The sequence below is a fragment of the Schistocerca americana genome, chromosome 3 (genome assembly GCF_021461395.2).
Source record: "Schistocerca americana isolate TAMUIC-IGC-003095 chromosome 3, iqSchAmer2.1, whole genome shotgun sequence".
NCBI classification, from domain to species: Eukaryota; Metazoa; Arthropoda; class Insecta; order Orthoptera; family Acrididae; genus Schistocerca; species Schistocerca americana.
This window is the reverse complement of record NC_060121.1, coordinates 127,036,356-127,108,444: the sequence shown is the minus strand read 5'-3', so window position 1 is coordinate 127,108,444 and position 72,089 is coordinate 127,036,356. Positions and strand designations below refer to the sequence as shown.

Here is a 72,089-nt window from a genome sequence, read left to right as displayed (position 1 = left end):
GAAGAGGGTGTATCAGGGCCATTTTCCATTCCTCTGGAATGATTTCTTTCTTCCATAACTCCTCAAACGTTTATGGAGTAAGACAATTGCATTTTTTTTAGCATACTTCCATAATTCAGCTGTTATCTGGTTTTCCGCTGATGCCTTGACATTTTTCATATGACTTAGTATTGCCTGGATCTCAGTTTCGTCTATTAACTACAGTGTCATAATTAATAACAAATTTGGCAAACTAGTCAAAATTAATCAACAAAACCAGACGATTTTGTTTCCGACTGATATTAAAGAAGGATATTTCTTTATCTTTATTGCATTCCAAGAAGTGCTGTGAGGTTCGTCACAAGCTGTCTTTTCTGACAAATTCGCATTATACTCTAGTGTAACAACTAGTTTTGGATAGTAGATTCTATCTTATCAAAATAATCCGACAACTAAACATCATCTTATCAAAAATATCCGAACACCACTATGCGATGCGGAATTGCCTTCTAGACGCCACAAGAGGGGGCCGCACCTGTATAAAAGGAAGCGGGGAGTACTGTACTGTCAGGTAGATAAACGCTAATAGAAGAATGGGTCGGACACGATAGCTCAGTAACTTATAACGTGGAGTAATCAATCGTTGGATGTCATCCGAGAACAAATCCACCCCGGAAATTTTAGCCCTTCCAAACATGCCTGCCGCGCGGGATTAGCCGAGCGGTTTGGGCGCTGCAGTCATGGACTGTGCGGCTGGTCACGGCGGAGGTTCGAGTCCTCCCTCGGGCATGGGTGTGTGTGTGTTTGTCCTTAGGATAATTTAGATTAAGCAGTGTGTAAGCTTAGGGACTGATGACCGTAGGGGGGGGGGGGGGGGGGAAGTCCCATAAGATTTCACACACATTTGGACCAAACATGCCTACGTCGACTGCTGGTGACGTAAGTGGAAACGTGAAGGAACGACCACAGCTAATCCAAAACGAAGAAGAAGTCATGTAAAGTCGAACAGGAACCGTCGAACACTGTGGAGGGTAGTTGTGCAAAATCGTATGAAATCAGAGGACGGAATGACATGTGAGGTCCATAATACTACCAGCACTCCAGACAGCACAGTGACTGTGCGTAGAGAGTTAAAAACAATGATACAGTGGTCGAGCCGGCCGAAGTGGCCGTGCGGTTAAAGGTGCTGCAGTCTGGAACCGCAAGACCGCTACGGTCGCAGGTTCGAATCCTGCCTCGGGCATGGATGTCTGTGATGTCCTTAGGTTAGTTAGGTTTAACTAGTTCTAAGTTCTAGGGGACTAATGACCTCAGCAGTTGAGTCCCATAGTGCTCAGAGCCATTTGAACCATTTTTTACAGTGGTCGAGTCACCATGAACCACCCATCTGTGTAGTTAATGCAAGCGACGCTTGAGGTACTGTAAGGGTAGCTAATGAACCACCCTATAATCAGTGGCAATCCCATGGAAGGGTTTGAGTTTCACGGATGTCTCCAGAATGTTAGCTGTCATCCTGTGTAGTGCCAACAGTGAACTATGGAGGAGGTGGTGCTACAGTATCGGGGTGTTTTTCGTGGCTGGGGTGTGGTTCCCTTACTGCGATTAAGACAAGGCTAATGCGGCAGGATGTGAATACATTTTACAGCATTCTGTACTGCGTACAGTAGAGTAACATTTTGGAAACGACGGTTGTTTGTATCAACATGACAACGCACCCTGCCATAAAGCAGCATCTGTGAGGCAATCGCTTGTGGACAATGACATTCCCAGAATGGACTGGCCGGCCCAGATCTCTGACCCAAGCCCAATGGAACACCTTTGGGATGAGTTAAAAGATCAGTTCCCCTCCGGACTTTCTCTGGTTTTGACCCTTGAGGAATGGGCTGTCATTCCACCACAGGCATTTAGACTTCTCACTGAAAGTGTCCTCAGCAAAACCATTATAAAGGCGAAGGGTGGAGACACCCCACAGTAATGTCTGCTAATAGATGTCCAGATACTTTCGACCAGATAGTGTGTATCCAGTTTCGCGTCATAATGCCTGACTTCATTGTCAGAGTAATAATTAAAAGGAGAGGTCTTATGGCACGGCACAATGTGTTGACGAACGGTGAAATTTGATGCACTAATCTTGTTATAAATTCGGGCGCTATGACTTGAAAATGGAAGTTCTAATGACCCTCCCTTGGCCACTAGAAAAATTATTATTCCTGATAAGAGCAAAAAGAACAAATAGACGGGCAGCCTCGAAACTTTCCACTGCAAAATTGATTATCACTACTGTTACCTACTCTTACCAGGTCTTTTTTCCTTCCTAGTATTAAATGATTTAAAAAATCTGTCCTTTGGTGTTACTTTTGAATATGAAAATTGAAATTGACTTTTTCTTCAAAAATAAAATATTTAGTGATGTGGCTCTTAATTACTGTCTTCTTGGCTGAAAAAGAGTAAATTATTAATTTTGCAATAATACGTGGCGTCTCCGGAGTGCAGTCGAGTGCACCCAAGGTTCAGGATCTGCGTCGTAATGTAGCTCTGAAAAATTCTAGACGCTGTTATTGAAGAGCAAGTCAGACGGATACGATTCTCAACAACTATGATAGCCTGTGACGGTAGGGCAATTTTCGCTTTTCACAAAAGAGAATCTGTTCATTCCAAAAGACCGTGTTAGTAAACAGGGATCGCACAGTACTACCTAGCATCCAGAATCCTGTATTCTGTTTGTTTGCTTGCACTTTGTATCGTAATTACGAGGAGAGGAAAAATGGCCATAATATTCACTTCAGAAATGAGAAAAAATTTTATCTTTTAAGATAACAATTTTTATTTAATAAAAACGTTCTTCTCAGTGCTCAACTATTTCGTAGGCTACTCAGAGCATACAAGAGCGTATATTGACAAAAATTAATATTTTATGATATCTCGCAGCAATGGCGGCTGTCATTTCTTTTAGTAGAAGTACATCTCCTTTGCAAATATGTCCTTCCTTAGTCAAGTCAACTCTTAGGAAAAAAATCGTTAGTAAAGTCACGGAATACACAAGTTTTTTAAAAATCACGGAACGCTACAAGCCAACGATTTTATTCACAATGCTGCGCTCTCGCAGGCGGAAGCGATAACTCAGGTTATTTATAAGTGAGAGTTGTGTCGTTGGTTGTTTTTTATAATGTTCCAATCGCGGTGTAGACTTGCTGTTCTCAAATGACGCTTTAACAGTATTTATTATTGGAAAAGTCTTTCGAGCCGTCGCAGCACTCAGTATTTAGATGTATGCGACAGTGTGTACTACACGTTATGAGGTGATACTATAATGTATTGCTCCAGGTGTAAAGTGTGTGTGTACTGGGATTGAATATAATATTTTACTCAACTCATCCACAGAGGTGCAATCAGTCATACTTCGAAACGAATGAGTCTGAGTCTCAACATAAAAAATCTGGCTTGCGTTCGTTATCCCTGTCATACAGGTTACTTAGGAAATGCAAACTTCATTCAAATTTCGATAGAGCAACACTTATTACAGTTGTATTCTTTACATTTAGTGATTTCGAATGCACTGGAGCATGTGATATCATCTCACCGCGCTTTTTACTGTTTGTTCCGGAAAACATTATCGTAGCATCCGGTCATCGACCGTAACTTACGTGGTATCTTCACGTGCCAGTATCTCGGCTATGTTGCTTGTTATGATAACTGCGAGTGAACAGTGATAAAGTAACGCTACGCGTCTCAGGAGCCCACGGACCCCGCATTGATCTTACGACGTCGCACTACTCGGATTGTCCGCCACACTTCGCGCACGCTCGTCTCCGCGCAGGCCCACGTCATCATCAGTGTTCTGCCAAAAGGCAGGCTTTCACATGGTAGTTCTCCTGGCCGTCCGGTCTTCTGCCATCCTCTTCAAGTCTGCATAATTTCCTCTTCCCTTTATGTCGTCTATCATCTTGTACCTCCTTCTTCCTCTCAGTCTTCTCCCACAAAGCAATCCTTCCAAAGCATCTGCAAGCAAGCACTCCCTTCTCAATGAATGTCCCAACCACTTGTCAGCAGACAACTTCTCTCACCAACCCTTTCCAAAACTCTTTCATTACTCATTCTTTCCATCCAGCTTATTCTCTCCATTCTCCTCCACATCCACATCTCAAATGCTTCTAACCTTTTTTCATCCTCTCTTCTCAGCGTCCATGTTTCTGCCCCATACAGTGCCACACTCCAGACAAAACATTTGTCAAGCCTTTTCTTTAGACCTTTATCTAATTTGCCACATAAGAGTCTCCTCTCTCTGTTGAATGGCTCCTTCGCTATGGCAATTCGAGTTTTCACCTCCTGGTGACATCTCAAGTCTTAAGTTATTGTGCTTCCGAGATATTTAAATTCACCTACTTGGCTAATGGTAGATTGTCCTATTTTAATATTGGACAGTCTGCGTCTTGTACTGATGACCATACTCTTTCTTTTTGCTTTGTTTATTTGCATCCCATATTCCACACAAGCTTCATTCAGATCTTTGGGCATGTTATTCACTGTCCGCTCACTTTCTGCCACTAATACCATGTCGTCAGCAAATCTTATACATTCTATTCTCTTTCCACCAATACATATCCCTCTTTTCCCATGTAAGCTTTTCGCAATAATCTCTTCAAGGTATGCATTAAACAACAGTGGGGAAAGGCAACAACCTTGTCTAACACCTCGTCCAATGCTGCTTCATTCTGACATTTCATTTCCAATCCTTATCCTTACTTTCTGGTGTAAATATAGATTCTGTATCAATCGTCTCTCGTTCCAGTCTAGTCCTTTCCTCTTCAAGATATCCATCAGCTTGTTCAACTGAAGTCTGTCAAAAGCCTTTTCTAAATCTATAAAAACAGCAAAGATTTCTCTACCCTTTTCCATATATCTTTCCCCTATAGTTCTTAGCAGGCCAATAGCATCTCTTGTTCCTTTTCCTCTTCTAAATCCGAACTGCTCCTCTACAATCCCTCTATCCAGCTTGCCATATAACCTTCTATTCAACACTCTCAGCAAGACTTTAGCTGCATGAGAAATTAGACTGATGGTCCGGTGCTCTTCACATTTTTTAGTATTCCTCTTTTTCTCTATTGGTATCATAACTGTTGCAGCAAAGCCCTCAGGCCATTCCCCTTTGTCATATATCTCGTTACAGAGGTAGACTATTTCTTTTCTTGCCTTGTTTCCCAGACTCTTCAACAGTTCTGTTGGCAAATCATCTATTCCACATGCCTTCCTATTCTTCATCTCCTTCAGCGAATTTTCTACTTCTGCTTCCAAGATGGTAAATCCCTTTCCATCTTCCGGCACATATTGCTCCTCTTCAACCTTAATTTCGCTTTGCATTTCATCCCCTTTATACAGACATTCAATATATTCTTGCCATCTGTTCAAAACCTCCTGTGGTTCTTCTGCTAGAGTACCAGGGCCAACGAGAAATCAGTATGTAATTGAAAAGGCACCCACTAAAGCCCCTAACTTCGTCATCCGCTATCGAGAGCTTACATGCATTTAAACGCGCAATCTAGAATTATTAAACTTTTCTGAAATAGTTACTCCCTCCCCGCTGCTGGCACTCGTAAGATCTACAGTGTCACGTGCTGTGACGTAACGCTCCACGGCTTTCTCGTGGGCCTCGACGCGTCTGCTCATCGCGCCGCGTTATAACGGTCGACGAAGCTTTAGGAGGCGGCAGCGCTCGGGCCATCAGCAGCGCGAGTGGAACGTGTACACACAACACAAAACACGGTCGAACCTTCACGCACTCGCTCCTTACACGTAGCCGACGTGCACGGACAAGCATCGTCAGTAACTGAGGTTAGTGGACACCTAATCATACGTACTGCTTTATAGCAGCAAATTACAAGCGAAGGCTGAACTTGATAAAGCCTTTGGAGTGAATAAACGTCTCTCACACTGTTATCAAGTGCGAGTCTTGAATGAACTGTAACAGAAGCCCGAGCAATAGGGGACTGATGTACTAGGACAAGTATTGAAACTATGAAATAGTGCATTGATAATGGCTAGGCAGTAGCCGAAATCTAGATTTGCTTTAATAAAACCTGAAAGAATAGGAAGGACTGATTGCTATGCTCTATCACTTTGAAAGTCATATCACGGTCGTTGAGTGCATCCACATTCCTAATGGAAGGTACCTTGATGAAGTACATTCATTCTAATGAAATTCTGTCCGCAGCTCGTGGTCGTGGGGTAGCGTTCTCGCTTCCCACGCCCGCGTTCGATTCCCGGCGGGGTCAGGGATTTTCTCTGCCTCGTGATGACTGGGTGTTGTGTGATGTCCTTAGGTTAGTTATGTTTAAGTAGTTCTAAGTTCTAGGGGACTGATGACCATAGATGTTAAGTGCGCTAGTGCTCAGAACCGTTTTTCTAATGAAATTCTGTTTCGCGCTGACTCTGTCCATAATTTCAACTACTTCCTTCAGCACGTCTCCACAATACCCGCACACCTTATTCCATCCATTCATTCGCTGCCGTTTTATATTCTTTACATATTTTTATTGCTAATCTCAAATGTTTTTGTTGTAATGTACATATGTAATACCACTACTACACTCGTACATAAAGACAAGACGCTGTTTAGCATTGTCACCAAAAATCTGTTTTTGACCGATGTACTTCAAATTCTTACACGATAATATAAAAACATGCAGACGGACATAAGTTACATATTTGAGTATGTATAATATATGTAAATATAATATATGAGGGGGGGGGGGGGGGAACGTTGTTAGCAATAACCTCGAAAAGTTCTTGACCGTTTTACTTCAAATTTTCATCCTATACTCATATAAAAATTCAGACTGATATAGGCTGTCAAATTATTTAAACAACAATGTACAGGTTTTATGTTCAAAGCGATTGCTAGAAAGAAACTGGGTAGTGTGCTGTAAAAATGTGTGGTTTTGCCTTCTTCCTCGCAGTGGGTTTTAACAGAAAGCAGGAAGTTCTATTTACGGCTTATGATTAGACTACTACTATGGCATGTAAGTCGTTTAAAACTTTGCAGCCTTACCCGCTCGCGGATTGAAACTGCATACTGATATCGAAACTACTACCCACAGAGATACAGCCTCTGGAAACGTCTCTCTCATATCCTACTTAACAACGGTTCCAATCGATCTATCAACTCATTTTAAGCCATTTCAGTTTCCAGTCAGGATTTTGTTTACAAAGAGGGGGGGGGGGGGAGAGAGAGAGAGAGAGAGAGAGAGAGAGAGAGAGAGAGAGAGAGAGAGAGAGAGAGAGACATTCCTAGGTTCACTAGTGTTCTTTCTATATGGACTTGTTATTCTTCATATGCTAGGATTTCCACGTACACGCACAATAATCGATAAAAATATCAACATTACAAACATACAGGTACTCTGCAAATCACCTTGGGTATGTGGCTAAGGGTACTTCGTGCATATTACCCTGTTCAAGAACGAATGTTTACTAGGCATTTTTTCCTTGTTTTGGTCCATATTACCACCTCTGAAAGTTGGCTGTCCTACAATCTTAGCAACAACAGTACAAGTACGTGTATTCAGTTGTCAAGAGGTATAACTTTCGACTCGTTCTTTTCCGAACCAGGGAGCCCCTACCTCAAATTGATGCATTCATCCTTCTTCGTAATCTTGGAAAGTTTGTAAAATCATGGACTCACCCTGTATATACATACATTTTACAGGCGAAAGCGGCTATGAATTTGAAATTCTGTAACATTGTTGGATGACGCTTCCGAACGTGGGTTCGTACGTAAAACTTGATCTGCTTAGTGCCCACTACAGCCTCTAGAGCTGTGTCGTATGAATTGCGAAACATGCTGTAATCGTATGTGTACGAAAGTAATAAGTTGGTAAACTCCGTCTTGGTTACAAACGTTCTCGGAATTTAATAGGAAACCTCTGTGATTTGCAGCGCGTCCATTGTAGTGTCTGCCTCGTGCTTGCTGAAAAACTCCTCTATGAAAGCGTTTATCTTCTTTTAGTCTTCTTCTCTTCTGTCAGTCCTTCCTGGTAAGTGCCGCAGGCTGAAAAATCGTTCAAACGAGCGTTTTGTAAGCTACCTTTTTCGCTTGTGAATTGCCTTTGCTTCTCATTGTTCCAATGAACTGCAGTTTGTCATGTGCCATTCCTACAACTCTTACGATCGTTTCTCCTTATTCTGGGTGCATACTCCCAGAAAACTTGTGTTTGGCTATTGATAGTTTGCTAAGAGGGGAGAAGTTTTGCTCTCCCACTGCTGTGCGTCACCTCTATACCGATCAAGGTAACGTAGTATATATTCTATTGAAATGTGTCCACCTTAATCACATTCTGTATCTCTTGGACTGAGTAGACTAGTGGTGTGATAACTGTTAATACTTTTACCTAAGCATTTTTTACATAAATAGATGGGAAATGTATAAAACTGAAAAGCCAAAGTCGATTGACAAATTATGAAGTCATATCGAAGTACAAATACCAAGTGAGTGTTTTAAAGGTGACATTACCTAGTCTGTCGTGCACACAAACGGTTAGCTATAGATGAATATAGTGATCACTCGTAATTACGTATATAGTGCGTCTGTCGTGAGATCTGATTACCGTTCGTGAACTTATAAAGTGTTAGCTGATTTCTGTTTCACTTTTATCGTACTGCCCACTAACTTTTATGAAATGTTTAAACTAGAAATGACAGAAATCATTATATCACTAAGTTTTTCTCCCAAGAGCTGTTAAATGTCATTTAGAAGGTATGCATATGATGACTGAATAGCAACATTGAGTTCATGGATGTTGGCTCTGACGAGACCCAGCAACCAGTAATCTTACAAAAAGGAAAAAAATTCACTTCCAGTGCTACTTAAAAATAGGCTGGCAGGAATGAAACTACGACTTCCAGCAGATTTTCTCTTCCATCAGAAAAATGTTGCACTTCAAGTGTCGTCATATATTGTTAAAAAATTACGTAGGTATCTCGATAATTTAAAAAATTATATCTATTGCTTCCACACCACCACTCATCCAAAACCTCGTATCGATATTTCGAACAGTTTATGAAGTGTTAGGAGCTCCCTTGTTACGTGAAAGGGACAATGTCGGTCTATCCTGATACCGATAACTTACAGCATTATACTTTTCCTAACCAATAAATTTTATAAAGGCATATATGTAGGTCTGTATTACACCAGGACGCTGCTATTTTTTGAAGCTTTATTCAAAAGTGGTACAGTTCGGCTTATTTTGACTATATCGCCATTTTCAAGCGACCTGCAATTATTTAGCGCTCTATGTATATACAATTTTTACTTTATATGTCTTGTTTTGAAACACTATGTCGAATATTTAATGCATATCTCATCGTTGACGTTGTAATTGTCAAATATTTCTGCATATTCTATTTGTGACGCAGATAAAGTTCGTTGGTAACGGAGAAAGCAAGATATTTGTTCCCACATATACTCGATAACAGGTTACACTTACACAAACATGAATGCGTGTACAATGTAAAGCACGAAATAACTAAACAGAAACGTAAACCAAAGAGCAACACAGCTTTAAACTGCCACAGCACGGGACGTTTACGCGTCACTGTACATTTGCGAGGATAAAACGTCAAAAGGTCACTACATGACTTTCCCCCTTAGTGCTAATGGTTGTTGTTGTTGTGGTCTTCAGTCCTGAGACTGGTTTGATGCAGCTCTCCATGCTGCTCAGTGCTAATGGTAACACAAATTAAATTTCACACGCCATCCAACCCTCGTAACTACTTCTTTCTTGAAATGGTGCGGTGCGCCACGTGAGTCAGTGGGTTCTAACGGAGAGAGGGGTAGTAATCGTCGACGTAGGCCTCGGTGTCGCAGTGCCTGGTTCACCTTGGTACTCGTGGGGTAGAGGAACACCTCTTGTTTCTCATTCTTCTGTCTTCTCTGGTTTGCTTTCCGTGTTGCAGCCAGAAATGCCAACTTGATCCGATCCAATGCAACTGTGGTGTACCATTGATCATCATACGGAAAGTATTGCTACTCCTATTGACTACCGGATATGGTCCGTCTTACGGTGGCTGCAATTGCTTGCGCACTGTACCGTTGCGTAGGAACACATGCGTGCAATTGTCTAGCTCCGCAAAAGCGAACGACTGTCTTTGCAGCTGGTTTCTAGGCATTGCCGACTCAGCTGGCAAATATTTTCCCTTACTTTTGTGGTGTAATCTGCGACAGTGATTGTGTCATCTGCCGTGATGTGCAAAAACTCTCCAGGTAGGTGTAACGTTTGTCCTTACACCATTTCCACTACTGTGCTTGTCAGATCACTCTTAAATGACGTTTGTAGGCCTAAAAGAACGACGGCCAATGTCTCTGTCCAGTTCGGTGTTGCGTGGCATCTTAGTGCTGCTTTTAACTGCCGATGAAGACTCTCAACTATATCTTTTGGTGCGGCGTGATTTGCCGCGGGGCGTATACGTTTCGTACCAAAAAATGTGCTCAATCATCTAAAGACTTAGGCTTCAAATTGCCGACCCTGATCAGTGGTAATTTTCAGCGGGACTCCGAAGGGGCAATCTGGCCACGAAAAAATGCTTGCGCTGCAGTTTCTGTCGTGATGTCCTTCAATGGAAATGCCTCAGGCCATCTGGTGAACCTGTCTATCACCGTGAGGCAATAACTGTAGCCTCCCGATGCTGTGAGTAGGCCTACGATGTCGGCATGCACATGTTCGAAACGCAGATTTGGCGGAAGAAATGCCCTAACGGTGCTCTGACCTGCCCCGTGCTACGCAGCTTTAAAAATGTTCTGCAGTCTGTGAGAATACCTGGCCATACAAAGTTCTGTTTGACTAATCTGGCACTGGCCCTTACTCTTGCAGGTGCCAGATTCTGCATTAATGTTATTGTTTGTGCTCTGAAATGCTGTGGGACCAATGGGCGTATCTTTCCTCCTGTAACACCACAATATAACTCCGCGTTTTCGTCTGGCGATGTCACGCTCTGTAACCTCAGTCCTTTACATTGTTGCAATAAATCACAAAACAGACTGTCACTTTGTTGTGCATGCACGACGGCGTCGTAATCGGTGGTATGTGTCATTTTTTCCACACGTGCGGCGTGATCCGCTGCCGCGTTCACTGGTTCTTATACGCGGAAGTGCGTCAGCTAAAACATTTGGCTTCCCTTCCACATGCACAATGCTAGTCGTGAACTGGCTGATATAATCAAACTATCGCAGCTGCCTAGGCGATGCTTTCTCCCGCTTTACCTTACAGGCGTAGGTAGGCGGTTTATGAGCCGCATAGATGAACTGTTGCCCTTCTAATGGATGTCTGAATTTTTTGACAGCAGCGTAAGCGGCGTACAGCTCACGGTCGTTTGTTGCTCAGCGTTGCTGAGATGGCGACAACTTATGACTGTAGAATGCAATGGGCTGCCAATTCTGATCAATCTGTTGCTGAAGTGCAGCAGCAATGGCAGTGGACGAAGCATCAGTCATAAGCGCAAGTGGGGTGTGCTAATAGCTGTGCTGTAGCTGCTTTCACAGCCTGGAACGCGGTGTCTGCCTCGCTAGTCTAATGCACTCTGTAGTTAGGCTTCTGTGCGCCCTGAAGTAACGGGTGATCAAGAAGTCAGTACAAATTTGAAAACTGAATAAATCACGGAATAATGTAGATAGAGAGGTACAAATTGACACACATGCTTGGAATGACATGGTGTTTTGTTAGAACCAAAAAAATACAAACGTTCAAAAAATGTCCGACAGATGGACTTCATCTGATCAGACTAGCAATAATTAGCATAACAAAGTAAGAGAAAGCAAAGATGATGTCCTTTACAGGAAATGCTCAATATGTCCACCATCACTCCTTAACAATAGCTGTAGTCGAGGAATAATGTCGTGAACAGCACTGTAAAGCGTGTTCGGAGTTATGGTGAGGCATTGGCGTCGGATGTCGTCTTTCAGCAGCCCTAGAGATGTCGGTCGATCACGATACACTTGCGACTTCAGGTAACCCCAAAGCCAGTAATCGCACGGACCTGGGAGGCCAAGCATGACGAAAGTGGCAGCTGAGCACACGATCATCACCAAACGACGCGCGCAAGAGATCTTTCACGCATCTAGCAATACTTTGTTCTTTTTTTTGTTCTAATAAAACCCCGTGTCATTCCAAGCATGTTTGTCAATTTTTACCCCTCTATCTACATTATTCCGTGGTTTATTAAGTTTTCAAATTTATACTGACTTTTTGATCACCCGGTAGTTTGTTCGAAGTTGTGGTTATCAGTGCGCGATTGCGAATGAACCGTTGGTAGAAATGTACTCCTCCTAGGAACCGCCGTAACTTTGACTGTGACAGGTTGGGGGTATTTGCTTACGGCCTATACTTCTTTATGTGGTGGTTGGATACCCTTTGAGTACACCAAATACCCTAGAAAGTTCACCTCTGGCGCCCCAAAAAGACACTTGACTGGGTTAATTCCCACTCCCTGTGTGTATGGGCAGTCCAACACTCGTCAAATGCCGTAACTGTTCTGATAAGGACATCACCAACCAATTGTCTACGTACACATAGCAAAAATCTAAATCTGTTGTCAGCTCGTCCATAAAGCGCTGGAAGGTCTGAGCTGCACTGCAGAGACCGGATGGCATCCTGGTGAACTCAGAGAGGCCGAATGGCGTCGTCACTGTTGAATGTCTTGCGTAGCTACGGGGATCTGATAGTACGCTCGGACTAGGTCAGTGGTAGAAAATATCGTCTTGCCGCGAACATTTGCAGAAAAATCTATGTGCGGGATTGGCTGCTGGTCTAAGATGGTTCTTACATTAAGTTCGCTATAGTCACCGCAGGGGCGCCACCCATTCTTCTTTTTAGGCACGACGCGAATCGGGGCTACCCACCTGCTGCTAAAAACTGTGCAGGTACCTTGTGATAACATGCTGTCAAATTTGTTTTCCACTTTTAGCGTTTCAAGCGTGAAACGCCTACGCCGAGAGTGAGTTTGTGGCCCTGGCGTGGTAAAAGATGTTCAAATGGCTCTGAGCACTATGGGACTTAACATCTGAGGTCATCAGTCCCCTAGAACTTAAAACTACTTAAACCTAACTAACCTAAGGACATCACACACATCCATGTCCGAGGCAGGACTAGAACCTGCGACCGTAGCGGTCGCGCTGTTCCAGACTGAAGCGCCTAAAACCGCTCGGCCACACCGGCCGGCGTAAAAGGTGTGCTTGATCAGTGGGAGAATGGGCGACTGCTGAGTGATCTCAGGGTATCTTTCCATAACCGTACGTATGGTGTATAGCCTGTGACTGCGCACCGATGGTGGGGTGACACAACAGACTTGCCTTTGCGTGTATATTAGTAGTCAAATCTATTAAGGCTGACGTCGCAGATCTGGCAGTAAGTCGTATTCTCCTCCGATAATAGGCTGTAATGATATACCTGCCACTCTAAACTGCCACTGAAACACACGTCGTACCCCAGGTTAAAGAATGTTACTCGACCGTACATTCTAATCTTGGAGTCATTAGCGGAGAGTAAACACCCAGTCGTCACAGCTCCGGCGTGGCAGGCGTTTTGCTGGATATACCGACACTTCTTTTCCTGTATCGACAAGGTACTGTAGTTTTGTATCGCGGTCCGCCCAAAAGGTCGACGCGTGTTTGCAATAGAAGTGATGATTCATACTTCCACTTGCAAGATGGCGTAAACTTGGAAGGGTCATTACCAGACTTCCTCTGGTACCAAGATAGGTTCTATGCAGACGGCGATCGATTACGACCTCGAGACTGTCGGCGGCGTTATTTGTAATGCAGATACCTGTGTGGTCAGTTCTGCCAACTCCGGTTGTAGGGAAGCTAGCGTCGCCGTGGCCACATTTTCCTGACGCGGTGTCATTGTTGAGACACGTGATACAGGATACATTTCAACTATGCAGTCAACTGTTCGTGCCATTTCGTCTAAATCGCCCGCACACACTGAATTTTTTGGGTGACTGCCAGCAATCGCCGGCCAGGGTGGCCGAGCGGTTCTAGGCGCTACAGTCTGGAACTGCGCGACCGCTACGGTCGCAGGTTCGAATCCTGCCTCGGGCATGGATGTGCGTGATGTCCTTAGGTTAGTTAGGTTTAAGTAGTTCTAAGTTCTAGGGGACTAATGACCTCAGAATTTAAGTCCCATAGTGCTCAGAGCCATTTGCCAGCAATCGGGACAACCATATATTCCGTAGTATATCGTCACTTCACAGTGTTATCTGCCCGTATGCTTAAACGTCTTCAGAAGTTGTGACGGAGTGTGACCTCCGATCTTTTCAGTGCGCAAAAGCTCCTCTGGCCGTTTTGCTTCTAAGCGTGCGATGAACGCGTTTTTAATCGATGCATACCGTTCGGTATCCGGTGGCGTGGCTAGAATATCCTGGACTTCTGCTGCTAGATCCCCCGTGAACGCTGCAGCCACATAGCTGTATTTAGTCTTGTCCGCCAATATTTGTGCTAGGACAAACTGACTTTCTAGCTGGGCAAACTACAATATAGGGTTATGTTGCCAGAATGAGGGAGGTTTTATCTTCATCCTATAAATTGCAGTGCTAGCTGCTGCTTCAATTGTGACTGGTCAGTCGTTCATCTTCCGGTGGACACGAGAAAGGCGCGGCTGGCACGGAAGTTAACAGCCATCAATGTTGCGAAACTGCGCGAAACGTTGAAGCCGGCGCGGACGTGTCGTAGTCGGTCGGGGCCACCAGATAAGTGGATAACGGAGAAAACAAGACTTTGATTCCCGCATGTACTTGATAACAGCTTACACCTACACAAACATGATGGTATGTACATGTAAAGCATGGATTAACTAACAGAAACATAAAGAACTGTACATTTGCGAAGACAAATCATCAGTAAAAGTCACTACAAGTTGTCTCTTTAACTATATTTTTCTCAACAGGTAATTTTTACATAAAGGTCCAATAATGACCCTAACAGAAGAAACAGAACACACACACACACACACACACACACACACACACACACAGACACACACACACACAAAATTCTAAATGAACAGACTGAACTTAAGCATAGAAATTTTATTGAAACTTCCGTCAAAATTTTAGAACACGATAATAGATGACGCACGCAGAAGCTACTCACACAAAGCTATACAAAGAATCAATAACCACCATTCAGTTGCATAGATAAATATATACCCATGCAACATCATTGACTTCTGCCAAGTAAAGCTGAAAACTTACAGAAAAAGAAACTTTGAACAAAAATCACTCAACATCACCATCTACTTCTGAGAAGTTATGTTTAAACTAAAACAACTCTATCTCCGCTACAAATACAATACGTAGAATGTACAACGTAAACCATAAGATATGGAAGTAAGCACTCGACACACTGTTACAAAACTAGTTAGATACACTACTGGCCATTAAAATCGCTACATCACGAATATGACGCGCTACAAACGCGAAATTTAACCGACAGGAAGAAGATGCTGTGATATGTAAATGATTAGCTTTTCAGAGCATTCACACAAGGTTGGCGCGACAACTACAACGAGCTGACGTGAGGAAAGTTTCCAACCGATTTCTCATACTCAAAACAGCAGTTGACCGGCGTTGCCTGGTGAAACGTTGTTGTGATGCCTCGTGTAAGGAGGAGAAATGCGTACCATCACGTTTCCGACTTTGATGAAGGTCGGATTGTAGCCTATCGCGATTGCGGTTTTATGGTATCGCGACATTGCTGCTCGCGTTGGTCGAGATCCAATGACTGTTAGCAGAATATGGAATCGGTTGGTTCAGGAGGGTAATACGGAACGCCGTGCTGCATCCCAACGGCCTCGTATCACTAGCAGTCGAGATGACAGGCATCTTATCCGCATGGCTGTAACGGATCGTGCAGCCACGTCTCGATCTCTGAGTCAACAGATAGGGACATTTGCAAGACAGCAACCATCTGCACGAACAGTTCGACGACGTTTGCAGCAGCATGGACTATCAGCTCGGAGACCATGGCTGCGTTTACCCTTGACGCTGCATCACAGAGAGGAGCGCCTGCGATGGTGTACTCAACGACGAACCTGGGTGCACGAATGACAAAACGTCATTTTTTCGGATGAATCCAGGTTCTGTTTACAGCATCATGATGGTTGCATCCGTTTTTGGCAAAGTGGTGTCACCGCCAGACACCACACTTGCTAGGTGGTAGCCTTTAAATCGGCCGCGGTCCGCTAGTATACGTCGGACCCGCGTGTCACCACTGTCAGTGATTGCAGACCGAGCGCCGCCACACGGCAGGTCTAGAGAGACGTCCTAGCACTCGCCCCAGTTGTACAGCCGACTTTGCTAGCGATGGTTCACTGATAAATTACGCTCTCATTTGCCGAGACGATAGTTAGCATAGCCTTCAGCTACGTCATTTGCTACGACCTAGCAAGGCGCCATCACCATTTGCTATATATCTTGTGATGCATGTACCGTCAGACCGATGTTCACCAATTATTGATTCAAGTATTCCAGCAGCTACGTACTTTTCTTGATAGTATAATTACTTTACCTGTTCCAGACCTCACGCCAGCCTGCGTGAGTTTAAACGCGTGCCTTTCGGCTTCCTCCAAACCCCGTGAATTGGCTCCTGCCAATTCACAACAGGCAACATCGCAGAGAATGCACATTGGAAGCGTGTATTCGTCATCGCCATACTGGCATATCACCCGGCGTGATGGTATGGAGTGCCATTGGTTCCACGTCTCGGCAATTTCTTATTCGCATTGACGGCACTTTGAACAGTGGACGTTACATTTCGGGTTTGTTGCGACCCGTGGCTCTACCCTTCATTCGATCCCTGCAAAGCCCTACATTTCAGCAGGATAATGCACTACCGCATGTTGCAGGTCCTGTACGGACCTTTCTGGATACAGAAAATGTTCGACTGCTGCCCTGGCCAACACACTCTCCAGATCTCTCACCAACTGAAAACGTCTTGTCAATGGTGGCCGAGCAATTGGCTCGTCACAATACGCCAGTCACTACTCTTGATGAACTGTGGTATCGTGTTGAAGCTGCATGGGCAGCTGTACCTGTACATGCCATCCAAGCTCTGTCTGTCTCAATTCCCAGGCGTATCAAGGCCGTTATTACGGCCAGAGGTGGTTGTTCTGGGTACTGATTTCACAGGATCTATGCACCCAAATTGCGTGAAAATGTAATCACATGTCAGTTCTAGTATAATATATTTGTCCAATGAATAACAGTTTATCATCTGCATTTCTTCTTGGTGTAGCAATTTTAATGGCCATTAGTGTGTATGAACTTTCTTCTTTCTCTCTTCGAGAAGTTTGGCCTTCTTTTCCTCAGTATGCAAAATTATCACGAATTTCTTATGAAGAAGTTGAAAATGATGTTCACTTTTTACTTCTTCCACGCCAATAAAATAGCATTACAAAAGAAACACTGAGGGCCAGTCTGTGGTTTAGTATCTTCTTCACACTGTGGATTCAACCGTTGGGATTCGACCGATTTTCGTTTTGAGAACCTTAACTCTTCCTCAGCCATTTTCGTCTCACTAATTAAGTGCGATTGTGAAACGGCAAAGATACTTAGACACCGACAACGCTAACGACGCGAAGTAAACAGGCCCGTCATGCCGCGCGCGCATAGGTCGGGTCTGCACAGGATACAGTGGCCGACGTGCAGTGACGAATTTTCGTCGACGGCGCTGGGCGAGGTCATTCATTCCTTTGTTCAGAAGGGGAGGCAAGCAGTGTTCGCCACCATTCGGCCGGTCGGCGGTGACAGAATCGAGGCACGTCCACTGCAATCTTTTTCAAACAATTTTACAGAAACTATTCAGTAGAAAAACTTCCTTTTACTTATTCTCTGTATGTCAGTTTCATGATGATGTGACCATCATTTCGTTGATGGTCATAGTTATTTTGATATTCACATGAAAGTAAGACACAGCGAGAAATTCGAGAAAGTTTGCAATGAAAAACAGGGGTCGCTATGATTTTGCATTTGGTGCATATTGATGAGCTGCTGCTTATGAAATTTCGCTAACATATCAAATTTTCCAGTAGACTTGGGTGGAGGTCTCAATCGATCACCAATCTCGAGAAAATTGATCTGATGTAGCACACACATTTGTGACCGTGCAGCGCCAGCGATAAAACCAGAGTGAAATATCCACAACATTGCCCATATTTCATAAATGATTTGAGATATCGAAAAGAAATTTTCGCGAATTATAGCATGCAAAGAGGAGAGGATTTTGTCGTATGTTTATTATGCAAAACTTCATTATCTACCATGTTATTCCACTAACTACAGACTTTCTTAATGAAAAAATTAAAATTTTTAAGGGCCATCAATAGCTGGTGAAACGAGAAATGCTACAAGTTTGGGAACAATATCATTGAGGATTTTACACGTTTATTTTTTACCGAGGATGTGCGTTATCATAAGCTGCTGACCATACTTTTCCTCAATTCCTCAGTTGTTGTGGTCTTCAGTCCAGAGACTGGTTTGATGCTACCCTATCCTGTGCAAGCTTCTTCATCTCCCAGTACCTACGGCAACCTACATCCTTCTTAATCTGCTGAGTGTATTCATCTCTTGGTCTCCCTCTACGATTTTTACCCTCCACGCTGCCCTCCAATACTAAATTGATCTCTTGATGCCTCAGAATATGCCCTACCAACCGATCCCTTCTTCTAGTCAGATTGTGCCACAAATTTCTCTTCTCCCCAATTCTGTTCAATACCTCTTCATTAGTTATGTGATCTACCCATCAAATCTTCAGCATTCTTCTGTAGCACCACATTTCGAAAGCTTCTATTCTCTTCTTGTCCAAACTATTTATTATCCACGTTTCACTTCCATACATAGCCACGCTCCATACAAATACTTTCAGAAACGACTTCCTGACAGTTAAATCTATACTCGATGTTAACAAATTTCTCTGCTTCAGAAACGCTTTCCTTGCCATTGCCAGTCTACATTTTATATCCTCTCTACTCCGACCATCATAAGTTATTTTGCTCCCCAAATAGCAAAATTTCTTTACTACTTTAAGCGTCTCATTTCCTAATCTAATTCCTCAGTTAATGAACTTAATAAACGACTGTTTCAGAAGTCTCTCACAACTGTGACTGCACAGCGTGTTGGTGGGATGAGACTATGTGAACTCCGCTGTGTTTTGCAAAAGAAGAAAATTTTAATACGGCAACAACTGAAATGTGTAGGTTTTGCTCAAAATTTGCCATTCATGACGTTTCTCCTAAAGTTACAAATGGTTAACAAGCCAAGAAAAAATAAATCGGTACATTTTCAGTGGAATTCTTTTTAGATACTAACCAAAGCAGAGATGACAGTAGATCTTTTTTGGATGGTCACCACGCAAGTGTGGGTGTGGAGGGTGTCCACTTAAGTCACAAAAATGTGAGCTTCAGCTTAGAACGGCGTTTCCCCTACAGCGCCTGCCTGTAACCCCCACCACTACACTCTCCGCATGCGTTCCCTGCCTACTGCGCATTTAGCCGGCACGGTAGCTCAGCGTGTTCGATCATAAAAAAAAAACTGAGCTAATCGATCAACAACGAAATTAAACGGATGTCTTACGACGTCCGCACCGAGCAGATGCAACGAACAACAACGAACAAAATGAGATTAAAAAAAAGGGAAAGGGCCACGGTATTTTGCGTGGACTCGTAACAAACAGGTGATGTTAACAGAGAGGTGGAGGCGAACTGCTGGCTGACCACACCTGCGGGCAAGGAGAGTGGGCACCCATGGGTGCTTGCGCTCGCAATAGCGCTTTTGCTCACCCCTGTTCTAATGCGTAATAAAGCAGGAAAAATATTGGTACAACTCATTTTGCGATAGATCTATCGGTTCGCTTCTAATTAAAGTTTAAACTCAAGTGTCTCTAAGAAAAACTCCGATAGTAGTTTAATCTGGGACTGCTCTATCAAATGGCTCTGAGCTCTATGGGATTTAACATCTGAGGTCATCAGTCCCCTAGAACTTAGAACTACTTAAACCTAACTAACCTAAAGACATCACACACATCCATGCCCGAGGCAGGATTCGAACCTGCGACCGTAGCGGTCACGTGGTTCCAGACTGAAGCGCCTAGAACCGCTCGGCCACCTCGGCCAGCTGACTGCTCTATCGAATGGATGCAGAAATCAGATTTAAAAATAATTTTGTTTGTAATAGGAAAAAAACTGACGCTTTTTGTTGACACTGGGCGTCGCATGAAAAACGTGACGAGCAGTAATTGTTTGGGCTGACTACACGACGCTAAAACGAAATTGCAGATATCTGCCGAAAAGCCAAAGAAAATGCGCCTGACGGCTCATAGGAGAGAGACCCTTCATACCGCGTCTTGACCACCCCAAATAACTCTTTGTCCAGAAGCAAAATAAAAAAATGTTTCCATCAAATGGTGTTTAGCTAACAAGGGGAGGCCGCCAATAGTGAAATTCAGATTCGATTCATACTGCGCATAATAAAAGCTCATGGCCAGAGGTGTAATGTGGCAAAGCACCAAGATGCACTTCTCAGCCGTTGTCGAGAAAATCGACAGTTAAAAGAAACCGTTGCGGTGAAATACTCTCTACGATTAACGATTTTCTGCAGCGTCATAGCGCAGCGGTAAGCCCTGGGTTCGTAATCCAAAGGCCGCCGGATCGAATCTCGCGCCATGAGATATCTTTTTATTATTAGTTTTTTGCAATTCAAATATATATATATATATATATACTATTAATGAATTGCTTATGCATGTTGGTGAAGGCGGATCGCTCTCCAATTGTACCGCCTCCATTTTTCCGTTTGTTTAACAGGGTGTACCAAAGCTGTCCCGTCCGCACTGATTTTCGACGACGTTATAAGTTGCGCTAGGGACCGCATCTACCTTCTTTCGAAGTTAGCAGGCAACTACGCTGTTATGGGGCGGCTCGTTTCGGCCCATTCAACATCTGTCCTTCAAGTGTAACGAGCGAGTAACGGAGTTTATATTTCATACCTGCCACAGCAAGTTTGTGTTCGCGGGGTCTCCATTCTAATTCGAACGTTTGACTTACGCTATACGTATTCGTTTCTACGTCTTCCGTTAACTATACGTGGTTAACATTATGAAGACAATTAATAACATTTGTGAAATACAACTTTGTTTGCGGAAAACATAATGATGTTCGAAGTCACCAGTTTTTCCACGACAAACGACTTTCAACAACTTATTATATGCATAATTGTTGCAACTGATTGCCGGGAATTATATATATGAATTACAAAAACAAATACTAAAAAAAAAAAGGTGCTTGGAGCGAGATTCGATCCGGCGACCTTCGGATTACGAACCCAAGCGCTTACCGCTGCACCACCACGCTGTGGAAAATTGCTCATCGTAGAGAGTATTTCACCGCAACGGTTTCTTTTAACTGTCGATTTTCTCGAGAACGGCTGAGAAGTGCATCTTGGTGCTTTGCCACATTACACCTCTGGCCATGAGCTTTTATTATGCGCAGTATGAATCTGATCTGAATTTCACAATTGGCGGCCTCCCCTTGTAAGAGGGGGACATTAACCAGCATGATTGCTTTTCTTGTAACTTAGTTCATTACGAAGATATGAACGGCACTGCGTCTTTTTTGAACAGCACCCTGTATTTTTTATTTGGGAATCCACTTGCTCTGTTCAAGACCTGCTCGAACAAGCGTCACAGTGTACCATTCACGTAATCATGAGCGCCGCTCGGAGTGGCCGCGCGGTTTGAGGCGTCATATCACGGATTGCGCGGCCCCTCCCGCGGGAGTTTAGAGTCCTCCCTCAGGCATGTGTGTGTGTGTGTGTGTGTGTGTGTGTGTGTTCTTCTTAGCATAACTTAGTTTACGTTAGTTTAAGTAGTGTCTACGTCTCTAAGTAGGCTGTTTAGGTTTTCTTATTGGTAACGCTACGTAGCGCTCTGTATGAAAATCACTGGCTGTGCTGTGTGCAGTCTGTGGCTAGTTTGCATTGTTGTCTGCCATTGTAGTGTTGGGCAGCTGGATGTTAACAGCGCGTAGCGCTGCGCAGTTGGAGGTGAGCCGCCAGCAGTGGTGGATGTGGGGAGAGAAATGGCGGAGTTTTTAAATTTGTAACACTGGATGTCATGAACTGCTATATATATTATGACTATTAAGGTAAATACATTGTTTGTTCTCTATTAAAATCTTTCATTTGCTAACTATGCCTATCAGTAGTTAGTACCTTCCATAGTTTGAATCTTTTATTTAGCTGACAGTAGTGGCGCTCGCTGTATTGCAGTAGTTCGAGTAACGAAGATTTTTGTGAGGTAAGTGATTTGTGAAACGTATAGGTTAATTTAATCAGGGCCATTCTCTTGTAGGGATTACTGAAAGTCAGATTGCGTTGCGCTAAAAAAAAAATATTGTGTGTCAGTTTAAGGACAGTCATGTATAATTTTTCAAAAGGGGACGTTTCACGTCTAGACACCGATGACCTCAGTAGTTTGGTCCCTTAGGAATTCTCACACATTTTTAATCATGACGTCATTAAAAACAAAACGCAAAATTTACTTTGACTCTACCATTCTAGCACACAGTGCAGGCAAAGTGGAGTAACGCAACTCGTCCACGTGCTAGAGTTGACAGTAATCAAATCGAAACAAGAGGAAAAAGCACACTGGCCATTCAGTCAACTGTCTTCATTGGAAGGTTTGTGTGAGTACGCTGTACACAGACGAAGAGAAGGTAAAAATGCTACTTATCTATAGAGCATGCAAGTCAGCACAACAGTAACTGCAATAATGTTTTCTTATTTACAACTAGCTGACCCGGCGAACTTCGTACCGCCTAACAGTCAATGAATGAATGTCGTGTTACCTTTTAGCTGAACTAATTTAGGCTTTGATGAACGTAATACAATGATACAAAATAATATTAATATAGATAGAAATATAAAAGTATTTTATTTTGATGAATGATGATGAATACATACAGAATGAGAGTAAAAATTAAAAAAATAATAATAATTAAGTATTTCAAACACATGTCAGAAAAAAATCATTGAAAACTATGTTGTGCAGGTTGGGATACACTCTGATTAATTCATTAATCGGATTTTCATTCAAGCACCTTGTGGTAAACGACATTCTTTGTTTTTTGGTCAGGCGCAAGAACAAATAATGCGGATGGTTTGCCGACACGTGAGTATGCCACGTACAATTGACCATGAGAAAAACACGCATTTTCTAGATTGAGGCCAGAAATAGTCAAGGATTGGCCCTGTGATTTGTTGATCGTCATGGCGAAGGCAAGACGAATCGGGAATTGAATTCGTTTAAACTCAAAGGGCATATCTGTTGGGATCATCGGAATCCTTGGAATAAGAACTTTCTCATCTTTAAATTTTCCTTTAAGTATCGACGCGTGAATCACATTGCTCATCAGTTTTCTTATCACCAAACGCTTTCCATTGCACAGTTTTGGTTGGCTTAAATTTCTAAGCATGAAGACTACCGAGCCAACCTTCAGTTGTAAATTGTGCGGTGGTAAACCAGGCACATCCAAGGAGTTCAAAAATTCTGTTGGATAATTAGTGGCTTCTTCTTCGTTTGTTACACAGTCGATAGATTTGAATGAATACAGAGTACCTACGATTTGATTTTGAATTATAAAATTGAGGTCATCTACATCTTTATTTTTAGCCGCCAAAATTGCTCGCTCACTTAACCATTTAGTATTTTTGTGGTTAGCAATGATATCCGGAAATACTTTGTTGATAAGCTCGTCTTTTGATGAGACGAAATTGCAAAAATTTGGAGGAAATGAAATCAGACCGCTCGATTCGTCAACAGGAACACGGCCATTACCGATAGTCAGCAATTGCTTCGAGAAATCATCAGCAGCTAGATCGTTCAACAATGCAACTCTCATATTTACAGACAGTTGAAGTTTGTTTACATATCGCCACAGATTTGATGCTTTGAGGCAAGCGTTTATTTCGTCGGCAGCAGTAGATCTTGGAATTACTGGTAGTGTTTGTCGGAAATCGCCAGATAATAAAATCATTGAACCACCAAAACATCTCGAGTCATTGCGCAGATCTTTTAATGTTCAGTCTAGTGCTTCCAATGCGCGTTTGTGCGCCATTGTGCATTCGTCCCATATGATGATTTTTGATGCTACTAAAACTTTGGCCATTGCGGAGTGTTTCGAAATGTTACATGTCGGTTGTTCAGTAGTTTGAAGGTTTAATGGCAATTTTAACGCTGAGTGAGCCGTACGGCATCCGTCTAACAATGTGGCCGCTATTCCAGAAGAAGCAATTGCTACCGCAATTTCGGATCTCGCACGTACAGTGGCCAAAATCAATGGCATGAGGAATGTCTTCCCAGTTCCACCGGGGGCATCAAAAAAAAAAAAAAAAAAAAAAAAATACGCCATTTCCATCATCAATTGCATTAATCAGTGTATCATAGACTTCCTTCTGCTTAGGATTCAGCAGTGGTACATTCGTTTTAACTGATTGGATTAGTTCATGTGGATCATATTCACGTTCACGTTCCAATTCTCTATTAAATGCGTCATTCATTCCGCGATCTGGCGCTGGCATTCCTAACCTAACTATCAAACTGCCGCACATGAGGTAACACGTATCTTCGATCAAGAGCAAAGCCTGGTTATGCATCTCCTCATTCACCTCAAGATCGGGATTTCTTGAGCTGACAGCTCCGAAACTAAAGAACTTTTAGGGAAAATAACGGATTTTTCAAGTATTCATCAATTTTTCATTATGTTTAAGATGTATTCTGCTATTCAGGGCGGAGACAAATCCAACAAATCAAAAACCCTTAAAATTGGTCCAGCAGATCTCGAGTTATAAGTGTTGTAACAAACCCGACTTTGTTTTATATATATAGATAGATACGGGCAAATACGGTGCGTGATCAAAAAGTAACGGGAATTTTTGTTTTTCTTAAATCTTTATTTATTCGTCGACATCAACATTGTCCCCCTCAGAGTAATCCCCCTCAGATATAAACTTTTGTGGCAGCCATTTTTCCAATTTTAAAAGCACATCTGAACTCACTTTTTGTTATGGTCTTAAGCTCATTCAGCGATTCCGTTTATATCTCATCAGTGGTGGCAAACTGACGTCCTTTCATTGTTCTCTCCAGGCTCGGGGGTAGGAGTAATTTGCAGGGGCCATGTCCGGCGAATGCGATGGCTGTGGCAACGTAACGGTTTTGTGTTTTGCCAGTCATGAACAAGCATTGAGGTGTGAGGAGCATTATCGTGAGGGAATTTGCCGCATTTCTGGTCGTTTTCTCCGCATTGCTTCACACAAACGGCGCATAATTTCCAGGTAGAATTCCTTATTGACCTTACGCCCTTAATGTAAGAACTTATGATGCACTATTCCACTGTAATCGAAGAAAACAGTGAGAAGAAACTTCACATCTGTTCGAACTTTTCGAATTTTTTTTCGGACGTGGCTCTTCAGGCAGTTTCCATTTAGGACGACTGGGCCTTGGTTTCGTTGTCATACCTTTATGTCCACGTTTCGTCATCTGTTATCACCTTCTTTAGAAGTTCTGGAGCGTTGTCTACTTCATTCATCAATTCCTGATCGATATCTATGCGACGTTCATTTTGGTCAAAATTCAACAATTTCGGAACAAACTTTAGTGCTACACGTTTCATGTCAACAACATCCGAAATAAATTTCTTGGCATGAGCGAAAGGATACGCCGACATAAGCACCCTCTCTGGCTGTGATTTGACGATTTTCTTTACTTCTTCCACATTGTCGTCAGTAACTGATGTTCTACGGCGTCCACAGCGGTCGTCTTCAACGTCTTCTCGACCCTCTTTGGAAAGTTTATACCACCCGTAAGCTCTTATCTTATTCATAGTAGATTCACCAAAAGCCAAAGTCAACATTTCGAATGCGGTGCTGCACATTATTGCATTTTTCAAACAAAATTTAACGCAAAATCTTTTATCCATCTTTTTCGAAAGTAAAAATTGCGGTCCCCAGAGTGCTCCTCCAGGACATCAAACACTCTCCTGCTTCGATGGGGTCGAGCTCTGTATTGCATGAACCACATCTTGTCGTAATCAGGGTCACATTGGATAATGGGGATGAGCTCATCTTCCAAAACCTTCACGTACCGTTCGGTAGTCACCGTGCTATCATGGAATATCGCACCGATTACTGTACACTGCGCACCACGTAGTCACCTGTTGATGGTGAAGAGACTTCTCGATCGCGAAATGCGGATTCTCTGACCCCAAATACGCTAATTTTGCTTATTGACGAGCCCATCCAAATGAAAGTGGGCTTCGTCGATAAACCATGCGTGCGCATGCGCATAGTGATTCCCGTCATGCCCCGCGGCTAACTGTGCAGTTTGAACGTCCTAACTCAAGTCCTTCAAAAGTTATGACGATTTTATTTCATATAATTCCGTAATTGTCGCCCTGTACATATGCCTGTTTATTTTTATCATTCTTTCTCCAACCATCTCCAGTCAACCTATAACATGTTTCTTCCTTTACCATTTCTGAATCCGAATTTGTATCTCCCAGTGTTTCCTCACTTTTCTTGTCATTTCTAGTTAGTACGACTCTCGTTATAGCCTTTGTAATGTAGCTCATGAAACTAATTGCCCTACAGTCTTCGCAGCCTTTTGCACTGATCTTTTTAGGTTAAGGTATTAGAATGTTCTTAAGTAGATCTTGAGGCCAAATACTCTTGGCACAAATTCCGTCCACCACATCAGTAAATTCGGCTATTGAATTTGGACCTAAGACTTCCAGTTTCTCAGATATTTTGCCACAGCCCAAGGCTTTCTTTTCCCAGACCTCCTGAGTAACTTTCTCCATTTCCCATTCAAATATCTAAGGAGTCGTTCCTTCATTCTGTTCACCTTGATCTTCCAAAATCAGTCTGGTGTTATCCGTTGTGCACTGTATAACTCTTCCACGTAATCCATCCAAACTCCGTTCTCCACTTCTATATATATTGTCTTCTCGCGTTTATTTAATATTCCTTGTTTGCTTACTTTCCTTACTTTTTTTGTTGACAGGCCACCATGAAGGCCAGCTTCCTGCTCCTGCTCGTGCTGGGGGCCGCGGAGGCGGTCAGGATCCTGTCCATCGTGCCGTTCCCTGCCGTCAGCCACCAGGGACCCCTCAGGACGATGAGCCTCGAACTGGCGAGGAGGGGCCACCAGGTCACCTTCATCACCACCAACCCCTCCAAGGTACTGCACCTTATTTCCCTCCTCCTCAATGTCGAGAGTGTAAAACTGTCATGAACGCAGCGGCAGGTATCACGTGAAAAAGTACAAAAATCCTAAGTATGAAATGAAAGATTAAACGAGCATCCTCGCGCTACTAAGAAACTAAACTGCCTGCCAAAAAGTGAAGCACCCACAAGACATCTACAACTACACGATTACTCTGCAATCCACAGTTAAGTGACTGGCAGAGACTTCATCGAACACCCTTTAAGCTACTTTTCTTCCGTTCCACTCTCGAAAGGCGCGCGAGAGGACGAACACTTAAATCTTTCCGTGAGAACTCTGATTTCTCTTATTTTATTTCTTCCAATGTAGGTGGGCACTACAAAATATTTTCACACTCTGAGGACAAAGTTGGCGATTGAAATTTCATGAGAAGATCCTGCCGCAGCGAAAAACGCCTTTGTTTCAATGACTGCCACTCCAATTCGCGCATCATAACCGTGGCACGCTCTCCCCTACTTCGCAGTAATACAAAACGAGCTGCTCTTCTTTGAAAGAACGTTTTCGACGTCGTCCGTCAGTCCCACCTGATGCAAATCCCACACCGCACAGCAGTACTCCAGAAGAGAGCGGACAAGCGTAGTATAATCAGTCTCTTCAGTAGACCTGATACATCTTATAAGTGTTCTGCCAATAAATCGCGTATTTTGGTTTGTTTTCGCCACAACATTGTCTGTGTGATCATTCCAATTTAAGTTATTCGTAATTCTAGTCCATAAGTACACTACTGGCCATTAAAATTGCTACACCACGAAGATGACGTGCTACAGACGCGAAATTTAGCAAACAGGAAGAAGATGCTGTGATTTGCATGTGATTAGCTTTTCAGAGCATTCACACAAGTTTGGCGCCGGTGGCGACACCTACAACGTGCTGACTGGAAAGTTTCCAACCGATTTCTCATACACAAACAGCAGTTGACCGACGTTGCCTGGTGAAACGTTGTTGTGATGCCTCGTGTAAGGAGGAGAAAATATGGTATATAAATATGTAAATAAAGGAGATACTTTTTGCCAGAAATCTCAAAAGATCTTGACCAATTTATTTCAAATTTTTACGCAACACTCGGACAGACAAACATCAAACATTTCAACGCACATGGGTTATAACCTCTTTATACATATATTTATATTTATATATAACAGAGACACGTTCTTAGGAAAAATCAAGAAAAGTTCTTGACCAACTTACTTTAGATTTTCAGATGATAATCTAACGAACATTTGCACAGCTATAGGCCATGCGTTTTTGAAGTGTTGTTGCCAAAAGCCTCGAAAAGTTCTTCAAATCGGTAGATGATGCACCAATAAAAAATCACATGGACATCGGCTAATTGTTTTTTAAACAAAAATGCACATGTTTTCTGTTAGGATCAAGTGCTATAAAGGAAAAGCCAAGCTGTGCTGTGAAAGTGTGCGGTCTCGTTTTCTTTCTTGCACACAGTTTCAGCTACGACAGCAAGGCATTTCAAACAAAAATTATGCAACAACACTGTGATATTTTCTTTTCTTCGCTGCCCGCTGTTTTATAGAAAACAGAAAAGATTTATTTATAGTTTATCGCCTTAAGATTAGTATACTATTACAGAATCTGAATCTTCGAGTACTTTGTAATCCTACTCATTCGCAGATTAAAACTATGCAAAATATTGGCTTTGAAGCTACTACAATCACAGACCCAGCAGCTGCTCTCTCATACCGCGTATACCAAAGATCCCAACCGATTTACCCATTCACTTTAAGCGGTCTCGATTCTGAATGAGCATTTCGATTTCAGTAACAATAAACACGGCTCGAGGTCAGATAGAGGAAAGTGGACACAGGGGGAGGGGGGGGGGCAGTTAATGGACGCAGAGTGGAGGGAGGAGGTGATGCACAGAGAGAGGGAGGGAAAGAGGGGATGGACAAATGGAAGGGGGGGGGGGGGGAGGTGGTTATGATGTACATAAAGTGTGTGAGCAGGACTCTACATTAGCTGTAATTATGAGACTTCTATACACGTAAGATTTTCTGTAGCTATTCTTTGAAAATACCGACGAATAACTATCCTAACATTATGATTATTTCTACTTCCAGAAAAACATTGCCAATTTCACAGAAATTGACATATCTGCCTCATACAAATACCTGAGAACAACCTCTGATTGGATGGGGATGGCCCATTGGACAGCAACTGACATGATATTTTCATGGAAGCGCCTAGGGGCTGCTCTGTGTGAGGGCGAACTGAGTTCTCCGGAAATGCAGGAATTCATAAAGTACGTACCGGTTCTGTTAGTCTTCCTCCTCCTCCTCCTCCTCCTCCTCCTCCTCCTCCTCCTCTCATCTGCTTTTCCTCTTTATTCCTTCTTCTCCTCCTCTTTTATCCGATAAATCTGGCTGCCAGAAGTAGTATACACACACTCGTCTATTTAACTTTTTTATGTATGTGTACATTAGTTTTTAATACCATATAGTGATTCCATAAAGCAGTTCCTAATGTGAGAAAGAAAAAACGTTTACATATTTTAAAAGTTATTAAGAAGATTGAACACTTATGCTGTTAAAAACTATTTCTTGCCTTTTAGAAAAGAAAAGTTAAGCACGAAACACATCAGTTCACTACGTTAAGTTGTAGGATGAGCACTGAGAAAGGGTAAAGTGCGAGGAAAATGGCTAAGTAGAGTTGTAGGGGTGCACTGCTAACGGAATTGAGGAGCTGATTTGTGGGCAAAGTGTGAAGGGGAACAGTGGATGGTAGGAGATGTTAGATTTGAGTTAGGTGTGACTATGATGGAGGCTGGACATAGTTATGAAAGGGAAAAAAAAGTGAAGAATATGAGAGGAAGAGGGAATCTGGATGTAAGAAATGTTGGGAAGGTGTGGGTAGGCTCTGACAGGAAGGAAACATGTTAGGGCATTTTGTCGTCTGGAACAGGGAGATTGTGTTAGCTGCTTTGGGAGAGTATATGAAGAGTAGATCTAGGGTCAGCTGGATGTGCATTTTCTGATACAGCGCCATACCATAATTGGTGGCAAGGGGAAAACGGTAGGGTATTTGAGTAGCACGTCTGGAAGGGTATGGTTTATATTGATACCTATATTTTTTCCCCTGTTAAGCACCAGCGTACCAATCCCCAACATTCTGCTAATAAATTTACCAATATTTTCTTTATATCTTTAATGAGACAGCGCCTTGAAGCGGCGTATTTGCTTGTTAAGCTAGTTACAGAACAAACTACCAATTTTCGTTTCAGCTTTAGAAAGCTGCATTTAATTATCAGAAACGCCGGTTCAACCTGACACACATAAAGCGATCTTGAACCACATTAGTTTGTTTTCCGTAGCCAGTTACGAACACCCGATTTGAATTGTTCTGTTCACGTTTCGGGATGCTATAAAGCGTGAAATTCCACGTTGCAACGTAACAAGATTTCGTCTTGTTGTTAGTTAGCTTTCATCTCCAGTGAGAAGATGTCTCTTCCGTAGCCCGCTGTATGGTGCTGGTAGATTTGTGGATATTTCTGAAAGTCTGTCATCATAATCGTTTTCCAACTCCAGTTTACCGGGTGTGATGTACAAGCGCTCGCCATCTCCTTCTGTCTTCACACATCTTCTGTTCCAGGACAGCTTCCCATTTGTGTCCCTCCTCCACACCTGATCTTACACTCTCTATCCAGCGTTTTCGAGATCTCCCCCGTGGTCTTCTTCCTATTAGTCTCAGGTTGAAATACCTTTTAGCAGGTCTTTGGTTGTTCATTCTCATTATGTGCCCTTACCAGTGAGGCCTGCGTTTCCTTGTTGTTGTTGTTGTGGTCTTCAGTCCTGGGACTGGTTTGATGCAGCTCTCCATGCTACTCTATCCTGTGCAAGCTTTTTCATCTCCCAGTACCTACTGCAACCTACATCCTTCTGAATCTGCTTAGTGTATTCATCTCTTGGTCTCCCTCTACGATTTTTACCCTCCACGCTGCCCTCCAATACTAAATTGGTGATCCCTTGATGCCTCAGAACATGTCCTACCAACAGATCCCTTCTTCTGGTCAAGTTGTGCCACAAACTTCTCTTCTCCCCAATCCTATTCAATACTTCCTCATTAGTTATGTGATCTACCCATCTAATCTTTAGCATTCTTCTGTAGCACCACATTTCGAAAGCTTCTATTCTTTCTTGTCCAAACTATTTATCGTCCATGTTTCACTTCCATACATGGCTACACTCCATACAAATACTTTCAGAAATGACTTCCTGACAAATCTATACTCGATGTTAACAAATTTCTCTTCTTCAGAAACGCTTTCCTTGCCATTGCCAGTCTACATTTTATACCCTCTCTACTTCGACCATCATCAGTTATTTTGCTCCCCAAATAGCAAAACTCCTTTACTACTTTAAGTGCCTCATTTCCTAATCTAATTCCCTCAGCATCACCCGACTTAATTGTACTACATTCCATTATCCTTGTTTTGCTTTTGTTGATGTTCATCTTATATCCTCCTTCCGAGACACTGTCTATTCCGTTCAAATGCTCTTCCAAGTCCTTTGCTGTCTCTGACAGAATTACAATGTCATCGGCGAACCTCAAAGTTTTTATTTCTTCTCCATGGATTTTAATACCCACTCCGAATTTTTCTGTTGTTTCCTTTACTGCTTGCTCAATATACAGATTGAACAACATCGGGGAGAGGCTACAACCCTGTCTCACTCCCTTCCCAACCACTGCTTCCCTTTCATGTCCCTCGACTCTTATAACTGCCATCTGGTTTCTGTACAAATTGTAAATAGCCTTTCGCTCCCTGTATTTTACCCCTGCCACCTTCAGAATTTGAAAGAGGGTATTCCAGTCAACATTGTCAAAAGCTTTCTCTAAGTCTACAAATGCTAGAAACGTAGGTTTGCCTTTCCTTAATCTTTCTTCTAAGATAAGTCGTAAGGTCAGTATTGCCTCACGTGTTCCAGTGTTTCTACGGAATCCAAACTGATCTTCCCCGAGGTTGGCTTCTACCAGTTTTTCCATTCGTCTGTAAAGAATTCGTGTTAGTATTTTGCAGCTGTGACTTATTAAGCTGATAGTTCGGTAATTTTCACATCTGTCAACACCTGCTTTCTTTGGGATTGGAATTATTATATTCTTCTTGAAGTCCGAGGGTATTTCGCCTGTTTGATACATCTTGCTCGCCAGATGGTAGAGTTTTGTCAGGACTGGCTCTCCCAAGGCCGTCAATAGTTCTAATGCAATGTTGTCTACTCCCGGGGCCTTGTTTCGACTCAGGTCTTTCATTGCTCTGTCAAACTCTTCACGCAGTATCGTATCTCCCATTTCATCTTCATCTACATCCTCTTCCATTTCCATAATATTGTCCTCAAGTACATCGCCCTTGTATAGACCCTCTATATACTCCTTCCACCTTTCTGCTTTCCCTTCTTTGCTTAGAACTGGGTTGCCATCTGAGCTCTTGATATTCATACAAGTCGTTCTCTTATCTCCAAAGGTCTCTTTAATTTTCCTGTAGGCAGTATCTATCTTACCCCTAGTGAGATAGGCCTCTACATCCTTACATTTGTCCTCTAGCCATGCCTGCTTAGCCATTTTGCACTTCCTGTCGATCTCATTTTTGAGACGTTTGTATTCCTTTTTGCCTGCTTCATTTACTGCATTTTTATATTTTCTCCTTTCATCAATTAAATTCAATATTTCTTCTGTTACCCAAGGATTTCTACTAGCCCTCGTCTTTTTACCTACTTGATCCTCTGCTGCCTTCGCTACTTCATCCCTCAAAGCTACCCATTCTTCTTCTACTGTATTTTTTCCCCCATTCCTGTCAATTGTTCCCTTATGCTCTCCCTGAAACTCTGTACAACCTCTGGTTCTTTCAGTTTATCCAGGTCCCATCTCCTTAAATTCCCACCTTTTTGCAGTTTCTTCAGTTTTAATCTACAGGTCATAACCAATAGATTGTGATCAGAGTCCACATCTGCCCCTGGAAATGCCTTACAAGTTAAAACATGGTTCCTAAATCTCTGTCTTTCCATTATATAATCTATTTGATACCTTCTAGTATCTACCGGAAACTTCCATGTGTACAACCTTCTTTCATGATTCTTGGACCGTTAGCTATGATTAAGTTATGCTCTGTGCAAAACTCTACCAGACGGCTTCCTCTTTCATTTTTTAGCCCCAATCCATATTCACCTACTACGTTTCCTTCTCTCTCTTTTCCTACACTCGAATTCCAGTCACCCATGACTGTTAAATTTTCGTCTCCCTTCACAATCTGAATAATTTCTTTTATTTCATCATACATTTCTCAAATTTCTTCGTCATCTGCAGAGCTAGTTGGCATATAAACTTGTACTACTGTAGTAGGTGTGGGCTTCGTATCTATCTTGGCCACAATAATGCGTTCACTATGCTGTTTGTAGTAGCTTACCCGCATTCCTATTTTCCTATTCATTATTAAACCTACTCCTGCATTACCCCTATTTGATTTTGTGTTTATAACCCTGTAGTCACCTGACCAGAAGTCTTATTCCTCCTGCCACCGAACTTCACTAATTCCCATTATATCTAACTTCAACCTCTGCATTTCCCTTTTTAAATTTTCTAACCTACCTGCCCGATTAAGGGATCTGACATTCCACGCTCCGATCCGTAGAACGACAGTTTTCTTTCTCCTGATAACGACGTCCTCTTGAGTAGTCCCCGCCCGTTTCCTTTTGGCGCTGATAACAGGAACCTCAATAGCAGCTACTTTTCTGTTCACCTCATTCCTGATTTAGTCCTTTCTGGTTGTCTGAGTCATAGTTCCAATGAATCTCATTTCTGTTGCCTGAATTCTGCTGAGGTCTTTGTTTAGTAGGGTACATGTTTCTAAACCATATGTTACGATTTGTGAAAAACAGGGATGGTACATGGTCACTTTTGCTTTTCGTGGCATTTTATCAACATAGAGATTTCTGATTTGACTGTAAAAGATTTCTGATTTGACTGTAAAAATTGTATGCTTTCTGTGTTCTGCTGACTATTTCGTGCTCAATGGTATTGTCTTTCGAGATCATGCTCCCTAGATACTTGAAATGTGAAATATTTTACTTTGACCCTTTCTAGAAATATATTGAGTTTGTTCTTTGCCAGTTGTTGGTTATTTCTACTGTCTGGAAGTCTGAAATTTCTGAAATGACGGTAGGAAAACACAGCAACTAGTGCTATCGCGTAGGAGTGCGCTAGAAGCTTAGCCTATAGAAGAGGTTACAACAGAAGTACACTTGGAGAGATAGTTCAGTGCAGGAAAAACAGTGGAACCTGGACTTCCATTTCGCAAAGTAAATGTTAAGGCTCCTGTATACTCAGAAATTCCCTTCCAGTACTAACAATGTAGGCTCAATCATATCGGCTATTCCCGACATCCTATCAGTGCGTTACAGATGAGTTAGAACACAAGCAGCAGGATTAATTTGATTATACCAGCATATTCATTTTATTCTGTCCCATCTCTGGACATTCGTGACGTCACTGTCAAATTTTCTTCTTTCCTCTTGATGTCAGTCTCGGAGTATGTCTTAAGTCAATGTCGTGCCATTTAGAATGATCCAATACTTCGTCAACGACTTCATCTAGCAGCAGCACAGTTACACATAAATTTGTTACAGGTCAGCTCCGAAGTTCGACCTGGTTATTTTGGAACGGTTGCTGACGCCGTGCTTCTACGGTTTAATCCACAAAGTGGGCTCCCCGCCTCTCATCGGATACATTACCGTAGGCGCAGTTATACCCAGCCTCTGGACTGATGGAAACCCAAGTAATCCAGCTTACCTTCCAGACAGCGTGGTCTCCTCTTCACACCGTATGTCATTCTGGGAGAGACTTTACATGACATATATATGGCTATACACAAATTATTACTACTTCTGCGTAATGATGCCGGATCAAGACAAAATCCAGAGAAAATATTTCGGACCAGACGTTCCATCAGTTTATGAAACTGAAAAAAATTTCAGTTTAATGCTCATAAACAATCACTTCAGTATAAACTACCCCCGACCGCATCTGCCAAACATGATAGAGCTGACTGGACTGCATGTGGAAGCCGATTCGCCGGCTCTTCCTAAGGTAACTTCTCTTACTTTCTGTCTTCACAATATTAATTACCACCTTGGTATCAACTGAGTTGTCAAATACAGGGTGTTAAAAAAAGGTACGGCCAAACTTTCAGGAAACATTCCTCACACACAAATAAAGAAAACATGTTATGTGGACATGTGTCCGGAAACGCTGAATTTCCATGTTAGAGCTCATTTTAGTTTCGTCAGTATGTACTGCACTTCCTCGATTCACCGCCAGTTGGCCCAATTGAAGGAAGGTAATGTTGACTTCGGTGCTCGTGTTGACATGCGACTCATTGCTCTACAGTACTAGCATCAAGCACATCAGTACGTAGCATCAACAGGTTAGTGTTCATCACGAACGTGGTTTTGCAGTCAGTGCAATGTTTACAAATGCGGAGTTGGCAGATGCCCATTTGATGTATGGATTAGCACGGGGCAATAGCCGTGGCGCGGTACGTTTGTATCGAGACAGATTTCCAGAACGAAGGTGTCCCGACAGGAAGACGTTCGAAGCAATTGATCGGCGTCTTACGGAGCACGGAACATTCCAGCCAATGACTCGCGACTGGGGAAGACCTAGAACGACGAGGACACCTGCAATGGACGAGGCAATTCTTCGTGCAGTTGACGATAACCCTAATGTCAGCGTCAGAGAAGTTGCTGCTGTACAAGGTAACGTTGACCACGTCACTGTATGGAGAGTGCTACGGGAGAACCAGTTGTTTCCGTACCATGTACAGTGTGTGCAGGCACTATCAGCAGCTGATTGGTCTCCACGGGTACACTTCTGCGAATGGTTCGTACAACAATGTGTCAATCCTCATTTCAGTGCAAATGTTCTCTTTATGGTTGAGGCTTCATTCCAACGTGATCAAATTGTAAATTTTCACAATCAACATGGTTGGGCTGACGAGAATCGGCACGCAATTGTGCAATCACGTCATCAACACACATTTTCTGTGAACGTTTGGGCAGGCATTGTTGGTGATGTCTTGATTGGGCCCCATGTTCTTCCACCTCCGCTCAATGGAGCACGTTATCATGATTTCATACGGGATACTCTACCTGTGCTGCTAGAACATGTGCCTTTACAAGTACGATACAACATGTGGTTCATGCACGATGGAGGTCCTGCACATTTCAGTCGAAGTATTCGTACGCTTCTCAACAACAGATTCGGTGACCGATGGATCGGTAGAGGTGGACCAATTCCATGGCCTCCACGCTCTCCTGACCTCAACCCTCTTGACTTTCATTTATGGGGGCATGTGAAAGCTCTTGTCTGCGCAACCCCGGTACCAAATGTAGAGACTCTTCGTGCTCGTATTGTGGATGGCTGTGATACAATACGCCATTCTCCAGGGCTGCATCAGCGCATCAGGGATTCCCGGCGACGGAGGGTGGATGCATGTATCCTCGCTAACGGAGGACATTTTGAACATTTCCTGTAACAAAGTGTTTGAAGTCACGCTGGTACGTTCTGTTGCTGTGTGTTTCCATTCCATGATTAATATGATTTGAAGAGAAGTAATAAAATGAGCTCTAACATGGAATGTAAGCATTTCCGGACACATGTCCACATAACATATTTTCTTTCTTTGTGTGTGAGGAATGTTTCCTGAACGTTTGGCCGTACCTTTTTGTAACACGCTGTATATTTAAAAAATCACTAACTGAAAATTACATTATAACGATAACTAAATAAATTTAAAAACCTGTACCAACGCTTAACCTGTCACAATAACAATACTACACCACGGACCAAAAGTTCTGCACAATTAAAAATTAAGGATATAAGTATGTGAAATACACACTGACGGAGAAAGGCGCAACACCAAGGAGTTGAGCGACGTAAATGGAAGTTGGTAGGCGTGTTTCTACATCCGAAAAACGATGTCAACTCAAATGTTGCACCAGTCGCATATGATCGGCGCTAGCAGCGTCCATATGAGGATGCGAATCAGGTTTGCTTTAAATACACGCTGTAACTGTCGAGAGCATTAGTTACCTTTGAGATTGGACGTGGTGAGTTATGCCAGTCAAGACTGTCTTTGACGTCGATGTTGTCATTATTAACAATTCACTGAGCTTGAACGAAGACGTGTAATACGGCTACGGGAACCCGGATGTTCCTTTTGAGCTATGCCAGAAAGACTTGGCAGGAATGTAGCCACTAGGCATGGTTCTGGCAGCGGTGGTCGCAAGAAGACTGGGCTCCGGACGGTTCCGTGCCACTACGCATAGGGAGGACCACCGTGGTCGGCGTACGGCTCTGGCGTACCGTACTGCATCTACAGCAGCAGTTGGCTCCACTGTGACTCAACGAACTGTTACAAATCAGTTACTTCAAGGCTAGCTCTGAGCCAGACGCCATGTAGCGTGCATTCCACCGTCCCTCTAAACGACAGCCTTTTGTGACTTCAGTGGTATCAAGCCAGAGCTCTTTGGTGGGCAGGGTGAGGGTTTGTTGTTTTTTTCTAATGAAATCTGGTTCCGCTTCGGTGTGTCGGGTAGGAGGCGGCCAGCTAAGGGCCTGCAACTTGCCTGCGTGCTACACACACTGGACCTACTCCTGGACTTACGGTCTGAGGTACGATTTCGTAAGACAGCAGGAGCACTCTCCTGGTTATCCCACGTAGCCCGACTGCAGATTTGTACGTCAATCTGCTGATTCGACCTGCTGTGCTGCCATCCATGAACAGCATTCCAGGGGGGAATTTTCCAACAGGAAAACACTCGGCCGCATCCGCTGTTGTAACCCACCACGCTCTACAGAGTGTCAACCTGTTGCCTCGGCCTGCTCGGTCACCAGATCTGGCACCAATCGAGTACATGTGGGACATGATCTGACGGCAACTGCAGCGTCTCCCACAAACAGCATTAACTGTCCTGGTATTGACCGACCAAATGCAACAGATATGGAACTACATCCCAGAAACTGGCAACTGGCACCTGTACAATACAACACGTGCACGTCTGAATGCTTGCATGGTCTCTATTGGTTATACCATTTATTCAACGTATCAGCATTTCACATTTCCAATGGATTACCTCGCACTTACATCAACCTGTGCTTTTTCAATCTTAATCATTTAAATATATTACCTTGACAATGTGTTCCCTAAATTTTATTACACTGCATTTACGAGATGCATTCAAGTTCTAAGGCCGATTTTTTTTCTCCGGACTGGAAAGAGATAGAAACATGCGCATTGTTTTAAAATGAGGCTGCGTTCATTGTCAATATGTGCCAGAGGTGGCAGCACCGTATGGCAGATGGAATTTTACCGCCAGCGGCGAGAATGAGAACTGTTTTAAATACTTAAAATGGCATCGTTTTCCTTACTTGAACAGCGTGCAATCATTCGTTTTCTGAATTTGCGTGGTGTGAAACCAACTGAAATTCATCGACAGTTGAAGAAGACATGTGGTGATGGAGTTATGGATATGTCAAAAGTGCGTTTGTGGGTGCGACAGTTTAATGAAGGCAGAACAACGTGTGACAACAAACCGAAGCAACCTCGGGCTCGCACAAGCCGGTCTGACGACATGATCGAGAAAGTAGAGAGAATTGTTTTGGGGGATCGCCGAATGACTGTTGAACAGATCGCCTCCAGAGTTGGCATTTCTGTGGGTTCTGTGCACACAATCCTGCATGACGACCTGAAAATGCGAAAAGTGTCATCCAGGTGGGTGCCACGAATGCTGACAGACGACCACAGGGCTGCCCGTGTGGCATGTTGCCGAGCAATGTTGACGCGCAACGACAGCATGAATGGGACTTTCTTTTCGTCGGTTATGACAATGGCTGAGACGTGGATGCCATTTTTCAATCCAGAAACAAAGCGCCAGTCAGCTCAATGGAAGCATACAGATTCACCGCCACCAAAAACATTTCAGGTAACCGCCAGTCTTGAAAAAATGATGGTGTCCATGTTCTGGGAGAGTGAGGGCGTAATCCTTACCCATTGCGTTACAAAGGGCACTACGGTAACAGGTGCATCCTACGAAAATGTTTTGAAGAACAAATTCCTTCCTGCACTGCAACAACAACGTCCGGGAAGTGCTGCGCGTGTGCTGTTTCACCAAGACAACGCACCTGCACATCGAGCTAACGTTACGCAACTGTTTCTTCGTGATAACAAATTTGAAGTGATTCCTCATGCTCCCTACTCACCTGACCTGGCTCCTAGTGACTTTCGGCTTTTTCCAACAATGAAAGACACTCTCCGTGGCCGCACATTCACCAGCTGTACTGCTATTACCTCAGTGATTTTCCAGTGGTCAAAACAGACTCCTAAAGAAGCCTTCGCCGCTGCCATGGAATCATGGCATCAGCGTTGTGAAAAATGTGTACGTCTGCAGGGCGATTACGTCGAGAAGTAACGCCAGTTTCATCGATTTCGGGTGAGTAGTTAATTAGAAAAAAAATCGGAGGCCTTAGAACTTGAATGCACCTCGTATTATTGTTTGGTGTTGCGGTCTTTTTTCCGCTAGTGTAAAACAAATTGAAGTATAAAAGTTTCTCCAGTGCGTCTAACTAGAAAACCCTTCAAAATGAGGTACACAGTACGAAAATTCTGGTGGTGAAACTAAAAAGCAAATAGGAAGGCGGGAAGGTCATTATATATTGAACAGTCTATGTCGAGATCATTACAGATAGAGAAAAATGGTTCAAAATGGCTCTGAGCACTATGGGACTTAACATCTGAGGTCATCAGTCCCCTAGAACTTGGAACTACTTAAACCTAACTAACCTAAGGACATCACACACATCCATGCCCGAGGCAGGATTCGAACCTGCGACCGTAGTGATTGCGCGGTTCCAGACTGTAGCGCCTAGAACCGCTTGGCCACCCCGGCCGGCAGATAGAGAAAGACCGCTATTTGGGGAAGGATGGGAAAGGAGGTCAGTAGTGTATTTTTCGAAGTAAATATCGTGGCATTTGCCTGAAGCGATTAGGGGAAACCACAGAAAATCTAAATCTCGATTATCGCATCCGTTCCTGGCTCTTCATTTTCCGGCATGAGAATCCAGTGTCTTAACCACTGCGCTACCTTGTTCAGTAACTGGAAAACGTCTTTTGCGACCAAAAAATTCTTATTCAATATTTATACCACTTTCACACGTGCTTGATAACAATGTACCGCGCATCAATTTGTAGCGTCAAGAGCTCTATTGACAGTTCATTCCGCTTCTGAGAAAGACTGTGCCGTGGTCTTAAAGAGTCATCAGTGACAAGTAAAGGGTTAAAATTTTCTCCCCGACATGATCTGTAGTATTTACTGTACATTGCTAATGAGCCCTATGAAAATTTCGCCCACTGGAGTACCTCCATCGACAAAGGCATTACTGCCTCCACACAGGGAGTCTTGTCCCATTGTCCGTCTGAGAGGTCGTAGAGATCGCTGCATTATATCTGTATCCATGAAACCACTCCGACTAACATGCAGCTCTGCTGGTGTGATATCTCACAAACGGCTGGATTACATTATAAATAAAACGATTTATGTGATTCAATTTCTCCAGGCGTATTTTATGACGAAATAAATCTCGGGTGAACAGCCTGGTATGAGTGTGCATAGGGCACAATATTTCGGCAATCGACCACGTTGCCATCATCAGGTGCGCTGATGGTGGCAACGTAGTCAATTGCCGAAATATTGTGCCCTATGCACACTTATACCAGGCTGTTCACCCGAGATTTATTTCGTCAAAATGGTTGATTCCCATGGTTTCTTCTGAATATCTCTACAACTTATTTCGACAATCATATTGAAAACTGAAGTGGGCATTACATGCTAAGAACATCCTTTCCGCCCAATCATATTCCATAAGAAATGGAACTACTTCTGTATATCCACGAGTGGGAGAGACACCGCTAGTCGTTTGGCATACTGGTCTGCTGCTCTGAGCCTCTGATGGATGGTTTCTTGGCAAACCGAAACTCCTGGGACAGTTGTTTGCCATACATTCATCGTTGGGTTTCGTTGTGTAATTAAGGCCAGATATCTGTGACTGTTGCGGACTGTTACTCTCCAACTTACTCCTGACCTGTGATGAAAGTTCCTGTGTCTACGAATCATCTCTAACGGCATCAATATGAGCATTAGTGATAAACTGAATGCTGCTGAGTTTGCAGTATGTGCATGGCCGCAAATAATGATTTTACACTGCCTGAAGGATCCAGAAAATGACTTTGTGTCATCCTGTTACAAATATTAAGAGACGCACGACGAAACTGAGACACGGAAGAGACGTTATGGGTCAGAGCGCGGGTGCACAGACATTAAGACACTGGAATCTCATTCAGGATGAACTTGGCTCAATGCCACATCCTGCCATACAGGTTAGTGTGTGGTCTGATGTAATGTGAGTACTAAAGGCGAATTCTAGGATGGTCCCCCTGAATAGAAAACTGCCGACGACCTTCTGATCTGTGTGAAATACGAGTTTTGTCTGCATCTTGAATGACCTATCGTCGATTGGACGTTGAGCCCTAATCCTCGTTATGCGCATAGCCAAACTAGATACTACTCTATTAATACACAGATGGCACATTTCCACTCGTGGAGAAATCTGGACTGTTACTTACAATGCATGTTTCACTTGTTCTTTACGATTGGTCAGTGGTGGATCCGTATATTTGCATGATTGTGTTTAACGGAAAGGGTGTCTAGAACGTATGTTTCGATGGAATTTATGGCACATTTACTTTCAATTGCCTTTATAATAATTAAAAATTGATTATTGTTGTTTACAATTCATTGTTTACTTTCACGAGCAGGACATACGAGATTGGCTGGACGGTGCCGAATATGGCGCCGTGTATTTCAGTCTGGGATCCACTCTGCAGGCGAGTACGATGCCAGAAAATAAAAGGCTGGCGTTCCTCGACGCTTTCAAGAAAATCCCACAGAGGGTGCTGTGGAAGTGGGAGGAAGACATGGACGACCTGCCGCCCAACGTCAAAGTCTCAAAGTGGCTGCCGCAGCAGTCTGTACTAGGTATGTTGCGCAACTGCATAAACATCACAAATATATAGGGCTTTATTTGTATGTCTCTTTCCCACGTTTGTCTGCCCCACTTATTGAAAATTAATTGGATTTGCAAGAATCGTATTCATAAGCGAATCTCGTGAAGGTCTTGAGAGCAGAAACTACCTTTCCTATTGTTTGCAGTTTATTACTATTGCCTAGATGTGTAGCTCTGTATTTTTACAAATCATTGGCTCGCATGCTTATCACAAAAACATTCACAGTATTTTAGCAGCAGTATCTTGCCGTCTGGGGAGGTGGCCGACTGCTAGAATATCTGTCCATAAATGTGCAGGCCATGACTTTCACTAAATCCTAAATCTCACCATTTCAAATTATACTCCGTCTATCGAATCAGAATGTTCAGCGGCCAGTCACATTGATATTAATCGAGAGGACGAGACTATATGCTGGCACTGGGTTTCATCCAATTCCTTTCTTTCGTGACTTTTTCATTTGTAACAGAGTAAACAGAACACTTACTGGGCAAGCCCCATAATGATCATCCACGAGTTACATATACATTCGTCATACTTTATAGAAATTTCGGACAAGTTCTAATAAAGACACTGACGAACCATTTCGATGAGAACTTTTCCAAGAAAACACTCCAAATGCCTTTGCTACTGGTGACCACCTGAAGTGCGCAAGTAGAGGGGTTTTCCTGTTGATTGTAATCTGAAGCTGAACGGAACGTCTGGTTATTGGATTTACTGCAAAACACGAGCAGGGTAGCAACGCTAACCTCCCTAGGATTTCGAACATTGGAATGAAATGTTGCCCACACTTAACTATTGAAGGGGATCGCTGTAAACTCGGAATATAAATCCACGATGGGGCTATGGAGTGCATGCCGGGTCAGTCATCTGAGATCAGGTCACACATTTTTTGGGGCTCAGTATTATCAGAGAGCCCTTCAGGGCCACCGCAAGGCGCCTTTGCAACACCGCACGGCGTTCACCAATAAAGTTAGTTGTGGATTACTCGGTACTCTGCATGAAGCTAACTGGCGAACATTAGCTGAAGAAATGTACAATACAGGTAAAATATATCGTTCTGATTACTGGCTCTTTAAATGCGGGGAGAGAGCTATATTCATGAGTGTCCTAATAAGAGCACGAGTGGTTCCGTGGGAAAGTGCCGTGGGTGATAAGCTAGGGTAACCTCTATTTGACAGCAGTTGTGTGTTGGCTGAAAGCGGTCTGGGCCGATATCCAACGTAGTGCTTCTGAGGCACCTCTTCCGTGTTCTTCATGAGTAATGGTTGGCCTATTAGACCACGTTATGCCGACGTGACCAGTCGCGCACGACTTGAAGTCACTCAGTGACGTAAAGCAACTGCAGTGTTGCCTGCGGTCAGTTTTACGAGCGCTCCAAACAAACATCGGAACAGCTGTTCGCAGTTAACGGCCAATGACAGTCAATGGGAGAATACTAACAGCCCATACCAGTCGCACAGAGCACGCAAAAGAGAATAAACTGAAAATAGTTTTGATATGGCGCTGTCTGAGAACTGCATTGATAGACATAAATCTAAAATGTGATAGTCGAACCAAATTTAAACAGGGTAAACGACCTTTTAATAAAATCTGGACCCAATCATCTTCTCTTTCACTGAACGAACTTTACATATGTTAGCTAGCAGTGATTAATTCCACGTGTAGGTTTCTGCGGTAAAAAGGATGAAATTAAATTTACTGTGCAACTCAAAAGAAATAAAGTAGTACTCATACAGGCCTACTCGTCCTGTACCTTTACTCGGGCATTTAATAACCAGGATCAAGAAAATTAAATAAGCATTGTTTACTGTCGTTAAATTTAGTTGCCACAAGTATATACTGCTCAGCCAGGACATTATGACCACAGACTACTATCGATTTTAAGCCGTCCAGGTGATAGCAGCATCACCTGGCCAGTAATGACCGCCAGTCGGACACATGCACGGTGTATGTAGCATCAGTGAGCGTGCTGTCCATGTGTAGAATGGGGAAGACGTGCGATCTGTCTGAAGTTGACCGAGGGCAGACTGTGATGGCCCGAAGGCTCGGCAAGAGCATTTCGACAACTGGACGACTCGTCCGCTGTTCAAGGACTGCTGTGGCGAAACCAACGTGGGACAACGTCCAGACGTCATGGGGACGGGCGGCCAACATTCATTGCAGATGTCGGACATTGTCGACTGGGCAGACGGGTAAAACATGATGGGTGCCGAACTGTGGCGGAACTAATATCAGACTTTAAGCCTTGGCAGAGTAAAAGTGTGTCTGAACATACAGTTCACCGAACACCCCTAACGATGGGTCACTGCAGCCAATGACCCATGCATGTGCCAATGTTAACACCACGACATCGGCAACTACGGCTGACATGGACACATGATCATCGGCACTGGACATTCTTGCAGTTGCAGAGCGTTGCAAGATCTGAGGAATCTGGGTACCTTCATCATGCCGATGGGAGGACGCAAATCCGTCGCCCTCCAGGGGAACAGCTCTTTGACCCATGTCTGTGGAACGGAGACAAGCTGGCGGCGGTCCCATTATGCACTGGGGCACGTTCACCTGGGCATCCATGTGTCCGGTGGAGCTCGTGCAAGGCACCATGAGTATCGTACACTGGTCGCTTACGACGTAGGGGGCAGGTGGGGGAATTACACGCACGTGGGTAATCCCACGCAGGCTGATTTACGAAGTTTGAATGGCGCGAGATGTTCCCAGTTGGTGCTACACCCTGCCGGCAGGAGTAACAACTACTATGCAGCTTATGCCAGCCATTTTCCAGTGGCATTGTTGGAGTAGTGAAGTACTGTTTATTTTCGGCGTGTCTCATGTAATTTTGGTCAGCTGTATTTTGCAAGGTAAGTGCTACTATAAGTTGCTTTAATGTAATTCTTGCATATCAACTATTAACCCTAGATGAAACCTTTAATTTAATTGTACATTTGTCCCGCTATTTGAATTAGGTGCCGAGTTATGCTTAGGTTAGTCATCGAACTTACAGTGGGGTAATGCCACGCAGCTGTTGAAGTGCTTGGAATTCCCCCTTGCAGGTTATATTTTCAATACTAACGAGTTTTTTTTAAATCTCACATGGGTAGATATTATAAAAGAAAAACCCAGAAAGCAAAATGGACGCACGAGAAACTTTGTAAGGCTCTTGATGCCATCAAATCTGGAAGAAATATAAGATAAGTATCAAGAGCTTTCTGGATTGATGAAGCTACTCTGCAAACGACATTGAACGTTAAAAATACCGAGGGTCCAAAACTTGGAAGATACCCAACATTTTCGACAGAACAGGAAAATGAGATTAGGGATCACGTCATTACAATGGCATTACATGCATGCAGCTGCGAAAGATTGCATTTGAGTGTGCAGAGGCTAACAACATTGCAAACAATTTTGATAAGTCATCTAGGTTAGCTGTAAAGGATTGGCTAGCTCTGTTTTTAAAAAGAAACCCAAATATTAGCATAAGAAAACCTGAAGTAACTAGCATTAACTGAATACAGGCATTTAATGAAGAAGAGGTTAATGCATATTTTAAAAACTTAGAACATCTCTTTGATAAATATAAATTTAAAGAGGGGCGAGTGTTCAACGTCGATGAAACAGGCATAAATACAAAAGCCCGAGAGAATTTCGGCTCCTAAAGGTGTTAAACAAATAGGTGGGGCCACGTCTTGGGAAAGGGGTAAAAACGTGGCGATTTCAGATGATGTCTGTTTAGTTTGTAGAGAGTTTGGGAAGGATGGAGAACTATGGTACCGATGTATTTCTTGTAGCAGATGGAGTCATGAAGAATGTTGTGGCTGGAACACTCCAAAAGGTTACATGTGCGATCTTTGCTGTATGGTATGAGAAAATGAGCTATTTCCACATCAAAACAAAAAAAAATGTAAAAAACCAAAATTATAAGATATGTTTCTAGAATTACATTATTTCGTTCTTAAATATACTGTTTACTATTTGTAGTAACTAATAAACAAATAAAAATAGCAAGTATTGTACAATTTTATGGTTTGTTTGTTTTACGTGTTATTACCCAGTACTTTGCGTGTCATTACCCTCAGGGGTGGGGAATACCACGCATTTGCAATTTTTTTTTATTTTAATGTTCAAAATTAAAGTACAGTTTATAACTATTTATAGACGATTGGAATAATGTGGAGAAATGTCCATTGTATGGTATGTACTTATTTTCGTAGGTTTTAATGACGTAACGAATGGTTCACATCGATTTTTCCTTAGGTGCGTGTATTTCCCCCACTCTCCCCTACACCCCTTCATGACGATCATATTTCCCGACGGCACTGGCATCTTTCTGCAAGAAAATGCGCCATGTTACAAAGCGAATACCGTCATGGAGTGTTTCTAGGTGCTCAGTGGTGAAGTCCATTTGGTGTGCTGGCCCCCCATCGCGCCATATGTGGACACACTCCAACACGTCTGGGACGTGATTGAATGTGGCGTCATAGTTCATCACCCGCCCCCCTTTCCCCAGAATTTATGGGACTTGTGTTTGCAGATATGGTGCCAACTCCCTCCAGTGACTTACCAAGTTCTCGTTGCTTCCATTCCATGACGAGTCGCCGCTCTTATCAGTACCGAAAATGGACTGCCAGATATTAGGCAGGTGGTCCTAATGTTCTGGTTGATCAATGTGCAGTACCAATGCTGCGAGAATAATAATTGCTTGCACCTAGAAATGCGCTCAGTTACTCGAAATACTGACTTGCCCAATACACGCAACCCGTGTAGTATTGTAAACAAACCAGCTCCAGACACGCGTACACCAGCTGTCAGTTTCGAATATAGTGCGGACTGCGTTTCACAACCAATCAAAATGACACAAATTTATTATAGGCCGTGTAATGATGGTTTGCAAATTTGCTCACTTCAGAAAGTTATGAAATTCTTAAGTTATAAATCAGAAGCTACGAAACACGCGATGCTAGATTTGAGGATTCTGCATTTGTCAAATGCACTGAATGGATGGGAGCTTACCTGACTTTTGTTTCAAAAATAAACAGCTAAATTGTAGCGAGCGAAATGTGTAGCAAACACTACATTTAACTATGTGTTGGTACTGTTAATTGATAACGTTGTGCCGTCCTTTGTGGCCGAGTGGTTCTAAGCGCTTCAGTCTGGAAGCGCGCGACCGCTACGGTCGCGGGTTCGAATCCTGCCTCGGGCATGGATGTGTGTGATGTCCTTAGGCTAGTTAGGTTTAAGTAGTTCTAAGTCCTATAGGACTTATGACCTCAGTAGTTGAGTCCCATAGTGCTCAGAGCCATTTGAACCATATTTATCAGTCCGTTTGAGATCTCCTCTGTGGCTGCACCTCACCTCCTTACAGGGTTCCGAGATAATGTAGCGATGTTTACGCGTGATGCTAGATTTGAGGATTCTGCGTTAAAAAAATGTCTCCAACCCGCTATTTATCTATCGCAAGTAATGAAACGTCTCCCATTAAATCGCAGCTATCGCCGTGACTTTTGTGTCCTCGGACTGAAATTCCGGATTAGGCACAATTTCAAATACGCAAGACAGCTGTATTTACAGAGAAATTGTCCCTGCTCCATGGTATTCGCGAAACAGACTCAGTTTAATGAGTAATACGACACAGAAAATGCAAACATGTCCGGAGGAATACTGCATCGAAATTCAGAACAACACAGGCACTGCAATGTCGTTAAGTCTGGAGATCGTGCTGGCCAGGAAAGTTGCTGCACGTCAGGCAGAACACGGGCAGTGTTTGGGCGAGAATTATCCTGTGAACAACACATCTTCCTGTTGCAAGAACGGCAAAGGAATGGGTCTGCACTTACCGTTCGCTGGTTAGTGTCCCCTCCATGAACAGCAAAGGTGAAAGAGAGTTGCAGCTTATCGCAACGCAGACCATAAGGTGTGGGATGGGGCCAGTTGTGTTGGACGAATACTCCCTACGACACAGCGTTCAACAGGTCGACGCCGTATGTGCACACCACACAACCATCATTTGCGTGCAGGCAGAATTTACTTTCACAATTCATAATACGTTCTGTGTTATTATGTGGTGGTCCCATCTGCGGACGACATTTTCAAGAGTAGCTATTTTGAATGTCTGATTCACACCCGGGGTCGCCCCTTGAGAATGTCCTCCACAGATGGGGACAAAACGTTGGGTTTTAAGGTGAAATCCACCCAACCACGTCATAACAGCCTAGAACATTTTATTAATTGTTACATTTCCGGCCGTGAAAGTTTACATTTTAGAATCTACTTTCATCGCTGAAGAGCAATGAGCGTCATATCATCTTCCAAGTGATTCTCTGTCGGCACCAGTCGAGCCGTGCACGTCGATTCAGTTGTGTGAGTGGAAGACGGGCTAGAGGTGGGCGTGCGTGCCCGTACTCCCACTGCCAACAACCGGCTCGCTAGACTTCGCGGTCACACATCTGGGTTCGTAAGCTCACTTACCTGTGCAGTGGTAGCCGTACGACCTATACTACTGGCCATTAAAATTGCTACACCAAGAAGAAATGCGGATGATAAACGGGTATTCATTGGACAAATATATTACACTAGAACTGACATGTGATTACATTTTCACGCAGTTTGGGTGCATAGATCCTGAGAAATCAGTAGCCAGAACAACCACCTCTGGCCGTAATAACGGCCTTGATACGCCTGGGCATTGAGTCAAACAGAGCTTGGATGGCGTGTACAGGTACAGCTGCCCATGCAGCTTCAACACGATACCACAGTTCATCAAGAGTAGTGACTAGGGTATTGTGACGAGCCAGTTGCTCTGCCACCATTGAGCAGACGTTTTCAATTGGTGAGAGATCTGGAGAATGTGCTGGCCAAGGCAGCAGTCGAACATCTTCTGTATCCAGAAAGGCCCGTACAGGACCTGCAACATGCGGTCGTGCATTATCCTGCTGAAATGTAGGGTTTCGCAGGGATTGAATGAAGGGTAGAGCCACGGGTCGTAACACATCTTAAATGTAACGCCCACTGTTCAACTCGGGTCGTCATACATCTTAAATGTAACGCCCACTGTTCAAAGTGCCGTCAGTGCGAACAAGAGGTGACAGAGACGTGTAACGAGTGGCACCCGATACCATCACGCCGGTTGATATGCCAGTATGGCGATGACGAATACACGCTTCCAATGTGCATTGACCGCGATGTCGCCAAACACGGATGCGACCATCATGATGCTGTAAAGAGAACCTGGATTCATCCGAAAAGATGACTTTTTCCATTCGTGCACCCAGGTTCGTCGTTGAGTACACCGTCGCAGGCGCTCCTGTCTGTGATGCTGCGTCAAGGGTAACCGCAGCCATTGTCTCAGAGCTGATAGTCCATGCTGCTGCAAACGTCGTCGAACTGTTCGTGCAAATGGTTGTTGCCTTGCAAACGTCCCCATCTGTTGACTCAGGGATCGAGACGTGGCTGCACGATCCGTTACAGCTATGCGGATAAGATGCCTGTCATCTCGACTGCTAGTGATACGAGGCCGTTGGGATCCAGCACGGCGTTCCGTACTACCCTCCTGAACCCACCGATTCCATATTCTGCTAACAGTGATTGGATCTCGACCAACTCAAGCAGCAATGTCGCGATACGATAAACTGCAATGGCGATAGGCTACAATCCGACCTTTATCAAAGTCGGATACGTGATGGTACGCATTTCTCCTCCTTACACGAGGCATCACAACAACGTTTCACCAGGCAACGCCGGTCAACTGCTGTTTGTGTATGAGAAATCGGTTGGAAAATTTCCTCATGTCAGCACGTTGTAGGTGTCGCCACCGGCGCCAACCTTGTGTGAATGCTCTGAAAAACTAATTCTTTGCATATAACAGCATCTTCTTCCTGTCGGTTAAATCTCGCGTCTGTAGCACGTCATCTTCGTGGTGTAGCAGTTTTAATGGCCAGTAGTGTACCACTGCTGCCCTTCCAGTCCGACGATCCTGGAGGCGTCTGTGCTACGTGGGTGTGCAGAACCTCGCCTACTTGTGTGAGAATTAGAACGAAGGTCAGCGTTGGCCGTAATATTGATGTTTTATTGACAGCAAAATCGATTTTCAATCACATAGTGATCGTCTTCAGTGCTGTGGTGTGAGAATGTGGACGTGAAGACTGACACAAGCACTGTGTGCACAATGTGCTGAATCAGCACATCCAACTTGTGTGGCAGTTCTCCGAAAGGACCATACCGCCACTCGGGAGATCACAGTTAGACACCTTCCAAACTCTATCAGTTGGCTGTAGGAAGTACGAGGCGTCTCCGTGGCATGGTTGCCTGTTTGCTTCACACGTCTGCACCACACTGAGCTATCTGCCTGTGAGCATTCCCGACTGAAGGGCGGACACAGATGGCGTTCTGTAAGCTAAGCCACTAAGCTGTCTGTTGACGGCCGACGTTGAAACCATTATACAGTTCCCCACAGCCATTTAATGAACAAAGTAAGAGCATATGGACTATCAGACCAATTGTGTGATTGGATTGAAGAGTTCCTAGATAACAGAACGCAGCATTTCATTCTCAATGGAGAGAAGTCTTCCAAAGTGAGAGTGATTTCGAGTGTGCCGCAAGGGAGTGTCGTAGGACCGTTACTATTCACAATACACATAAATGACCTTGTGGATAACATCAGAAGTTCACTGAGGCTTTTTGCGGATGATGCTGTGATATATCGAGAGGTTGTGTTGTTGTTGTGGTCTTCAGTCCTGAGACTGGTTTGATGCAGCTCTCCATGCTACTCTATCCTGTGCAAGGTTCTTCATCTCCCAGTACCTACTGCAACCTACATCCTTCTGAATCTGCTTAGTGCATTCATCTCTTGGCCTCCCTCTACGATTTTTACCCTCCACGCTGCCCTCCAATACTAAATTGGTGATCCCTTGATGCCTCAGAACATGTCCTACCAACCGATCCCTTCTTCTAGTCAAGTTGTGCCACAAACTTCTCTTCTCCCCAATCCTATTCAATACCTCCTCATTACTTACGTGATCTACCCACCTAATCTTCAACATTCTTCTGTAGCACCACATTTCGAAAGCTTCTATTCTCTTCTTGTCCAAACTATTTATCGTCCATGTTTCACTTCCATACATGGCTGCACTCCATACAAATACTTTCGAAAACGATTTCCTGACACTTAAATCTATACTCGATGTTAACAAATTTCTCTTCTTCAGAAACGCTTTCATTGCCATTGCCAGTCTACATTTTATATCCTCTCTACTTCGACCATCATCAGTTATTTTGCTCCCCAAATAGCAAAACTCCTTTACTACTTTCAGTGTCTCATTTCCTAATCTAATTCCCTCAGCATCACCCGACTTAATTCTACTACATTCCATTATCCTCGTTTTGCTTTTGTTGATGTTCATCTTATATACTCCTCTCAAGACACTGTCCATTCCATTCAACTGCTCTTCCAAGTCCTTTGCTGTCTCTGACAGAATTACAATGTCATCGGCGAACCTCAAAGTATTTATTTCTTCTCCATGGATTTTAATACCTACTCCGAATTTTTCTTTTGTTTCCTATACGAGAGGTCGTAACAATAGAAAATTGTACTGAAATGCAGGAGGATCTGCAACGAATTGACGCATGGTGCAGGGAATGGCAATTGAATCTCAATGTAGAAAAGTGTAATGTGCTGCGAATACATAGAAAGAAAGATTTTAGAATATAGCAGGTCAGCAACTGGAAGCAGTTAATTCCATAAATTATCTGGAAGTACGCATTAGGAGTGACTTAAAATGGAATGATCATATACAGTTGATCGTCGGTAAAGCAGATGCCATACTGAGATTCAGTGGAAGAATCCTAAGGAAATGCAATCCGAAAACAAAGGAAGCAGGTTACAGTACACTTGTTCGCTCACTGCTTGAATATTGCTTACCAGTGTGGGATCCGTTCCAGATAGGGTTGATAGAAGAGATAGAAAAGATCCAACTGAGAGCAGCGCGCTTCGTTACAGGATCATTTAGTAAGCGCGAAAGCGTTACGGAGATGATAGATAAACTCCAGTGGAAGACTCTGCAGGAGAGACGCTCAGTAGCTCGGTACGGGCTTTTGTTGAAGTTTCGATAACATATCTTCACCGAGGAGTCAAGCAGTATATTGCTCCCTCCTACGTATATCTCGCGAAGAGACCATGAGGGAAAAAAAACAGAGAGATTAGAGCCCACGCAGAGGCATACCGACAATCCTTCTTTCCACGAACAATACGAAACTGGAATAGAAGGGACAACCGATAGAAATACTCAAAGTACCATCCGCCACACACAGTCAGGTGGCTTGCGGAGTATGGATGTACACGTAGATAACTCTATATATCTACTATCCCCCAGGTGGCGTATGCCGTCATCGGATAAAAATCGACGCCGTCTTTCCAGGTGTATGAAGTTTCTTTCCGATAGTGTGACTTATGCTCAGCTTGCAGTCAAGAGAAGACCGAGAATGTTCTGTGAAAAACGATTCCTGTTGTCACTCGCAGACGATTTATAAGATATACCAGGTTACTCCAGACTGGATGCCAAAATGAATATTATCAGCCTCAAATAGATTTCTACGATTGCAAGCAACATCACGTAACTCATCTCAGTTCCCAAAAGAGTAACGGTGCTACCAAAAGCTGATTCTACCTATAAACAGCTTCGTGATTATCACCCTGCTCGATATGTACAGAAGACCTCAATAAACTACTCAATCACAACTAAGAAACCTTTAATTCTCAGTTACGAAATAAAGGCAAAACTTCACGGTGGTATTAAGCTGTGCTAAACACACTGTGGTAATAGTATGGTTTTAGAGAAAGCAGGTGTGTTCGAGAAGCAATTCTAGCTCTGCGAGTAGTAACAGAGGACATATTTAGAAAAAAACAAGGAAGATGAGAGAGTTTTGGTTATTTGGAATACGGTAAAATATTTTCCGTTTTTAGGCAGTTTGGTATCAACTACGATGATAAAAGGGTAAGACATTCTCTTTGTGCTAAGTAGACTGCATTAGTTAGCATTAAAGGAATGTCCAAAGCGGTTGGAACTGTGACGGCTTTAAAAGCAGAGCAGGGTCGCTCTTTCACCCTACTGATACTTACTTCGAGATCGTCCTTTACTTCTTTTACAGCTGCTTCCATGTAGGATAATGAAAATGAACACGAATTGAGTCAGCTGGACCTACCGATAACAAACAGACCCGAACTTTTCGACTCTGTAAGCGCAGAACAGGGAATCAGTGATCATAAGGCCGTCGCAGCATCCCTGAATATGGAAGTAAATAGGAATATAAAAAAAGGGAGGAAGGCTTATCTGTTTAGCAAGAGTAATAGGAGGCAGATTTCAGACTACCCAACAGATCAAAACGAAAATTTCTATTCCGACACTGACAATGTTGAGTGTTTATGGAAAAGTTCAAGGCAATCGTAAAATGCGTTTTAGACAGGTACGTGCCGAGTACAACTGTGAAGGACGAGAAAAACCCACCGTGGTTCAACAACAAAGTTAGGAAACTACTGCGAAAGCACAGAGAGCTTCACTGCAAATTTAAACGCAGCCAAAATCTCTCAGACAAACAGAAGCTAAACGATGTCAAAGTTAGCTTAAGGAGGGCTGTGTATGAAGCGTTCAGTGAAATCGAAAGTAAAATTCTATGTACCGACTTGACAGAAAATCCTAGGAAGTTCTGGTCTTACGTCAAATCAGTAAGTGGGTCGGAATGGCATTGAAACAGAGGATGACACACTTAAAGCTAAAATACTAAGCACCTTTTTCCAAAGCTGTTTCACAGAGGAAGACCGCGCTTCAGTTCCTTCTCTGAATCCTCGCAAGAACGAAAAAATGGCTGACATAGAAATAAGTGTCCAAGGAATAGAAAAGCAACTGAAATCACTCAACAGAGGAAAGTCCACTGTACCTGACGGGATACCAATCCGATTCTACACAGAGTACGCGAAAGAACTCCCCCCCCCCCCCCCCTTCTAACAGCCGTGTACCGCAAGTCTCTAGAGGAACGGAAGGTTCCAAATGATTGGAATAGAGCACAGGTAGTTCCAGTTTTCAAGAAGGGTCGTCGAGCACATGCGCAAAACTATAGGCTTATATCTCTGACATCGATCTGTTGTAGAATTTTAGAACATGTTTTTTGCTCGTGTATCATGTAATTTCTGGAAACGCAGAATCTACTCTGTGGAAATCAACATGGATTCCGGAAACAGCGATCGTCTGAGACCCAACTCGCTTTATTTGTTGATGAGACCCAGAAAATACACAACTGGCCATAAAAATTGCTACACCAAGAAGAAATGCAGATGATAAACGGTTATTCATTGGACAAATATATTATACTAGAAATGACATGTGATTACATTTTCACGCAATTTGGATGCATAGATCCTGAGAAATCAGTACCCAGAACAACCACCTCTGGCCGTAATAGCGGCCTTGATACGCCTGGGCATTGAGCCAAACAGAGCTTGGATTGTCTTGTGATAGCCAGAGCGAGAGCACCAGCAGCAGCGAGTACTGTTTGTATAAAGCGTTTATTTTGCATTTTGTTTACGACCTTCCACTAAGGAAGGGATTCTATTTGTGTTTATCTGCTCTGCATAGTAACTAACAGTTCTTGATAAAACTTTACGTAGTTTTCGTGTTAGATTTCTTAGTGTTTTCTTGATCGTTTAGAACAGAAAGCGCCCTAAAACCGTCTTTTGTTTGTTTCGCGGCCGTTAGCCACTAGTCACTTGAATCAGCAGTTGTCTTGTGACAGCCAGAGCGAGAGCACCAGCAGCAGCGAGTACTGTTTGTATAAAGCGTTTTTGTACTTATTTGCTGCGCTTAGCTTTTAAATAGTTTTTCTGGGAAAACCTAGCGTAGTTTTCGCGTCTCGTATTTCAGTGAGTGTTTCTTGATTATCAGAGTAGCTCATCAGAAGATTATCTTGGGAATTTGTCACCTTATAGAGTAGGGTAAACATAGTCATGTGTAGGGACTGTGGTTGTTGTGAGCGGACGCAAGGGGAATTGGCCACTCTTCGGGGGCAGGTGGAGGCTTTGTCTGTTAGGCTCATCGAGCTCGAGGCGCAGGCGTCGGCTCGTAGTGGCGTTGGGGCAACTGTGGTGAGACCTATGCCTACTTCGGTGGCCTTGTAATCACATGGAACCCCTGATGTCGCTGCGTCTTCCGGCAGTGAGCATCTTACCGGTCAGCCATCACTCCAGGGTGAATGGCGGACAGTGGTGGGCTCGCGCGTGCCTGGCCGAAAGGGGAAGGTGGGATCTGGCCGCGTGGCAGCTGCCTTACCCCTTTCCAACAGGTACGGGGTGCTTCCTAGTGGTGATGACATCGTTTCCGAGCCACCACAGGATGCCTCGCCTGTTGCGCCAGTGGCCGATTCTCCGGCAAGGTCCCGACAGTCACAGAGGGCGGGCCTATTAGTTATAGGGAGCTCCAACGTTAGGCGGGTTATGGAGCCCCTTAGGAAAATAGCGGGTAGGTCGGGGAAGAATGCCAATGTGCACTCGGTGTGCTTGCCGGGGGGTCTCGTCCGTAATGTGGAGGAGGCCCTTCCGGCAGCTATTGAACGCACTGGGTGTGACCGGCTGCAGATAGTAGCACATGTCGGAACGAATGACGCCTGCCCCTCGGGTTCTGAGGCCATCCTTGGTTCCTTCCGGCGACTGGCTGATTTGGTGAAGACAACCAGCATCGCACGCGGAGTGCAAGCTGAGCTTAATATCTGCAGCATAGTGCCCAGAGTCGATCGCGGTCCTCTGGTTTGGAGCCGTGTGGAGGGTCTAAACCAGAGGCTCAGACGACTCTGCGACTATAATGGTTGCAAATTCATCGACCTCCGTTATTGGGTGGAGAACTGTAGGGCCCCCCTAGACAGGTCAGGCGTGCACTACACACCGGAAGCAGCTACTAGGGTAGCAGAGTACGTGTGGCGTGCACACGGGGGTTTTTTAGGTTAGAGGGACCCCCCCTTGGGCGAAACGATATAATACCTGACGGCTTACCAGAGAGGACATTATCATCGTTGATAAAGAACGTCCGTCCTCAGAGACCAAAAACAGGAAAAGTTAACGTAATATTGGTAAACTGCAGGAGTATCCAGGGCAAGGTTCCTGAATTAGTATCTCTTATTGAAGGAAATAGTGCGCATATAGTATTAGGAACGGAAAGTTGGTTAAAACCGGAAGTGAACAGTAACGAAATCCTAGACACAGAATGGAATATATACCGCAAGGATAGGATAAACGCCAATGGTGGAGGAGTATTTATAGCAGTAAAGAATTCAATATTATCCAGTGAAGTTATTAGCGAATGCGAATGTGAAATAATCTGGGTTAAGTTAAGTATCAAAGGTGGGTCAGATATGATAGTCGGATGCTTCTATAGACCACCTGCATCAGCAACCGTAGTAGTTGAGCGCCTCAGAGAGAACCTGCAGAACGTCGTGAAGAAGTTTCGTGATCATACTATTGTAATAGGGGGAGACTTCAATCTACCAGGTATAGAATGGGATAGTCACACAATCAGAACTGGAGCCAGGGACAGAGACTCTTGTGACATTATCCTGACTGCCTTGTCCGAGAATTACTTCGAGCAGATAGTTAGAGAACCAACTCGTGAAGCTAACGTTTTAGACCTCATAGCAACAAATAGACCGGAACTTTTCGACTCCGTGAATGTAGAAGAGGGTATCAGTGATCATAAGTCAGTGGTTGCATCAATGACTACAAGTGTAATAAGAAATGCCAAGAAAGGAAGGAAAATCTATTTGCTTAACAAGAGTGATAGGGCACAAATCGCAGAATATCTGAGTGACACCATCAAACGTTCATTTCTGAGGAAGAGGATGTGGAACAAAAATGGAAAAAATTCAGGAACATCGTCCAGTACGCCTTAGATAAGTTCGTACCGACTAAGGTCCAAAGCGAGGGGAAAGATCCACCGTGGTATAACAATCATGTACGAAAGGTACTACGGAAACAAAGAAAGCTTCATCATAGGTTTAAGAGTAGTCGAATCATAGCTGATAAGGAAAAGCTGAACGAAGCGAAAAAGAGCGTAAAGAGAGCAATGAGAGAAGCATTCAACGAATTCGAACATAAAACATTGGCAAACAATCTAAACAAGAGCCCTAAAAAGTTTTGGTCATATGTAAAATCGGTAAGCGGATCTAAATCCCCTATTCAGTCACTCGTTGACCACGATGGCACCGAAACAGAGGACGACCGAAGAAAGGCAGAAATACTGAATTCAGTGTTCCGAAACTGTTTCACTGCGGAAAATCGTAAAACGGTCCCTGACTTCAGCCGTCGCACGGACGCCAAAATGGAAAATATTGAAATAAACGATATCGGAATTGAAAAACAACTGCTATCACTTAGTAGCGGAAAAGCATCCGGACCAGACGAGATACCCTTAAGATTCTACAGTGATTATGCTAAAGAACTTGCCCCCTTTCTATCAGCAATTTATCGTAGATCGCTGGAAGAACGTAAAGTACCTAGCGACTGGAAGAAAGCGCAGGTCGTTCCCATTTTCAAGAAAGGTCATAAATCAGATGCGAATAATTATAGGCCTATTTCGCTTACGTCAATCTGTTGTAGAATAATGGAACATGTTTTGTGTTCTCGTATTATGACGTTCTTAGATAATACAAATCTCCTTCATCATAACCAACATGGATTCCGCAAACAGAGATCATGTGAAACTCAGCTCGCCCTATTTGCCCAAGAAATTCACAGTGCCGTAGACACTGGCGAGCAGATTGATGCCGTATTCCTGGACTTCAGGAAGGCATTTGATACGGTTCCGCACTTACGTTTAGTGAAAAAAATACGAGCTTACGGAATATCGGACCAGGTTTGTGATTGGATTCAGGATTTCCTAGAAGAAAGAACACAACATGTCATTCTTAACGGTTCAAAATCTGCAGATGTAGAGGTAATTTCGGGAGTACCGCAGGGAAGCGTGATAGGACCTTTATTGTTTACAATATACATAAATGACTTAGTTGACAACATCGGTAGCTCCGTGAGGCTATTTGCAGATGACACGGTTGTCTACAAGAAAGTAGCAACATCAGAAGACTCGTACGTACTCCAGGAGGACCTGCAGAGGATTAATGCATGGTGCGACAGCTGGCAGCTTTCCCTAAACGTAGATAAATGTAATATAATGCGCATATATAGGGGCAGAAATCCATTCCAGTACGATTATGCCATAGGTGGTAAATCATTGGAAGCGGTAACGACCGTAAAATACTTAGGAGTTACTATCCGGAGCGATCTGAAGTGGAATGATCACATAAAACAAATAGTGGGAAAAGCAGGCGCCAGGTTGAGATTCATAGGAAGAATTCTAAGAAAATGTGACTCATCGACGAAAGAAGTAGCTTACAAAACGCTTGTTCGTCCGATTCTTGAGTATTGCTCATCAGTATGGGACCCTTACCAGGTTGGATTAATAGAAGAGATAGACATGATCCAGCGAAAAGCAGCGCGATTCGTCATGGGGACATTTAGTCAGCGCGAGAGCGTTACGGAGATGCTGAACAAGCTCCAGTGGCGGACACTTCAAGAAAGGCGTTACGCAATACGGAGAGGTTTATTATCGAAATTACGAGAGAGCACATTCCGGGAAGAGATGGGCAACATATTACTACCGCCCACATATATCTCGCGTAATGATCACAACGAAAAGATCCGAGAAATTAGAGCAAATACGGAGACTTACAAGCAGTCGTTCTTCCCACGCACAATTCGTGAATGGAACAGGGAAGGGGGGATCAGATAGTGGTACAATAAGTACCCTCCGCCACACACCGTAAGGTGGCTCGCGGAGTATAGATGTAGATGTAGATGTAGATGGCGTGTACAGGTACAGCAGCATGCAGCTTCAACACGATACCACAGTTCATCAGGAATAGTGACTGGCGTATTGTGACGAGCCAGTTGCTCGGCCACCATGACCAGACGGTTTCAATTGGTGAGAGATCTGGAAAATGTTCCGTGTCATCCTCAGTGTAGGATGCGGATAGGAGGGGCGTGGGGTCAGCACACCGCTCTCCCGGTCGTTATGATTGTATTCTTGAGCGAAGCCGCTACTATTCGGTCGAGTAGCTCCGCAATTGGCATCACGAGGCTGAGCACCCGGGAAAATGGCAACAGCGCATGGCGGCCGGGATGGTCACCCATCCAAGTGCCGACCACGTCCGACAACGCTTAACTTCGGTGATCTCACGGGAACCGGTGTATCCACTGCGGCAAGGCCGTTGCACTGACCCTTAACATGGCAAATGTAATGTATTGCAAATACATAGAAGGATTCTTTATTGTATGATTATGTGATAGCAGAACAAACACTGGTAGCAGTTACTTCTGTAAAATATCTGGGAGTATACGTACGGAACGATTTGAAGTGGAATGATCATATAAAATTAATTGTTGGTAAGGCAGGTGCCAGGTTGATATTCATTGGGAGAGTCCCTAGAAAATGTAGTCCATCAACAAAGGAGGTGGCTTACAAGATACTCGTTCGACCTATACTTGAGTATTGCTCATCGGTGTGGGATCCGCACCAGGTCGGGTTGACGGAGGAGATAGAGAAGATCTAAAGAAGAGCGGTGCGTTTCGTCACATGGTTATTTGGTAAGCGTGATAGCGTCACGGAGATGTTTAGCAAACACAAGTGGCAGACTCTGCAAGAGAGGCGCTCTGCATCGCGGTGTAGCTTGCTGTCCAGGTTTCGAGAGGGTGCGTTTCTGGATGATGTATCGAATATATTGCTTCCCCCCACTTATACCTCCCGAGAAGATCACGAATGTAAAATCAGAGATATTAGAGCGCGCACGGAGGCTTTGCGACAGTCGTTCCTCCCGCGAACCATACGCGACTGGAACAGGAAAGGGAGGTAATGACAGTGGCACGTGAAGTGCCCTCCGCCACACACCGTTGGGTGGCTTGCGGAGTATAACTGTAGATGTAGAATAATTCAGTACCAGGACTCTTCAACGAGCATTTTGCTCTATACGAGACACCATGTCATGAGACTCTGAGGGTGTTGAATCTTTTCTGTGTGTTCTTTTTCTTACGCTTACATTACAGAAATTTAATGTTCGTTCTTTTGTATAGTATGAGCAATTACGTATCAGACGAGAAACTTAAAAAAAGTTATATTAATGATAAGATGTACGAATAAGACATCTTTTGAGTAATGACTGTGAACTACCAACTTGACTCACCCCGAAGAATATAATGGAATAATTGAGTCTGTTGCCTCTTCAACTGCCATTCAGGATATTGCCTTGTCCGTAATAAATTTCGCTCTGAATATCATTTTTGGGCAAGTATAAGCGTAGATTAAAAACAACGCAGATCTTTCTAAATTTTCACAATTACTTCTGTGTTTTCACTAGTGTAGTATTGCATAATTAATCAACAAGGGACAATATGAACTTCACAGAATGAGAGTAATTTTGCCCGAAGGCGGAAGGAAGGAAGGAAGGAAGGAAGAAAGGAAGATTATGGATTAAAGTCCCGTCGACGACGACGTCATTAGAGGCGGAGCAGCATTCTCTGTGGACCACGCTGTAACTTATCTTCGGCGCCAGACAAACTGTTAGTCCGATCTTTGGAGAAGTCTTCTCGTCACATCAACCAATAACAGACGTCCTCTTTACCAGCGACCTCTTCGCGTTCTCCTATGTGCCTCTGTTACCTTTCGTTTTCTTTGGCGTCAGGTTATTCGTTCGAGACAGCTTCTAACTCTTCCACAGTGGAACTCTATTTTGTAAAATATTCACAAAGTTAATTACAGGCAATTTCCCTTCTCAATCTAATAGTTCAGTCAAATGAAAGGATTCTATGGCGTTCATAAAAACTTCTGAACGAATATGAATAATGATGTGAAAGTACGAATACTACTCAATCACAACTAAGAAATCTTTTATTCTTAATTACGAAATAAAGGCCAAAGGTTGGTATTAAGCTGTGCTAAACACACTGTAATAATAGTATGGTTTTAGGGAAAGCAGGTGTGTTCGAGAAGCAATTCTAGCCCTGCGATTAGTGATAGAGGACATATTTAGAAAAAAACAAGGAAGATTAGAAGGTTTTGGTTATTTGGAATGGGGTAAAATATTTTCCTTTTTTAGGCAGTTTGGTATCAACTACGATGATAAAAGGGTAAGACATTCTCTTTGTGCTAAGTAGACTGCAGTAGTTAGCATTAAAGTAATGTCCCAAGCGGTTGGAACTATGACGGTTAGAAAAGCAGAGCAGGGTCGCTCTTTCACCCTACTGATACTTACTTCGAGATCGTCCTTTACTTCTTTCCTGGCTGCTTCCATATAGGATGATGAAAATGAACACGAATTGAGTCAGCTGCGTAATGAAGCGGAGCGAGTGCTAGGTGACGTACGGAAAATGTACAGACATTAAACGAGAATTGAGGAAACATGTGTGACTCTGATAGACATGCTGGACGGGTAAAAGTTAAACTTGGACAAGAGACACTTGAAAATATGGTTGAATGTTGCTATCTAAGAAGCATAACAGAAAAAGAAGGAAAATGCTAGACTGGTATAGTAGCGAGAATTGTGCAAAACAGAACGGTTTTCAATAAAAATTAATAACTGCTAACATCCACAACTATAAAGAGCAAAGAATACACATCCAGAGCTATGTCTGGACCACTACTCTATAGAGGTGCGAAACTTCAGCAATGAGCCAGACAGAAATGTAACGATTAGAGCGTGTTCTGATATTTGGCCTTAGAGGAGACTGTTAAAAATTAGAATGATTGACCGAGTAAGAAACGCGGACGTACTGCAACGAGTTAACTGGAAGAAAATGTTAACAAAGAACATGATAATATGAAGAGACAGAATTAGTCGACAAAAATTACGACCTCAGTCGTTGCCATAAATTGTAGTTGAAGGAACGGAGAAAGGACAGAGTTGCAGGTGGCAGGCCTAGATACGAGAAGATAAGTCAGATGGTGGCAGGATGTGGGATGCATAGAGGATATCTGGCATTCGACAGGAATGGAAATTCAGCCAGACCAACCTTAAGGCTAACGACCAAAAAAGAACAGTAACAGGATTCGTAAAGAGTGAAGTAGCGAATAATGGGTGAAATGTGTACTTCGATATATTGGGTTGATCCATAAATTCGTACCGTTTCCCCCTAAGTTTAAAAAACACAATAGAGGCACATATTATAGGTCTCAGTAATCAATAATACATTCTCCTTGACTATTTACAACAATCTGCCAACGCTGGGGTAGCTTTTCGATTCCGCGACTGTAGAAATCACTTGGTTTTTAGGCGAAGAATTTGTCGACCCATGTTCGGAGCGCGTTTTCGTCCGGAAAGGACATTCCTTGAAGGTTGTTAGCAAGCGGAAAGGGAGTAAATCTGAAGTCGCAAGATCAGGTGAATAAGATGTGTGTGGAATGACTTCGCGACCGAACTCCTGTACAGTGTTTGTCAGTCCAGCAGAACGCGGATAGGTGTCATCGGCGAGTAGCATCACTTCACGCAGTCTTCTTGGTCGTTGTTCTTGGACTGTGTCTGCAAGACATCTCAGTTGTTGGCAATAAATATCTGCACTGACGGTTACACCTCGGGAAAGCAATTCATAGCACAGCACGCCGTCGCTGTTCCACCAGACGCATAACAATATCTTTTGTGGATGCGCGTAGGTCTGAACCATGCCTTTCTTTTCCTTACGTTAGCACAAAGGCACCATTTTTCGTCACCAGTAACAATACATGATAGGAATGGTCGGCATTCACGAGCCAACTGATGATGAGCAAGCAGAAACGCAAATACGGCCACCCACTGATTTTTGTGATTTTGGCTTAAAGCATGCGGTACCCAAACACCCGACTTTTGAAGCTTCCTCATTGCATGTAATCTTGGTTCAAATGGCTCTGAGCACTATGGGACTTAACATCTGTGGTCATCAGTCCCCTAGAACTTGGAACTACTTAAACCTAACTGACCTAAGGACATCACACACATCCATGCCCGAGGCAAGATTCGAACCTGCGACCGTAGCAGTCGCGTGGTTCCGGACTGAGCGCCTAGAACCGCTAGACCACCGCGGCCGGCTGTAATCTTGGACGATGATGGAATGATCACAGTTCATCACGTGCGCCAGTCATCGAGTACACTGATTTGGATCATTGTGGATTAATACGTTTAAATGATCTTCATCAAACCCCAAGGTCTTCCTGAACGTGGAGAGTCGTCAATGTCAAAACGGTCCTCCTTAAAACGATAAAACCGTTTTCTTGTCGTGCTCTGTCCAGTGGCATTATCCCCATACACGGCACAAACGTTTCTGGCTGCATCCGCTGCTGCCACTCTTCCACTGAACTCAAACAGAAGAGTACATTGGAATTCTTCCGATTTCTTCGCTTGGCACTCCATTTTCTAGTGTGCACAGGTCCACTCATTATCCCCAAATGACACAATGACGACATGTAAACTCAAATAGCAACAATGAAAGAGAAGTAAGTAATGACAACTGATAAAATGAAGTGGCGTATGGCATGGCTGGCCGGGAGGCCCCATCTGGGGAAGTTCGGTCGCCAAGTGCAAGTCTTATTTCAGAATGCCACATTAGGCGACTTGAGCGCCGGTGATGAGGACGAAATGATGATGAGAACAACACAACACCCGGTCCCCGAGGGGAGAAAATCTGCAACTCGGCCAGGAATCGAACCCGGGCCCGGTTGCATGAGAGGCCAGCACGGTAACACCCAGCTAGCCAGGCTAACGACAATTGATAAATAAGCCCATAGCAACCGGAGTACCAACGTACAACAAAGAAACGCTATGAACTTACGCACCAATTCAATTCCCTGACACAATTCTATTAAACGGTTAAATATATCCATGACGACAGTCACAAAGCTCTCAGCCCGTCTATTCTTGAGCACTTCGTCAGGCCAAGGCCGTTACGAAGTTGGATTAAACAAAACGCTCAACCAACTCCAGTCTTAGATACTACAGAAGAAGCTAAATTACGAGATTACTTTTCCCAGGAAGATTCAAGAAATACGTCCTTGCATCTACGAACACTGGAGAAATTAGCGGTTATACAAATGGCAAAGAAGGGAAAGCAGAAAGGTGGAAGTATATAGAGGGTCGATACTTGGGCGATGTTCTTGAGGACAGTATTATAGGAATGGAAGAGAATGTAGATGACGATGAAATAGGAGATATGATACTGCGTGAAGAGTTTGACAGAGCACTGAAAGACCTAAGTCGAAACAAGGCCCCGGGAGTAGACAACATCCCATTAGAACTAATGACAGCCTTGGGAGAGCCAGGCCTAACAAAACTCTACCATCTAGTGAGCAAGATGTATGAAATAGGCGAAATACCCTCAGACTTCAAGAAGAATATAATTATTCCAATCCCAAAGAATGCAGGTGTTTATATTAAAAAACTAAAAACCCGCCTCGATTACGAAAAAAGCACCTAGTGTTAAGTGTTAACCCCCCTGGCTTTAGGTATAGTTTTTAAGAGTTCCTCCTGTTGTTATAGGTAGCTTGATATATAAGTTTCTTTACTAGCATAAGCAACCGTGTGCGGTTATTTTTAGGTTTCATCTCCTATTTAGCTCGTCTCTTGTTCTGCCATTTCATTTTTTGGTATACGTTGATCCACGGTTGGGAGTATATGGGCTATTTAGCCCCGACCCATGGATAAACTTTCTCGTATTCGTATGCGTATGCGCATGCGCATTCAAGGAACTGCCCTTGTCTTACGCATGTGCATACATAGCGGTTCAGGCTTGAGTGAGCGACCGTTTGTAGCTGCAGTTTATGGCGGGTCATGGTCCATCGAACATAGGCCGGTGTGAGGTGGAGCATAGACCATTAAGTTAAGTAGTGGTTTTGACTTTGTACACATGTACTGTTTGTGTTTTTCTTTCTTTTTCGTTCATAAATGTATAGCTATGGTGTTCTTTTAATCATTGACAAAGGTCTTCTTAGGCACTTGTGGGTTTTATTGTTGTTATGAAGAAGGTGTAGTTATCTACGCCGAAATCTGAGTTAACACTTAACACTAGGTGCTTTTTTCGCAATCGAGGCGGGTTTTTAGTTTTTAAAATATATTATCCAACAATTACTGACGCGCTGCGATGTTGAAGGTTCTTAAAGCAGGTGTTGACAGATGTGAAAATTACCAAACTATCAGTTTAATAAGCCACGGCTGCAAAATACTAACGCGAATTCTTTACAGACGAATGGAAAAACTGGTAGAAGCCGACCTCGGGGAAGATCAGTTTGGATTCCGTAGAAATGTTGGAACACGTGAGGCAATACTGACCCTACGACTTATCTTAGAAAATAGATTAAGGAAAGGCAAACCTACATTTCTATCATTTGTAGACATAGAGAAAGCTTTTGACAATGTTGTGTTGAATACTCTTTCAAATTCTAAAGGTGGCAGGGGTAAAATACAGGGAGCGAAAGGCTATTTACAATTTGTACAGAAAGCAGATGGCAGTTATAAGAGTCGAGGGACATGAAAGGGAAGCAGTGGTTGGGAAGGGAGTGAGACAGGGTTGTAGCCTCTTCCCGATGCTATTCAATCTGTATATTGAGCAAGCAGTCAAGGAAACAAAAGAAAAATTCCGAGTAGGAATTAAAATCCGTGGAAAAGAAATAAAAACAGGTTCGCCGATGACATTGTAATTCTGACAGAGACAGCAAAGGACCTGGAAGAGCAGCTGAACGGAATGGACAGTGTCTTGAAAGGAGGATATAAGATGAACATCAACAGAAGCAAAATGAGGCTAATGGGATGTAGTCGAATGAAACCGTGTGATGCTGCGGTAATTAGATTAGGAAATGAGACGCTTAAAGTAGTAAATGAGTTTTCCTATTTGGGGAGCAAAATAACTGATGGGCGAAGTAGAGAGGATATATAATGTAGACTGGCAATGGCAAGGAAAGCTATTCTGAAGAAGAGAAATTTGTTAACATTGAGTATAGATTTAAGTGCCAAGAAGTTGTTTCTGAAAGTATTTGTATGGAGTGTAGCCATGTATGGAAGTGAAACATGGACGATAAATAGTTTGGACAAGAAGAGAATAGAAGCTTTTGAAATGTGGTGCTACAGAAGAATGCTGAAGATTAGATGGGTAGATCACATAACTAATGAGGAGGTAATGAACAGAATTGGGGAGAAGAGAAATTTGTGGCACAACTTGGCTAGAAGAAGGGATCACTTGGTAGGACATATTCTGAGGCATCAAGTGATCACCAATTTAGTATTGGAGGGCAACGTGAAGGGTAAAAATCGTAGAGGGAGACCAAGAGATGAATACACTAAACAGATTCAGAAGGATGTAGGTTGCAGTAGGTACTGGGAGATGAAGAAGCTTGCACAGGATAGAGTAACATGGAGAGCTGCATCAAACCAGTCTCTGGACTGAAGACCACAACAACAAAAAACAAATGGCTGCTGATTGCAGTTCTTCCATTGAACCTTTCACTAAAGGAATAGCAAATGGCAACGAACTGCAGGAATGATACTGGCCTGCTGTGTACACAGTATTATTTACATATGTGTGAATATAGAATTATTCGAGCAAATTGCGAAAATCCCGCTGCTTGTGCAATTTCAGTGACCTCTGTTTTCTGGCTTACAGCACATCCCAATGTGCGCGTGTTCATCACTCAGGGCGGTCTGCAGAGCTTTAATGAGGCCGCCTATTACGGAGTCCCTCTACTGGGGATTCCTTTCTTCGGTGACCAGCACCACAACGTGGCGAAAATGGTCGACGCCGGCATCGGCATTGAGCTCAAATTCTGGGACGTCGCGAGAGACTCGATTTCGGACGCCATTCGAAGGCTTACTGAGGATAAAAGGTAATGTACAATATGTGAATAAATTAGGAGTAGTTTTAGCAGATTCTTAAGCTCCAGTGAACTGTGTAACAGATGCTTGGGTTCGGAGAATGTGGCTCTATACACCATATGACTGTGACTTAGGTGTAATTTTTGTTTAGAAATTACGTTCTCTGAACACTATTAAACCTTAATTAGTCTTAAGGTATGTAGATAGGGTGAGGAAAAAGTGCTGCCCTTGGAGGTCGGAATGTGATTCCTCATCCAGATTTAAGACAAAGGTTTATCTAGCAAAATCAGATCTGTATGAAAACGGGGAGCTGTCAGCACTCACACATCGTGCAGCGCATCGGAGTATACGGAGGAACGTGCATCACCCCCCCCCCCCCCCCCACGGCCGTACCAGCTGTCATAGCTCACTGAGTAGGCTGCTGGGACATCGAACCCACATGCACCGTCCAGCTATGGTTCGAACCCTTGTCAGGTCGTCTTTATTTTTTTAGACCTTCGTTCCCTAATTCTAGTCGTTTATAAACAGGACATCATTTTGTCATATGATAACAGCCTATCACATAGGCCGGTATTACACTATCAAATTTCTTTGTCAAATATCTTTGTCCAATATCTTTGTCAAAGATATGTGATGGTGTAATAGAGAACTTTGTCAAATGTCGTCCAATATTTGATCAAATTTAGGGCCTCACTGCAGATTTGATCAAAGAAGTCGCTTGTCTTGTGTTCACTGCAGTGTGACATGTTACCACATGGAGCGCTAGCATCGCTTGCATTCTGTCGCCTGTAGTGTTTTTATAAAAATTGCAGGTAAACACAATTGGTGTGCGCCGACAACTACAAAATTAGTAGAGATGTATGAAGCTGATGAGGCGCTTTACAACGTGAGGCACGCTGAATACAAAAATAGATTACGAAGATTGGAGACCTGACCTAACCCAACCCAACCCTCTCCTGTAGCAAGGAATCGGAGTGTTACAGTGAGCCTGTCTTCTGCAGATGTATCGGTTCTTAAGTGAATATTGTGCTTTGTGATATGAGGATACACGTCATTGAGCACATGCAGAAATGAATGCTCATCCATTCTTAAGTAATTGATGTACGACTTGACGTCCTTCACTACAAGCTCACGTAACAAGTTTTGTTGAATGCTTTTACCGTGTCGTCGTAAGACCCACGGCTTCACCCGGGTATGTTTCCTTTTTTTCCCCCGCTTCTCTTCCGCATGTGCACACAGTGCAATTGTGGCACATGCAACTGCTGCGGTTAATAACAAGTTGTTGTTGTCAGCCATCTTGAACTTTGACGAAAAATACGATGACAGTGTAGTACCCCTTCTAGCGCTACGGTTGCCATGTCACTCATGACACTGATTTTCCTTCAGGGACATGGAGCGTCACACGTGTAGACTCCAGTAACATCAAGATAGTTCTCTTTGTGCGATCTCTAACCAGTCTTCAGTGTAGACACAAAATTGGTTTATTGTACCAGATTTACGAACCAGCTTACACAGCTTATGTTTGATGTCATCTTAGTTTCACAGGAATTTATATTGTTCAGTACTCTTGATACTAGAAGTATTGCGTAGAAACGGAAAGCAAAAAGTCTCTAAAGTCTCATACTTCGGACCGTCGCATCTGGAACTGCTCCTTAAATATTAAGAGCACAGAGAATCACATACATTATTGTAAGTAGTTAAATAAAATGGACATACATTTTTATACTTTATTATTCTTACTGCTTTTAAAAAAATAACATCTCTTCAGTTTCTGGGAAAATGTTTCCATCGCTGCACTGTTGAGAGGAACTCACCGTAAAAACTAATTACGCCTTCTTAGAGTTTACATCTTCCATTACTCATTCATTGGTCGTGATATGAGTTCTTTATCATAACATGAGCCGTTTCTTTCTCTGTTCCAATCGTAAATCCCTACTGCATCCAACATTATCCCGCCCCTCTTCGCTTTTGTATTTTCCTCTTGCTGTATTTATTAATATTTCTCCTTCTGCATTATTGAAAGTCGGTTTTGTTGATTCATATAGACACTCAAGTATGATATGTTATCACTTTTAGGCATTGCAAAAATTCATTGTCAACCTTCCTTCTTTCAACAGGTTCAGCGAAAACATGAAGCAGTTCTCAGCCGTCTACCGTGAGCATAAGGAAGAGAGCCTTCCTAAAGCCATGTGGTGGATCGAGTATGTACTTCGACATAACGGGGCTCCCCATCTGCGCAGTGCCGCAAGAGACCTGACTTGGTACCAGCACCTGCTTCTAGATGTCATTGCCTCTGCGCTGGCTGTTGTAGTCTGCTTTTGTATATCTTTCTATTGTACAGTTAGGTTTCTGACCTCCAAACTACTTCAATTTAAGAAACTGAAAACCAGCTGAGAACCTAATCTTCTGTTATACAGAAGTATCTTTGGATGTTAATTTATTGAAAAACTGTGTATCTGGAATGGAATGGTGAAAGAGATTCATGCACACTGATTCGTAAAGTCTTTGTCAAGACTGTGTGATTTGAACTGCAAGGATATAACTTTTAAATCTCGTTTACTTGACGTCACAGGTGGGGAAAAACTGTGAGTGTATAAATTCACTGTGTGTGTGTATAAATCCACTGTGTTTGATGTAATTTAAACTGCATGCCAAATGAATTTTCTCTCTTGTTTCCGCAGATATTTGCAATTTTGTTTGTGAAGTGTGTAGGTGGAGTCAGATCAAACAAACACTGTTTATCATGTCTCTTATGCGACGCCCAGCGTCGTTTTGTTTCCCGTTACAAACAAACTGATTTCTATAGATGAATTTTGTGTGACCATTCCATAGAGCGTTCCTAAATTAGTCTAGTGCGATATTAGTTTTATTGATACATATAAAAAACGATGCTTCTTAACACGAAGAATCACCAGTATCTCAGGCAGTGATTCGCATGACGCCCTCGCCCACACTGACTGCTTACCATTATGCAGCAGCACTGCTCAGCCGCTGCCTACAGTACTGGTGATTCTTCGTGTTAACAAGTATCCTTTTAATAAGAATCAATAAAACTAATATCACACTAGGCTAATTTAGGGCAGCTCTATCAAATGGGCACACAAAATTCATCTATAGAAATCAGTTTGTTTGTAACGGGAAACAAAACGACGCTGGGCTGCCCATAAAAGACGTCATGAGCAGCATTGAGCTGACCCCCAGCTATAGTTTTCACAAACCAAATGGCAGATATTTGCCGAAACACCAGAGAAAGCGCGCCTAACAATTCTGGAGATGAACAGCCTGTATACATTTTTAGACAAAATACTAACCCGAATTCTTTACAGACGAATGGAAAAACTGGTAGAAGCTGACCTCGGGGAAGATCAGTTTGGATTCCGTAGAAATGTTGGAACACGTGAGGCAATACTGACCCTACGGCTTATCTTAGAAAATAGATTAAGGAAAGGCAAACCTACATTTCTAGCATTTGTAGACATAGAGAAAGCTTTTGACAATGTTGAGTGGAATACTCTCTTTCAAATTCTAAAGGTGGTAGGGGTAAAATACAGGGAGCGGAAGTCTATTTACAATTTGTACAGAAACCAGATGGCAGTTATAAGAGTCGAGGGACATCAAAGGGAAGCAGTGGTTGGGAAGGGAGTGAGACAGGGTTGTAGCCTCTCCCCGATGTTATTCAATCTGTGTATTGAGCAAGCAGTGAAGGAAACAAAAGAAAAATTCGGAGTAGGTATCAAAATTCATGGAGAAGAAGTAAAAACTTTGAGGTTCGCCGATGACATTGTAATTCTGTCAGAGACAGCAGAGGACTTGGAAGAGCAGTTGAACGGAATGGACAGTGTCTTGAGAAGAGGGTATAAGATGAACATCAACAGAAGCAAAACGAGAATGGAATGTAGTCGAATTAAATCGGGCAATTCTGAGGGAATTAGATTAGGAAATGAGACACTTAAAGTAGTAAATGAGTTTTCCTATTTGGGGAGCAAAATAACTGATGATGGTCGAAGTAGAGAGGATATAAAATATAGACTGGCAATGGCAAGGAAAGCGTTTCTGAAGGAGAGAAATTTGTTAACATCGAGTATAGATTTAAGTGTCAGGAAGTCGTTTCTGAAAGTATTTGTATGGAGTGTAGCCATGTATGGAAGTGAAACATGGACGATAAATAGTTTGAACAAGAAGAGAATAGAAGCTTTCGAAATGTGGTTCTACAGAAGAAGGCTGAAGATTTGATGAGTATATCACATAACTAATGGGCAGGTATTGAATAGAATTGGAGAGAAGAGAAATTTGTGGCACAACTTGACTAGAAGAAGGGATCGGTTGATAGGGCATATTCTGAGGCATCAAGGGATCACCAATTTAGTATTGGAGGGCAGAGTGAAGGGTAAAAATTGTAGAGGGAGACCAAGAGATGAATACACTAAACAGATTCAGAAGGATGTAGGTTGCAGTAGGTACTGGGAGATGAAGGAGCTTGCACAGGACACAGTAGCATGGAGAGCTGCATCAAACCAGTCTCAGGACTGAAGACTACAACAACAACAACAGCTAAATTTCATATGGAGCAACATATTACGTAATATGCACCAAAAGCAATATCATAGGGACACAGAACTTCCTGCATTATATCACTTCAGTGCAAATATCTTAATAACTCTGCCCATCAACGATCGATGTACACGTCATCATGAAGCTGACATACAAAGCTATAATTAACCCAAATATGAAATTTTTTATCGAATGGTTTCATTAAAATCGTTCCAGTAAAATTTG

The 72,089-nt window shown here is 43.3% G+C and overlaps 1 protein-coding gene and 1 pseudogene across 1 annotated transcript; one reads left to right on the top strand and one right to left on the bottom strand.

Moving 5' to 3' along the window:
• Positions 1-35,326: 35,326 nt before the first annotated feature.
• Positions 35,327-69,707, top strand: LOC124605913 (UDP-glycosyltransferase UGT5-like). The gene is made up of 4 exons (XM_047137866.1): positions 35,327-35,380; positions 42,165-42,384; positions 67,105-67,324; positions 69,431-69,707. The coding sequence occupies exons 1-4, from the start codon at positions 35,327-35,329 to the stop codon at positions 69,705-69,707; spliced, it is 771 nt and encodes a 256-aa protein (XP_046993822.1).
• LOC124608291 lies at positions 59,590-59,707 on the bottom strand (annotated as a pseudogene).
• Positions 69,708-72,089: the final 2,382 nt, after the last annotated feature.

Excerpts from the sequence above, each read along its gene's own strand:
- LOC124605913 (XM_047137866.1), top strand. The coding sequence starts at position 35,327 with ATGATAGAGCTGACTGGACTGCATGTGGAAGCCGATTCGCCGGCTCTT. Across the intron at positions 35,381-42,164 it reads ATTCGCCGGCTCTTCCTAAG|GACATACGAGATTGGCTGGA; the intron begins GTAACTTCTCTT and ends TTTCACGAGCAG. Across the intron at positions 67,325-69,430 it reads AGGCTTACTGAGGATAAAAG|GTTCAGCGAAAACATGAAGC; the intron begins GTAATGTACAAT and ends TTCTTTCAACAG.